Source organism: Carcharhinus amblyrhynchos, chromosome 8, assembly GCF_965287045.1.
Source record: "Carcharhinus amblyrhynchos chromosome 8, sCarAmb.v2.hapA, whole genome shotgun sequence".
NCBI lineage: Eukaryota > Metazoa > Chordata > Chondrichthyes > Carcharhiniformes > Carcharhinidae > Carcharhinus > Carcharhinus amblyrhynchos.
Genome location: NC_137331.1, coordinates 11,243,528 through 11,315,616, shown reverse-complemented (window position 1 = coordinate 11,315,616; position 72,089 = coordinate 11,243,528).

Genomic DNA, 72,089 nt, shown 5'->3' with positions numbered 1-72,089 from the left:
CCTTTGACGACCTCCACATTGTAGCTCCAGTTTTCTTGGATGCAAGTAACCTTGTGCTGGTTGGTGTCAATGTGACTTATTTTTCACACGGAGCGTTAAGCGGATTCATACCCTCATTTTAGATGCACAAAGAACATGCTCCCTCCAGATGTGGAGGCTGGCTGCCTAGTTATTCTGCCCTTTACTGTGTCAGGAAGTGCACACTGGCTTTGTGAAGGACATGTGTTTCCTGCTCGTCATATCGGAGGCACCTGAGATTGGGTGTAGCAGCATCATTTTCGAGACCATCACCTCCTGTTTAGGTATAGGCTGCAGCAAAACAGATTGCCACAATTCTGCAAAAGACTAACTGCAGCAGGAAAGTAAAACATTTCCTAATCAATCAAAACCACAAGAAAATTAGTCAATTTGCAGGAGACATAGCAACTCATTACTTGTTCTGTTAAACGAGGGTAGGCTTAATTGAAAACGATTGCAAACACTCATCCAGCATTCAGTAACTAACAGACGTCCTGAGGTTGGGTTTTCAATATCCTGGTCTGCATTGTAGCAGGAGTGAGTCTTGGAACATTAGGCCCTGCTTTTACATCCATAAAGACAGCCTGGGGATGGCTACTCGAGAACTATATAAGCACTTTACATGAGCATTATTGGTGTATCAAGCATGCCAGCATTATAAATAAGAAAATGTTGCCTGGAATCCTCTGAGAAAATTGTAAATGTTCTATATGATTAACGACAGTGTAGAAGAAACAAATGTTTTATTCACTCAAGTTGTTGAATTGCACAATAATTTAATATTTTATCAAACAGGTGCAGAGTAATTATTTGTTGTGCATCGTGCTCAGAGAAGCATTGGAATTATTTATTTGGACCATTCATTTCAGAATTACTGTAGATGACAACACGATGTGACAAGGAAAAACTTCTCAAGGCGCTTAGATCGTGAAAGTTTACTTTGATTAACATAGTAGAGACGTGCTAATGAGTAAGAGTACGTCTGCCACACCCATAAAGAGCTTATAATGATCATGCCGTTCATAGTTGTAATAGTTAAACTTTGGTTCCAGTTTTCACCAACAGCTAATTACCTCATGGTGGGTGTTTGTGAAATCAGCTCTGGATCAAAGCTCATGGACTGTCACGTTGTCGAGCATTTCTTCATTACCAAGCTGTCAATGCAGAGACTTGTAGGTTTCCATCCACACCACCGCAGAGTTGAAGGGAACAGGCAGATGTCAGCCAATTTGCTGTTTGAAAAATCTAAAAGGTGTTAGTCTGATAGTCCGGCAAGTACTATAGGTCGTGAAAGACATGCTGGTGTGAGTTTCACTTGGAGCCAGTGTTCAGGTGGCTCCATTTAAAAAAAGGCAGCAGAATTTCTCTTTGCCTTTCCCAGTCAGTTCATCAGAGAGGAATGTTGCAGATCATCCTGTCAACAACACCCGAGAAAAAGAACTAGCTCCGATTAAAAATGCTGTGAATATAAAATTGGGCTCGAACATTCAGACAAGATTCAAAAAAATATTCCCCCCTCCTGTTTGCCTCATCACTCAAGAACTCAGTTCAAAACCATTTATTCCCCAATGTATCTGGCAGGGAAAGAACTGAGCCTGCCATGAATTCACAAACATTCTGGGCTGAATTTTAATCTGCAAAGTGCACCAGTTAGGGAGCAGAAGGATGGTTAAAACAGGGAAAATTGACAGCACTCTGGGATGCTAGCTCTGGGTATATTACAGCTTGGTGTGGGCTCCTGCTCTGCTCAAGACTGCAAGAAACTACAAAAGGTCGAGAATGCAGCCCAATCCATCACGCAAACCAGCCTCCCATCCATTGACTCTGTCCACGCTTCCTGCTGCCTTGGCAAAGCAGTCAGCAGAATCAAGGACCCTATGTAGCCCTGACATTCTCTCTTCCACATTCTTCCATCGGGAAAAAGACACAGAAGAATGAGGTCACGTACCAACAGACTCAAGAACAGCTTCCTCTCTGCTGCCATCAGCCTTACCTTGCATTAAGATGATTTTTCTCTACACCCTAGCTATGATTGTAACACTGCATTCTGCACTCTCACGTTTCCTTCTCTATTGGTGGTATGCTTTGTCTGTATAGCGCACAAGAAACAATACTTTTTACTGTATGCTAATACATGTGACAATAATAAATCAAATCAAAATCATCACCTTACTGGGTTTTACTGCAATGCATTAGGCTGCATGTGAGCAACCTTCTTGAGGGAGGCAGGCTCCTCCTTAAGATATGTTGATCACTCAAATAAAGCAATGTCAATTCTAATTTATCTTTGGGCCCACAGATTGCCTGGGCTTCCAGAAACTTGCCACAGAAAGTAAGACAGATTCAAACATCGGCCAAGAGAACTGCAGCAATATCAGGGAATCATTCCTAAACCACTCATTGCCTATAACCTGTAACTTGTTCTCCCTGACTATAAGCATCAAGAAGCCTGTGGTTATGGGACAGGGTGTCACATCTTCATCTCTAATCGCAGTAAATAACACCTACTGGAACGGCTTAGCAACTCCTGTTACCCTAAAGTCCACAGACAGTGACAGACAATTTGTCACTTGATGCAGCATCTGATATACACATAGGGAAAGTAGCTACCAACTGGCCAACTGACAAAACGTTGCATGGAACAACTCTGAGTTGACTCTGAGGACCAACGTGGTGGTTCATAAGGCCTGCGCTCTCAGCATTTACTTGTGGGGTTGTGAAAAGTGGATGACTTCTGGTGAAATTGTTGAACTCAGTGTTGATTTTGTAAGGCTGTAAAATGTTTAAATGAAAGGTGAGGGCGAGTGTAGGAGGGCAGGGGCAGAGATGTTGAAGTGGGGTGGAGATTTAAAAAGACAAGTGGTTGGAAATTCAGGGTCACCCTTTGCAAACTGGGAGGTGATGTTCTGGAAAGTGATCATCCAAAAATACAGGTGACTATATTGCAAGTAGAGAATACAATGCAGCAAACTGAAAGAAATACCAGCACATCACTGTTTCACTTGCAGGGAATGATCATGGCCCCTGAAACGTGGAAAGGGAGGAGGTCAAAGGTGAGTTGTTTCACCCACTGTGCTTGCATGGGAAATTGCAATGGGAAGGAGATGAGGAGTAATTAAACCGTGCTTCGAGGTAATGTGGATGGAATAGACCCTTCCAAATGTTGAAAGAGGAGGGTAGGATGTATTTTTGGTGGTGGCATCATGCTGGAAATGGAGGAAACGTGGTAGACTATTTGTTGAATGTAAAGGCTAATGAAGTGGAATATGATTCCATGACTCTCCTGATGCACTCTGCACAAGTTCAGAGTTTCCATCAAACTGCATCGATGTGCAGCTAGAGTGCAACCACAAAAAAAGTAACATGCACTGCTAGTGACATGCATTGTTGCTCAGGATGTCTTTGTCATGGGGGCGGGCAATCAGTCCAGGCTGGGGGAATGGGGTGGTGGGGTGGGGATGTGGGTTGGCCATCGGTCAGGGCTAGTGGTGACAATCGGCCACAGTGTCCCATGGTAGGGGGAGTGGCGAGGGCTGGAGGATATCAGCCAGAAGGCGGGCCATAGCTGGGGGGAGGCAGTGACAGGTTTCTACGCTCTCAATTGTGCCCTCTACTGCTATCAGCCGGCTTTTGGTGATTTAGGCCCAGCCCACTCCTCTGCTGGCGGATTCCAAGTTTGGCAAGATTGTTTTGACTAAGTCAGGTTTTTGGAAGAGGGGATGCCTGCATGGTATAGACAGATACTGGCCTTAGCTTTCTTCCTGTTCCTGAAACTTTGCCCCCTTTGATAATGCTTCTCATAATCCATCATCTGACAATTCCGCTTTTCTGGTGTATGTTCTCTAATACTCTTTGGATCGTCACTTTCTTAGAAACATAAAAAATAGGGACAGGAGTAGCCATTCAGCCCTTTGAGCCTGTACCATCATTCAACATGATCATAGCTGACAATGCACTCTCAATATCCCACTCCCACTTTCTCACCATATCCCTCGAACCCTTTAGCCACAAGGACCATCCAGCTCCTCTTAAACATATCTGATGACTGGCCCCCAACAGCTTTCTGCGATACAGAATTCCACAAGTTCACAACTCTCTGAGTGAAGAAGTTCTTCCTCATCTCAGTCCTGAATGGTTTACCCCTTCTTTGACTGTCTGGTGGTGATATTAGATATATCAAAAGGGCCCCTTTAACACCTGGTTTACACAAGAATTCTCTATTGAGGATTGATTACACAAGGTTCTTCCCCCTAGTTGGAAACTGCCTGGTGCTTCCTGTAGTTCCTGAGCCCCTTTTCCTGCATTCTCAAATGATACGTCTATTTCAATAGCTTTCTTCAAATCAAAATCGGGCTTTGCCAATAGCTTCTTTTGGATGGTTAGATTATTTATGCCACATCCTACAACTCCTCTATTTTCTCAGGGGGCTAACAAAATTCGGCATGTCTGCTGCAACTCTCATCAATTTTTACAGATGCGCCATAGAAAGCATCCTTTCCAGATGTATCACAGCTTGGTATGACTCCTGCTATAACCAAAACCATGCGAATCTGCAAAGGGTCATGAACGCAGTCTATCCATCACGCAAACCATCCATTGACTCTGTCTACACTTCCCACTGCCTCAGAAAAGCAGCCAACAATATCACCTTTTGTTTTCCATCTCCTTCATTGGTGTTAGAACGTAGAACACTACAGCACAAACAGGCCCTTCGGCCCACAAGTTGTGCCGATCATATCCATACCTACCAGGCCATAGAACTATCTGTAACTCCCAATCCCATTAAATCCCATGTATTCATCCAGAAGTCTTTTAAAAGACCCCAGCGAGCGTGGAAGAAGTAATGCACGCGCTCCGCATACTGGGGCCAGTCTCACTCAATATGGAGATCGTACTCCACAAAGCCCGTGGACAAGTTTATCCACGATCCCCCGTGGCCATCATAACAGTAAGAATGTTTGAAGTTACCATTATGAATATCATATTTCACACATTACTGACATCCAGGACTGAATTATTTCCTCAGTTGAGATTTATTTCTGTCACCTGGTAGCTGGTGAGGTATGTTGAGATTTCACTGATCTCCAAACTCTTATCATCTGCAAGGAGAGATAAAGTGACCTTTGAGTATGAATAATGGCGTTTCACCCGGTGAATGGAGAGCATTTGCTGAGGGAGATAATGGGGACAGGCATAGCATTGCGTAAAGATAAGGGTGAGTGTCATAGTGGATGAATAGATAGGCACTTGAACAAGTACATTTACAGAAGGAAATTACATTACCCACATGGTCACTTGGTGTGAGGAGTGATATGCTGGAATAAGCTTGAGGAGGGAGAAGGCGGATTACTCAAGGGTAAAGAAGGGAACATGTGCTTGGAGGCAAAGGATGTGGGCGAGATCCAAAATGAGTACTTTGTATCGGTATTCACCAAGGAGAAGGACATGGAGTGAGATTGGTTTGGAGGATGCTGGTATGCTAGGGCATTTTCAGATCAAGAGAAAAGGGGTATTGAGTCTCTCTTGAAGAGCATTAAGATGGATGGGGCACAGTGGGATCTATCCCAGGTTATTGACAGAGGCAAAAGAGGAGATTGCTGGGGCCCTGACAAAGATCTTTGTATCCTCGCTAGCTATTGAAGAGGTCCCAGTCACTGGCGAGTAACTAATGTTGTTCTTCTGTTCAAGAAAGGAAAAAGGGATAATCCAGGAAATGGTAGATCAGTAAGTCTCACATCGGTGGTTGGGAAATTATGGGAGAGGATTCGTAGGGATAGGATTTAAGTGCATTTGGAAAAGCATTAGGGAAAGTCAGCACGGCTTTGTGCAGGGCAGGTCATGCCTTACTAACTTGACTGATCTTTTCGAGGAGATGATGAAGATGATCGATGAGGGTTGAGCAGTGGGTTGTTGTCAACATGGATTTTACTAAGGCTTTCAACAAACTCCCTCATGGTGGGCTCATCCAGAAGATTAAGACGCATGGCATCCAAGGTGACGTGGCTGCTTGGATTCAGGATTGGCTTACCCATTGACGTCAGAGAGTAGTGGTGGAAGGGTGTTTTTCTGGATGGAGGTCCATGACTAGTGATGTTCCACAGGGATCCATACGGGGACTAAGAATAAAGAACAGTACAGCACAGGAGCAGCCCCTTTGGCCCACCAAGCCCACACCAATCACGTTATCCTATCTGGACCAACAGCCTGAATCTCTCCATACCCTGCCTGTTCATGTGTCTATTCAGATAAGTCTTAAATGTTGCTAACGTATCTGCCTCAACCAGCTCACTTGACAGTGCAGTCCAGGCCCCCACCACCCTCTGCTGTATGTGATATTTATAAATGACTTAGACGAAAATGTAGATGGGTCGGTTAGTAAGTTTGCAAATGACACAAAGATAGATGGAGTTGTGGATAGTGTAGAAGATTGTCAAAGGATACTGTGGAGTATGGATCAGTTGCAGATACGGGTGGAGAAATGGTGGATGGAGTTTAATCCGGGCAAGTGTGGAGTGCTGCATTTTGGGATATCAAATGTTAAGGATAAGTATACAGTTAATGGCAGGACCCTGAACAGCATTGAAGTACAGAGGGATCTTGGGGTTCAAATCCATAGCTCCCTGAAAGTGGCCAGACAAGTAAGTAGGGCAATAAAGAAGGTGTGTGCATACCTGCCTTTATTGGTCGGGACATTGAGTACAAGAGTCAGGATATCATTTTGTAGCATTATAAAACTTTGGTTAGGCCGCACTTAGTGTATTGCATTCAATTCTGGTTGCCACATTACAGGAAGGATGCGGAGAGAGTACAGAAGAGGTTTACCAGGATGCTGCCTGGATTAGAGGGGATGAGTCATAAGGAGAGACTGAACAAACTCGGGTTGTTTTCTCTGGAGCGGCAGAGGCTGAGGGGAGACCTGGTAGAAGTCTATAAAATTATGAGAGGCTTGACAGTCAGAATCTTTTTTTCCCAGCGTTCAAATGTAATACTAGGGGCATGCACTTAAGGTGCGAGCGAAAAAGTTCAAAGGAGATTGGAATGAGGCACTCACTGAGTGTTAAAATGGGCGGCGTGGGTTTGTAGGGCCGAAGGGCCTGTTTCCTGTGCTGTGTTGTTCTTTGTTCTTTGAGATGTGAGGGGCAAGTTTTTTACACAGTGAGTGGAGGTGTCTGGAATGTGGCTGCCAGGGATAATAGTGGAGACAGATAAGATAGCGGCATTTAGCAGCTTTTAAATAAGCACATAAATATGCAAAGACTAGAGGGATATGGACCAAGGACAGGCAGAAGGGATTATTTTAAATCGGTGTCATGTTCGGCACAACGTCATGGGGCAGGAGGGCCTGTTCTTGTGCTGTTCTGTCCTACGTTTTACGTTCCAAGACAGAGTGAGGCAATGTGCACACATCACCATTGAAGGCAGTGTCCCATTGCTCTCAACTTCCCTGTCCTCCTGAGGCAATCAAAGTGTTTTCCTCGTTCAATTCAAATTTCTGCTTTTGACCTCCTCCAACGATATCTTCCTCGTGTCTTCTTCCTCCTGTCACCAACAGCGTCTCCCTCCAGCTCCTTCAAATATCCGGCAGTCTATCCAGGTGGGTGCCACTGATGTGGGGATAAGCCTTTGGCTGCCCTGATTCCATTGGAACCGTGCCTTGTCTCTCCATGGCAACAGCAACTGTTTCACTTTCATCTTTGGAGCGACTCTAGATACTGCAATTCAGATTGCTTCACGTGCGCTGTCATCACATCCACAGAGACTAATTGGATGAGAAGTCTGAAGTGAAATGTTAATGACATTGCTGAGTTTTAAAAAAAGCTACTGACTGACTTGCTGCTTATAATTACAGATTTCCCACCTGCTATTGGGCCCCCCTGCCACCAGCGCATCTGTGAATTAAAATGCAGCTCTCTGCTTGGCAACGTTCCCAATTTCCCTTCTCCTTATCGGGTATCTATCTAAAGGAACATTCCGAAAGATGTTGTCGACACTGTACAGCTGGAGATGGGTTTAAACAATACAGGAATGGGCTCTTAGCCCCATCCAGTTGGCCAACAGGTGGCCCAGTTCAAATCAACAAAACTCAAATGAATCTCAAATCAATCTCTGTTCCTCCAACTCATGCACGTCCCACACTTTCCTTGCCACACTACTGGCAATCATGGGTTCAGTCACCTAGGCCCAAATTCTGTAACTCCCTCCCTACTCACCTCTCCCTCTCTCTTTTCTTTCAAACATTCCCCAAAAGTCTGATGGCAGCAGAGAAGAAGCTGTTCTTGAGTCGGCTGGTACATGATTTTGCATCTTTTTCCCAACGGAAGGAGGAGGAAGAGATTATGTCTGGGGTGCGTGAGGTTCTTGGCTATGCTGGCTGCTTTTCCGAGGCAGCGGGAAGTGTAGACAGAGGCAATGGATGGGATGCTGGTTTTGCGTGATGGGCTGGACTACCTTCATAACTTTTTGTAGTTTCTATTATTAACATATGGCGTATCTTTATTGGATTATCTCCTTAAAGTAAAATTCAGCTCTTTGAAATGACTTTGCCTGTCAATTACTATCTGAATTATGTTAATTTTAGTTGGTTTGTTACGGTAAATATTTTAAAAGGTGAAATATCATCCATCAGTTTTCTTTCCACTGGCGTTATGGAGAATCCACTCTTCTGAAAAGTTATTGAAAGCTATGTGAATTGTAACAGAGTCAATAAGGCATTGACATTGATCCCAAGTGCTGCTTAAAGAGAAATGCACCATCTCATGTACCTTGTTACTGGAGCTATGAAGAGGATCTGAAACACCTCAGGAGACTTCCTGGGGCTCTTTGTTAAGACCACATCAGCTCTTTGACAATACTGGTTCTGGAAATTGTCTGACTTCACATAAAAAGTGTAAGCAGACCTTATCAGACACACCAAGAGAAAGGGAATGCCTGATCCCTTGTGTGTTTGGTCTGCAGGAGGAATGAGGGGAAGGCATAAGGCCAGGCAATGTAGCATGAGAGGGGGAAAAATAGAGTGGAGAGGGTAAAGGAGGGTGAGGAAGGTTAAGGAGAGTAAGGAGAGCAAGATGGTGTCTTCTCCCCCTACAGATAGGATGGGGGTTCCTCCTGCCCCCAGACACGTGTTTCTCGGCAACGGGAGATAACGTGCTGTTCACTGGCAGCTGGATTCTCTGGTCCTGCCTCTGTCAATGGGATTTCCCATTGATGTCACCCCACGCCAAAGTGAAACCCACAGGAAGCATTGTGCTGCCACTGGGACCGGAGCATCCAGAGAATGCCAGAGAATGTCCCCCCTACATCTCTCCTCCTCTGGATCTCCTCCACCAGCACCTCTAGTACCACTTCCAAGATCTTGTGTGCCCATTCACGTGGCTCCTGACCCAGCCTGAAACATGCTGCTGTATGCCAGCCAGATCACTCCAAACTGGAAATCCATGATGTTCTCTGGACCATCAGTGGCAGCAGGATTGTATTCAACCACAATCTGTAACCTCCTAACCTGACATACCTTCCACTCTACCATTACTACCAGGCCAGGGGTTCAACCCTGGTTCAGTGAAGGGTACAGGAGCGCATGCCAGGAGTGAGGAGGAAAATTATTAACCAGCTAATAAGGTTTTAGACAGAATACATAAGGCACTGTCAGCACTACCAGCAAAGAGTTAAATGTTCTTGAAACAAAGATAATAAGGTGATGAAACAAATTGTTTACACATGTGTGGATGCAATAAGAGAATTAAGTAAGTAATTATGATTTTAAAACTTTTATGCTGATATTTTAAATGTATTTTAAGTATTAAATTAATTGGTATCTGTCTCAGCCAAAAGCAAGTTACTGCAAGGTATGATGATAAAGGCAAAGACTTCAGGGCCAAAGGCTGGGAGCCCCAGTAATCAGCAGAATTCATATTAGGAAGTCTCTGGAGAAGGAAAACGTTTTGCAACTTTATGAATAGGGACATTCATTGTCTAGACAAAGAGTAGATATGTACCCCGCCTCAGTGTCTATCCAGTTTTGGAAATGAGCCGGTGTGAATGTTCACTTTGACCTATACAATGAGCATCCTTGGTTACAAAGCAACGGGGAAGTGAGTTCAGCCAAGATGAGAGTCTGGAGTAAATGGACAAATAAGATATCGTTATGCCAGATGGTAAAATGCGATTGGCTGAGTTACTTGTCAGGAATTATTATTCATGTATGTTTACTAAATGTAATTGATTTTAAACTAATATGAGGTGGGAATGATCAATAAGAAAATCTATTTTTAAGTCTTTGATTATACATACTAGATTCATCGGAGAGATTCTGCTACTCTATCCAGAGATACTTAACCCTTTTTCGGTGATCTCTGAGCCGCTGCTTGTTGTGTTTTTGTTTTTGAAATAAATGCAATGTCTTTATACAGAGATATCAGCCTCGTGAGTTTTGTGTTCACTTTGGTTAAAGACAGTACCAACCATCTCAATTTAGCCCACAACAAGGAGCAACACCAGACATAGCTAAAAATGAGGTGTCATCTAGTGAAGATACAACACAAGTCCATTTGTTTGCCAAACAATAGAAGCAGATATGAGCTCTGCGTTACTGCCACATCCAGTCATTTGTCATCCAGTCATCCAGCATTTGTAACCAGAAGTGCCGTATGGATGATCCATCTCGGCCTTTGGGTTTCTATCATCATAGATGCAGTCTTTAGCCAATTCAATTCACTCCATATACCAAGGACTGGCTGAAGGCACCTGACACTGCAAAGTCTATAGGCACTGACAATATTCTGGCCATAGTACTGAGGACTTGTATTTACAAGCTAACCACACCTCCAGGCATGCTGTTCCAATACAGCTACAACACTGGCATTGACCTGACAATGTGGAAAATTTCCAGCATGCCTCTTGTCCACAAGAAACAGGACAAATCCATTCCAGCCAATTCCCTCCCAACAAAGAACAGTACAGCACAGGGACAGGCCCTTCAGCCCACCAAGCCTGTGCCGATCATAACAAAGAAAGAAGAAGAAGAACAACAAAGAACAACCCGGCATGGGAAACAGGCCCTTCGGCTCAACGAGCCCGCGCTGCCATTTCAACAAAGCATTTTCCTACACCTACCCTGCCCCGTGTGTATGTGAATGGTACCCCTAATGTAGCCAGATCCAGGGGAGAATAGTGTAGGGTCAATTTGGTACACCAGTCAGCCTAAGAGCACATCTTTGGGGTGTGAGAGGAAACCGGAGCACCCGGAGGAAACCCACACAACCACAGGGAGAATGCGCAAACTCCCACAGACACAGGCCCAAATCCATGTATCTGCACAGCTAGCAGTGATAGTCACTGAGCTGTTGTGGTGCCCGTCTGCTGGTCCAGGATTAAGCACACACAACGACACGAAGTACTAGGCCACTCTCGAAACCTCCAAGAGCAGCCCACGCACGACCCACCGTTGTCCTATCTAGGCGAACTGCCTGCATCCCTCTATTCCCCGCTCGGTCATGTGTCCATCCAGATAAGTCTTAAATGTCGCTAGTGTGTCCACCTCAACCACTTTACTTGGCAGTGCATTTCAGGCCCCCACCACCCTCTGTGTAAAATATTTCCCCTGCACATCTCTGCTGAACCTTCCCCCCTTACTTTAAACTTGTGCTCCCTTGTAATTATCATTTCTACCCTGTGTAAAAGCTTCCAACTGTTCACCTTATCTATGCCGCTCATAATTTTATAAACTTCCATCAGCCTCCACCTTTCCAGGGAGAACAATCCCAGTTTATTCAATCTCTCCTCATAATCTAATACCCTCCTTACCAGGCAACATTTTTTGTGAACCTTTTCTGCACTCTCTCCAAAGCCTCCATGTCCTTCTGGTAGTGTGGCAACCAGAATTGGGCATTGTATTCCAAATGTGGCCAAACCAATGTTTTATATAACTGTAATACAATTTGCTAATTTTTATACTCAATGCCCCAGCAGATGAAGGCAAGCATCCCATATGCTTTCTTCACCATCTTTTCCACCTGTGCTGCCACTTTTAAGGATCTGTGGACCTGTATTCTCAGATCTTTCTCTGCGTCTATGCTCCTGATGGTTCTGCCATTTATTTTATAGCTCCCACCTGAATTAGATTTACCAAAATGCATCATCTTGCATTTGTCCAGATTAAATTCCATCTGCCATGTTTCTGCCCAATTTTCCAGCCTATCTATATCCTACTGTATTCCCTGACAATCTTCATCACTATCCGCAACTCCAGCATTCTTAGTATCATCTGCAAACTTGCTAATCAGACCAGCTACATTTTCTTCCAAATCATTTATATATCTTACAAAAAGCAGAGGTCCCAGCACTGATCCCTGCAGAACACCATTAATTACAGACCTCCATTCAGAAAAACACCCGTCCACTGCTACCCTCTGTCTTCTATGGCAAAGCCAGTTTTGAATCCATCTAGCTAGTTCATTCCTGATCCCATGTGATTTAATCTTTTGCATCAGCCTGCCATGAGGGACCTTGTCAAATGCTTTACTAAAGTCTGTGTAGACAATATCCATGGCCCTTCTCTCGGTCAATCATTTTCATCACCTCCTCAAAAAAATTCAAAGAAATTAATGAGACATGACCTCCATCATACAAAACCATGCTGTCTGTCGCTAACAAGACCATTCAGTTCCAAATGTGTATTGATCCTATTCCTAAGAATCTTCAACAATTTCACTATCACTGACATTAAGTTCATTGGCCCATAATTACCTGGATTATTCTTGATACCCTTCTTAAATAATGGGACAGTATTGGCCAATCCTCTGGGAGCTCCCCAATGGCCGATGAGGAAACAAAGATTTCTGTTAGAGGCCCAACAATTTCCTCTCTTATTCTGCTCTTAACCATCAGGAATTAATGGCAGGTGTTATCACCTTTGCTATCAGGCAGCATTTACACAGACATGCTTGCCTTCATCGGCCAGGACATCAAGTATAAAAAGTTGGCAAATTATGTTACAGTTTTGTAAAACGTTGGTTAGGCCACATTTGGAATGTTATGTCCAATTCTGGTCACCACACTACCAGAAGGTAGAGGCTTAGGGAGGAAGTCCATGGACACTTAGTTTGGGTTCTGTCAGGACTACTCAGTTCCTGAACTCACTACTGCCTTGGTCCAAACTTGGACAAAATAACTGAGCTCAAGAGGTGGTGTGAGAGTAACTGTCCTTGACATCAAGGCAGCTTTTGACCGAATGTGGTATCACAGCAGTGTGTACTATCTACAAGATGCACTGCATCAATTCATCAAGGCTTCCTCAACGGCACCTTCAAAACACAAAGCCTTCACCACCTATAATGGATACATGGATTTGGGCCGGTGTCTGCGGGAGTTTGCACATTCTCCCTGTGATTGCGTGGGTTTTCTCCAGGTACTCCAGTTTCCTCCCACACCCCAACAACGTGCTCTTGGGCTGATTGGTGTAACAAATTGTCCCTAAATTAGCCTTCCCTCAATCTTCCCCAATAGGCGGAGACAAACGTCATAGGTAGAGGAGGACACTCATAATGTTAAAATGGCGGCGTGGGCTCGTTGGGCCGAAGGGCCTGTTTCCCGTGCTGTGTTGTTCTTTATTCTTTGTTCTTTGTTCTTTGTTCTTTATAAGGATAAGGGCAATAGAGGCATGACAACTGTACCATCTTTAAGCTCCATTCCAAGTCACCCAGCATCCTAACTTGGAACAAATCACCATTCCTTCACTGTCGCTGGGTCAATATCCTGAACTCCATTCTTAACAGCACTGTGGGTGTTCCTACATCACAAGGACTATCAGTGGTTTCAAGAAGATAGCTCACCACCACATTCAAAAGGGCAATTAGGGATGGGCAATAAATGCTGGCCTAGCCAGCAACACTCACACCCCGTGAACAAATATAAAAAAACTTTAGTGATAGTGAGTGTGAAGCCTTTGCTCCACTAAAATTATATCTAATTGGTGCTTGAACGCTATATCTACAGATGTAGAATACCTCCAGATAACTTTCAATTATGGTAATCAGAAATTAAGGCCAAAACGATCTGTCAGATACAAACACCAATGAGGCCTGCCCTTTCTTTGCAGTGTCCATTGAATGCCCAGTGGTCAAAGGGCGGCACGGTAGCACAGTGGTTAGCACTGCTGCTTCACAGCTCCAGGGTCCTGGGTTCGATTCCTGGCTCAGGTCACTGTCCGTGTGGAGTTTGCACATTCTCCTCGTGTCTGTGTGGGTACTCCAGTTTCCTCCCACAGTCCAAAGATGTGCAGGTTAGGTTGATTGGCCATGCTAAAATTGCCCCTTAGTGTACTAGGATGCTTAGGTTAGAGGGATTTGTGGGTATAATATGTAGGGATATGGGGGTAGGGCCTGGGTGGGATTGTGTTCGGCGCAGACTCGATGGGCCAAAGGGCCTCTTTCTGCGCTGTAGGGTTCTATGATTCTATGAAAGTCATCCCCAATGATTTTAATAAGGTCCTACATGTTCCCAGTGGCGAGCTCTGGCCACCCACTTTCAAACATTGAGTAAGGCCTTGAGTGGTTAATGAGGGAAAAATTACCTTTTAATTGTCTGCCTACTTTTAACATGAGTGGAATAACAGTCAACACTGCTCCCAATGGATACGGCCATCTAAATTAGAATCAGTCAACAGTTTCACCTGATGCTTTTCAATCCTCATCAGGTTACTCAACAAATCTCAACATGTTCTGCACAGAAACATATATTTTGTGACAATTAGAAGGTACTTTACTTCACTGCTTTCACTTAGTATGTATATCGGTTACATTTTGTTATTGAATATTTCAACTTTCAGCATCATAACACAAATGAAAGAAATGATATAGTCATCCCAGAGAATGAAGGATCAGATTAGTTGCTTGCCAAATGTCATACTCTGATATGTTCATTAAATAGTCCCACAGTGTGAGCATATTATGCAAATATGTGGTGTCCCCATTGTTTCAATGTTCATTTGCATTTTACACAATAGAGCAGCTAATTAAAGATTGCCAATCACCTCAGATTGCAGCATGTTCCCTCGCAAACTGATCTTATTATTCTGTTTATCTAACTCAGCAGAGAACGCAGCACGATGTAAAACCTGGGCGAATGTTAATACTGAGATCTCCCGTATGTGACTCCTGGTCAGGCTCTTTTTCTCTGTTTATAAGGCCACACTAACAAGGCTGCACATCCCTAGCTGTCCTTCTGAAATTGGCTGTATTACAGTTGAATGCCCCGTTCTTGGGCTTTGTCTTTGGGCCCCATTTTTTGACACACAGTGGAACGTACGCTTGCTCTAGGGCCCCTCCCGCTTTCTGCAAGCTTCGCAAGAAGGATTTGGCTGGGCATGGTTCACGCTGAACGCCTGCGCTTTCAGACAAACAAATGATGTGATAAACAATCATTAAAACCACAGACTAAGGTCTAGGGTTCCAAACCGTCCCAGAATGACAAGGGTCATGGGTGGAAGAGGGGGCTCGCAATGTCGAAATGGCGACGTGGGCTCATTGGGCCGAAGGGCCTGTTTCCCGTGCTGTGTTGTTCTTTGTTCTTTGAATGACGAAGATTTTACAGGGTCAGGGATTCTTCCCCGAAGCATTTCTTCCAACAGGTTAGGGGTTAGCATTTCAAATTCCATATTCCCCCGTTCCCCGATGTCACCAATGGCTCTTAGAGAAGTGTTCAGCGCGGAGATGACACTCGAGCACCCTAGCGGTGAGCCACGATCAAAAATATGGAACGTAGTCAATAGGAGAGTGAGCAAAAGGGCTTCACTCAAGTCAAAGGGGGGAGGGGAGGGGGACTGGGGGGGAGAGCCAGGGTCTCTGACTTCAGAGGAGTCACTGAAATTAGAGAAGATGGAGTGTTCAAGGATACAACCAATTCACATGCCATCTACACATTCAACATGGCGGGTGGGATCCTGAGACAGGAGGCCCGATAGAAAGGCTCACAGCCATACCAGCAGGATTTGGATGCTGAGACAGGTAAGAGAGCATGAGGGCATCTAAAATTGGAGGTGCCCTCAGAAGCCTGATTAACATTTGAAAAAAAAAGACAGAAAGCCCACAGTTCACAGTGCCAACAGGATGGAGAGAAAACATCTCAAAAGAAAGGGGATGTGGCTTTTGCACTTTCCAGTGCACTTTTGCACCTGTTCCTGAGGCCCCCACTGACCTGCCCACCTATCATCAGGAGCCTGGCTCCTGCATGCAACCAACTTCCTGACTTATTAGTTAGCTGCACGAACAGCAGAAAAATCATGGTTACATGGGCCTCTTGTATAGTATACAGTCTCACTCCATTTTTGATTCTTCTAATAGTGCAGCACACAGTTGTAATGATCAAAGGAGGGCATCCATGGACATTGAATGTGAGACTGTGAGCAAAGAACATTGTCAGTGATGGTGTATTGGGCTATTGCATAACATACACAATAAGCAGACAGGCGCTTCCCTTAATGAGGAATATCTTCCCAGTCATTATCAGTATTTGTCCTCATAATAGGGGGGTCTCATATTCCAGCTAGCCAATGATTAGGCTCCTCTGGAGATTGAAATGGTGTTACACACAGCAGATCATGATGATCCAGCAGATTCCGAGTGGTCTTTAATGAATGTACTCTACAATCTGCCCAGCGATGTGAAAACACTGCTTCAAGGTGCCCATATCACATCCATTAATGATCCGGGTGGCTGCACCATTTTGTCAGGTTGTCAAAAAACCTTTTCTGCCAGAGCTGAGGAGAGGACTTTGCACTGGCAAACCATAGCATTTTATTTGCTCATGGTGGCACTGGGGTGGCACAGTGGTTAGCTCTGCTGCCTCACAGTGTCAGGGACCTGGGTTCAATTCCCGGCTTGGGGGCCTTCTGTGCGGAGTTTGCACATTCTCCCCGTGGCTGCGTGGGTTTCCTCTGGGTGCTCCAGTTCCCTCCCACAGTCTGTAAGATATGCTGGCTAGGTGCATTAGCCATGCTAAATTCTCCCCCAGTGTACCCAAACAGGCACCAAAGTGTGGAGACTGGGGATTTTCGCAGTAACTTCATTGTAGGTTAATGTGAGCCTACTTGCGACTAACAAATAAACTTTGTTTTACATTTTTTAGCTTCTGTATATTTCAGTCCTGCCAGCCTTCATTATAACTTTTGAAAAACAGGTTACAACACAACAGGAGGGCGAGGGTGAAAGGGGTAATATTGGTGGGGGAGCTTTGGTGGAGCATCAGCCCTTTTAATTGGGGAAACAGAAACTGTATGGTTGTGGATTCTTCAGTATGGAATGCACTGCCAAGTAAGGTGGTGGAGGCAGGCACGCTGGACTTGTTTAAGGTGTACTTGGATAGACACATGAGCGAAATAGGGATGGAGGGATATAGGAGACTGTTTTAAATAAGGATCAGAGCCTCAGGACATTCCTGGAAATCAACTGTTACGTGTGTTGATGTTTTCCTCTTTTACTCCACAGGTGCATTGGTCCGCCTTGTTGTCCAACAAGGGGCATAAATGCGATGGGTCGTGCGTGGGCTGCTCTTGGATGTTTCGAGAGTAGCCTAGTACTTTGCGTCGTTTGTGTACGCTTAAACTGGACCAGCAGATGGGCACCACGACAGCTCAGTGACTATCACTGTTTGTTGTGCAGATACATGGATTTGGGCCAGTATCTGTGGGAGTTTGCGCATTCTCTCCGTGCTTACGTGGGTTTTCTCCAGGAGCTCCAGTTTCCTCCCACACCCCAAAGATGTGCTCTTAGGCTGATTGGTGTAACAAATTGTCCTTAAATTATTCTCCCCTCAATCTGGTTTCCAATTTGGGTGCCATAAGCATAGACATGGGTCAGGGGTGGAAGAGGAAAAGCACAATGTTAAAATGGCGGCACGGGCTCGTTGGGCCGAAGGGCCTGTTTCCCATGCTGTGTTGTTCTTTGTTCTTTGTTAACTCAGTCCAGAAAGCTATTCAAAAAGCCCACCAGAAAAAGTGAATCCATCTAAAGATCAGACTGTGAGCAAAAGACAAATTGAATTTTTTCTTCCAAATGTTCTGTTACAAATTGAACAAATTACTGCCAAATGTTCCTCTTGGTGTGCAGTACTGGCTTCCATTTCTCAAATTGTTAGACCTTTAACCTACCAAAATACTGCAATACCAATTAGTGAATTTTTCACATTCTGATTGCCCTTTTATTTTAAATGACACCTCATTTGTGCAGACACTTGGAATGATATTTTCCAGGGCAGAGGTTCAGTCTGAATTACCATTTTGCCTTCGGGCTCAGTCAATAAGAAACAAGACTTTCTTTCCTGCCGAGAACACCAGTCACACATTTTCTTGCACTCCAACCAATGCCATTGGTTATTTAATGATGTGTTTGTTCAATGCCTACAGGGCTGCTGTTCAAATAGTCATGTTTATCCTTGCTTTCTGCTTCTGATTGCTCAGTGAGCAGGGTAATTCCATCCCCTGAAGATTGGTTCTGCATTTTGCCTTTCCCTGATGTATCTACTCAGGAAAGATGCTTCTCACGATGAGCATTCACTCAGGGAATCATCCCCTTGAATGTAAAATTTCAATGTTTTCAATCAAAAGACCAGCACATGGGGATGAAACTCTACGATCGGGGCAGGGGGTGGTGCTTTTCCCAAAAATTTGAAGACAGTATCCCAAAGTGTCGAATTTGCATAAAAGCTGGAGTAAATCCCATTGTTTATTTCAACGGGAGTTTCAAAATGAGTCGCCCACATTCTGCAGTGTGCCTCAGCGTGAATCATACTGAAATTCAGTGGGCTGGGCCTATTCCTGCTAGAGAGGCCAGCAGCATAGCGCTGAGTGCGCCACTGCACATACGCCGATCTGTCAGTGCGGAGATGTGCTGTGCAGTGGCCCCACACTGCTGGCCTCCCAATTGCTGGCCAGCTCAGTCTCTGGCAGCCCCACAACCCCTGCGTCACTCCAACCCCCAATTGCTAGCTACTCCCCACAGTCCCCGGACCTGTTCAGGCCAGCCTTGATGCCTTACCCCATTTCCTCCCCCCTCGGCCTGCCTCAATGTGTCCCCTCCCCCTCAGCCCTTATCACCCAAACCCCCCACAATCCTCACAATTTGATAAAAGAAGGGAATGTTCAATATTGGTAAAGAAATATTGAACTGCAATATACTAGTTAAATTTGTATGCTTAGATGTAATAAGATGTACTCTATAGGGTACTAATAGTGTGAAAAAAACACAAGGTATGCGAGAAATGAAGCCATCTTTTCATATTGATGATCATTTCTTTTAAAGAGGAGGTGTGATGATATACGTGCAATTAATATAAACATACATATTGTTTTTTCTTGTTTAAGGAGAATGTTTAAAATTTCAGATTTTTTCTGCAGGCAACCAGTGTGTTTGGAAAACATTCAGCTTCAAGGTATGAAAGCAAAGGATTTTTTAACTTTGATAATTTGCATAGATCAGATAAACATTTGCTTATATCAGAAAAATGCCTTGGGGGGGTAGACTGACAGGGTCATATGATAATGAGCAGAATTGGGTCTATGCAGAGAGAAAGGGATTTTTGTTTGCATTTTTGGAATGCAGCTCTGCAGAAGACAGAGACACATCCTAGTTCCTGAGAACTCACTCTCTCTCCATAAAATCTCTCTGAAAGCTTTTAGACTATTAACACAATTTATAACAAATATATTTATGGTTGCTAAACGTACTTAACATGGCATGTACACAAGACAAATATTGCTTATTTGGAACTGAAGCTTATTTGGAACTGCTTCCTTTCAATTTTAAATATTGTTCAACCGTTAATAGTTTAGGAGCTGTATTTGTTAGAGATATATTTAAACTGTGTTATTCAACAAAGTTTGTTTTACCATTAAAAAAATCCTGAATTTGTAGCGGAATCAATCCTGGAGCAAAGTAACCTTTCATCACATTTATGCCAAAATAGAAAAATTGGTTGCAATCTAATCTGGTTTCCTAGTCTACTTTCAAATTCTGGTCCAGCATCCTAATATTGGGGAGTTTAGAACCAGGGGACATACTCTCAGGATATGGGCTAGACCACTTTGGACTGAGATGAGGAAAGATTTCTTCATTCAAAGGGTAGTGAACCAGGTGGAATTCTCCACCACAGAAGGCTGTGGAGGACAAATCACTGAAGAGCTAATTAACTTTTTTAAAATTTTCGTGGCATCAAGGGGTATAGGAAGAACATAGGAATATGGCATTGAGTTTGATGATCAGCCATGATTACATTGAACGATAAAGAAAGAGGTTGAATGGCCTACTCCTGGTCTTAGTTTCTATGTTTCTATATCCATAATCACTACAATTTCTGGAAGTGTATTCCAGCTTGGTCACACTCAGTGAAAATAAACATCTGCTGGAATCTATTCTCTCTGCTTTTGTATTTCATACCAATGTTTCAAGTGTTGACCCTCCATCCAACTCAAATAATCCATCAGCTTGCACACAACCTATTCCCTTCACTATTTTATGGGCTTAATCATGCCCTCTCAAATTCTATGATTTTCTAATGAATGGAGCCCTGAGTCTGCACAATAACTACGAACAGTGAAACTTGGTACTATTCTGATGAGCATCATTTGGTCTTTAGCAGCATCTTGATAGACCCTGTCAGGTGGGAATACCAAAACTAGACACAGTTTTCTAAATTCAGATAAACCAAGGCCTTGCATTGAGTAAATGTTGTATTTTTCATTTTGTATTTAGTTGTACTAATATTTGTTCTGACTCAGAGGTAAAAATGCTATTAACTGAGCCAAGCTGACATGACATATAAGGAGAACTTGTATGCAATCACCAGGTTCTAATTAGTGCTAGTTAATAAGTAAAATTATTGAATTAAGGGTAAGCAGTATTAATAAACCTTTGCAATGCATGGACAATGAAACCTTTTTAATTTTAAAGGTTATTTATTATTGTGAGACTTCTTACTGTGCTTATCCCAGACCAACACCGGCATCTCCACATCATGACTAACCAGTGACAGCCACATCCTGTGAAAGAATGAAAAAGTAAAATCCCTGACCATATCCTGCTGAATCCACTCTGTATGCTCTCTCTGGCCCTAATGGATTATCATCAACTTGGGAGCCCTTTAAAAATATTGGATAGGACCCAATCCCAGCCCTGCCCCAACATGTTATTGAATCAATTTCAACACTGTGGTTAGCACAGTTGCCTCACAGTGCCAGGGACCCGGGTTCAATTCCCGGCTTGGGTCACTGTCTATGTGGAGTCCGCATGTTCTCTCTATGTCTGTGAGGATTTCCTCTGAGAGCTCCAGCTACCTCCCACAGTCCAAAAACGTGTCGGTTAGGTGCATTGGTCATTCTAAATTCTCCCTCAGTGTACCTGAACAGGCACCGAGTGTGGGGACTAGGGGATTTCCACAATGACTTCATTGCACTATTCATTTGAGCCAGTTCGAAAAGCTAGTGGCTTTTGCAACAAATAAACCTGTTGGACTTTAACCTGGTGTTGTGAGACTTCTGACTGTCGCTGGTTAGGCCAGCATTTATTCCCCATCCCTAATTGTCCTCGGGAAGGTGATGGTGAGCCATAGCAGCTACACAAACAGTGCTATCTTGAAGTGTTTTGATACACCTTGAGTGGCTTGCTAGGGTGTTTCAGAGGGTTCTTACGAATCAATCACATTGCTGTGGGCTAGAGTTACATGTAGCTCAAACCAGGTAAAGGCAGCAGATTTTCTTTCCCAAATGGCATTCAATAATTATTTCATTGAACAAGCTTTCAATTCCAGATTTATTAATTGAATTGAAATTCAACTATCTGCCATACTGGGATTTGAACCCACATTCTCTGAACATTAGCCTGGGCCTCTGGATTCTAGTCTGGTGACATTACCCATTATGCCACTGCCTCCCTAAATAACTGGGAAACTACAGCTGAAAGGATAAACTTAAGATAGTGATATTATTTCCATTGGGGCAAGAAAGACAAGAGGAGATTTAATTGGAGTTTTTCAAATTAAAAAGTTACTGTGAGGTGAAGAAGGGAACAAGTATTTCATCCAGTTGGAGAGTCAGTAGCAGCGGATCACCAGGGACATTGCATCTTTTCAGGAAGAATTAGGTAGCTATCTGTAGCCCAGGAAGATGCAGAGCTATGAAAATACAGCAGGATTTAAGATTGGATTGTTGTAGCAAAAACAAACATGAGAAAAGTGGCTTCCTCTTCTGTTGTAAACATCTATCTTTTATTTCATATTAAATCTGGGGATATTAATAAAATATTTATGAGTGTTTTACAATGTGGCAACTACTCAAGGGACATTGAGCCTTGCATATTCATCCCTCTGGTTATCAGAATTCACAGGCCCCATGTTAGTCTTCACAGCAGATGGATTCATTCCATTGAAATCATTGGAACAGATTTGCTTCTTGTAGGTTATCAGGATTTGTGCCTCTGAAACTGAAATGAAGTCCCACCTTCATCTCTGAAGACTGCAGACAACCCTGATAAGAGAATAAAGCTCTGCCTGAGGGACTGCTGCAGATGCTGGTGTTGTACACTTTGTTGCTGAGCTATACCAACAAGGGATCAATTAAAAGCAGCACAGGCTCAGAAATACCAGTGAGTGATAAAGTGAAGCTGGTATAGTCCACCTCAAAGTGATTGTTTGTACTGATGATAAAGGATTCATGTTAGTTTCACAATAGTATTGTTGAATAATAATAGTATTTATCTATGAGTGACCACCAACTGATTGACTAATGACTGTTGGAATTTTTAAAATATTATTTCTCCCTTTGCCTTTTCCTTACCTTCTTCCACCTCTTGCACCAACTTCATCCCTATCTCACGGAGCCTCCCTGTCTTCCTCCCCGCTTTCTTACTCTTTCTCTCTCCTTCTCTCTATTTTAGGCTTCCAGGACAAAAACATCCTCCTCAGTCCAGGGGACTGCCACCATACAACAATAATATTCCAAAACCCACAGTAGTCTCAATACAGCAGGGTGTGGAATACTGAACCAGTATAGAGCTCGCGGGTGACTGCTTTTGATCAGAATTTACAAATTATTCCCTTGCAGAAGATTCCTTCCATTCACTGCTCAGAGGAATTATCTTATACATACTTTCATGGGTTGGCCGGTATGTTTGACAATTAGAGCATTTTGTAAATCATTGATTGTGAAGTTTTGAAGATGAGATTAGAAACATAAACTGGAACCTGTGAGTAGCGACTCTGAACCCAAAGTTAAAGTAGACTAAGACCTAGGAATTCATTGACCTCTTGGCTGTGCCTCAGCCACTAAACAAGCACCTCCAATACAATGGGAAGGATGCATACATTATTTCTGGGAAGAAAGTGCGACCCCGGCCATAATGGTATGAATAAGATAATAAGGGTCAGAGACCCATCTCTATAACAAGTTCAGCAGTTTGCCAATCAAAGCCAGCTGCATTCAAGAAGATAAGATCTACATGCGGCAAAACCAATGGCCCTTAAAGGTATTGCAACAGGCTGCCACCAAAAAGGTACCTTTTATATATATTCTTAACTGTATAGGATCCAAGTTTTCCAAGGTCCACTGAAATACACAGCCCATTCCTTTTAGAGCTCCCCCTCCTTATAGCTTCCTTCCAATTGTTTCTGACCTTCAATCTGATCACATTCCTTCCTAATCCACACCTTTTCCCCTCTTAACAACCCCATTACCAATCTCTCCTGTCCCCACCCCACTTCCTTAGTCCTCCCCCCCACCCACCCACCTTCTGTGTCAGTTGATGGCATTCTCACTCTCACCTCTGAGTCAGCAAGTTCCAAGTTTGAGTCCCATTCAATGAGAACAAAAACAAGACTCACACTGTAGTACACTGCCTAGGGAGTGCTGTACTGTCTTTTGGTTGAGATATTACACTGACAACCTGTCTGCCCTCTCAAGGTTTCATGACATTTGAAGAACAAGCAGGGGAGATTTTCCTGGTGTGCTGGCCAATATTTATCTCTTAGCCAACATCACGAAAACAGATTATCTACTCATGATCACGCCTGTGGGAGTTTGCTATGTGGAAATTGGCTGCAGTGTTTCCTACATTCCAACAGTGACTATACTTGAAAAAATTCATTCACTGCAAAGCCATTTCAGATATTTGGTGATTGTGAAGGGTGCTATATAAATGTAAGTCTTTCTTTTTTTTCCCCTTCTGATTGTCTTTCCTTCCCAGTTGCCTGAGGCTCATTGCCAGTGACACGGTAGTCTAAAATTTCAAACCTCTATGCTGGCGAGCTGTTTGCTCATACCCATCGGATATCTGCAGCTTTGCCAAGCAGCACAGAGGTATCTCTAGGGCTACACATGGTAGCATAGCAACCACACAAGTCTAGCTACGTCACTAAGGAGTGTTGCACCATCTCCATGGAAATGCACCTCCACATTCCATTTTCTTTGCCAGAAACCACAAGCAGTGAAATTTCTCAGCAGAAATATAAGATATTGGAACAGCCATTGATATTAATACTGGATTTTAACTCCACTCGGTATGATATTCAGCACAACTGCACCACGCACTATTCAGGCTTTTTTCTCAGATGACAGACCATTCCGTTCGTAGGAACGGATTTGTAACAGCCATTCATTTCAGAGGACTTCTTCCAGTTTACATTCTATTTGGTGCGGTGTACAAGATGAGCAGAGAATTCCAAGAACGTTGATGCTGGCACAATGACCTGGCTAAGACTCTCACTGGATTTGTGTGATCACATATGGAAAACAGAACTGGAACTGTAGCAGGTTCTGGAGGTCCTGACAAAATTCCCTTTGTTCCAAACAGAACGAGAGACGTGGCAGTGTTTACTGACCTGTGATTAAAGCCAGTGAGAACGATTGGGTTTAAAAGGTGCACTTCCTCGAAAGAGGTTTTGGTAGCGGGAACCAAAGCTAAGCAACCAATTGCAATGCATCTGTAATGGAGAAAAGCTGCAGCATGCTACGGTGCAGAGGGACCTGGGGGTCCTTGGGCACAAGTCGCAAAAATCCAGTCTGCAGGTGCAGCAGGTGATCAAGAAGGTGAATGGAATGTTGGCCTTTATAGCGAGGGGGATAGAATATAAAAGTAGGGAGGTCTTGCTGCAACTGTACAGGGTACTGGTGAGGCCACAGCTGGAGTGCTGTGTGCAGTTTTGGTCGCCGCACTTGCGCAAGGATATATTGGCCTTGGAGGGAATGCAGAGGAGGTTCACTAGGCTGATACCAGAGATAAGGGGGTTGGCCTATGAAGAGAGACTAAATAGACTGGGTCTGTACTCGTTGGAGTTTAGAAGGATGAGGGGGAATCTTATAGAGACGTATAAGATAATGAAGGGGATGGATAGGGTAGAGGTAGAGAGATTCTTCCCGCTTAGAAAGGATAGCAGGACTAGAGGACACAGCCTCAAGATAAGGGGGGGGGGGCACTTTAGATCGGAGTTAAGGAGGAACTTCTTCACTCAAAGGGTGGTGAATCTCTGGAATTCTCTGCCCGTTGAAGTGGTGGAGACTACCTCGCTGAATATATTTAAGTCACGGGTAGATAGATTTTTGACAGACAAGGGAATTAAGGGTTATGGGGAGAAAGCGGGAAAGTGGAACTGATCCACTTCAGATCAGCCATGATCTTATTGAATGGTGGGGCAGGCTCGAAGGGCTAGATGGCCTACTCCTGCTCCTACTTCTTATGTTCTTATGTAATAAGGGCTTTTCAATGCATTTCTAGCAGATGATGACCCATTTAGTTGGAGGTAAGGTCACAAAAGTTCATTATTCCACTCAATGTTTATCTTAAATGTCACAGTGAGAAAGGTTACCAGCATGGAACGGAACACATGTTCACATCCAATGTGTCACTTCAGACCCTCTCCTCCTCAGGAATGACTTGAAGCCCAGGTAGAGATAGGTGTCTGTGATACAGAGAGTGAAGGTTTCTCCTGTATCAATGTGTTCACATCTCTTCATTTAAAAATAAATGTTGGCTTGTTTTATGCTGTGCTGTAAAGGGCAGATTTAATGACTTGATACTCAAGGCACAGAGTTTTGGGCAGGAGCTTGAACGCCACAGCATGTTCAGATTTTAATAAGAAATGCAGTGTTACATTCAGAGAACAAATGAATTCACTTGCACTTACATCAGCCCCTTCCTTACAGGCCCTCAAAACCAATTCAGTATCTTTGAAGTGTAATGTAGACAGCAGTGAAATTTCACAGTGCAAGCTCAGCAGCAATGAGAAAAATGACTAGAAAATCTGTTTTTGTGGTGTTGCTATATGAATAAGTATTATCCAGGACACCAGGAGGACTCCCTGCTTGCTTCATATAAAATGGCAACTGGCTTAAATCCTCTACTTATATATCATGGTTTCAGAGATTATATGAATATGACAAATTGCAGTGTACAAAGGTATCTTTCCAAATATCTCCTTTTAAGAAAAAAAGAAAACAAAGTGCATGCATTTACAAATTACTCCACATCCATATAGAAAATGATTATCTGTGAACAAATCTATTTGTTCTTTCAAATCTGTCCTGAAGACACATAGTGCACTATCTTTAAAATGTTCCTTTTTTTATTGTATGCGCGCAAGTTGTTGTTCATTTGATGTCTGCTGGTTCCTGAGGTGACGTTGCTTCTCTGGGGAACGTTGTTGCCATGGCAAGTGTCATTGCTGTGGTAATTGTTACTGCTGGTCTGTTGTACTTGTTGGGAAATAGTTGACCCATCTGGGACAGGTGGTCATTCAGTTCACCGTTCCAGCTCTGCCTCAGCAGCTGTCTGCTGTAGAAAGAGCAGCTTCTGCAGTTGCAGGAGAGGTCTACGGTTGTGACAATAGATCTGGTCATTCACTTGCATCATGTACCGTCAAATGACGACTTCTCTACAAAGGTCCCAAGTTGCAGAGTAGGCTGACTTTTGCTGAGTGCATTGAATGTTTGCACTCTGATCAACTCTCCAACTCTCAGCTCTGGCAGCGATTTGGCATCATTATCAAAGTGAGATTTGACTTTCTGTCATTTCACTTTGATCTCGTCGTTCGCTCCTGTTACTACGTACTTCTGGCTTCAGTCGTTTTTTGAGCTATTGGAAGAATAGGCTGGGTGTGGTGTGACATTATTCATGAAACTAGACTACTTTCCGTGTCTTCAACAGATGTCATTCTCCACTTAGAATTGCCTTGTGCACATCTGCGCTGGATCTATTGGATTTTTGATGACCCATTTGGCAACGTTCACCCTTGTCTCACCCTTTCTGTTTGATTGGGGATAGCATGGACATGTGTGTAGTGCTGATTTTTTTAAACATTCATGAATTCTTTACTTGTGAACTGAGGGCCATTGTCACTCATCATAATGTCAGGAATGCCATGATGACTAAAATTTGCTTTTGACCAAGCTTTGATCTCACTGCAGTTGTTGGCGTCAACTTTTCTAATTCCCAGTGAATAGTAGTTGACTGTGATGAAATAATCAGTTCCAGCGGACGTGAAGAAGTCTATTCCAAGCTGCATGAGTTATGGATGGCTCTTTAGCTTGCTTAACTTGATGTTCATTACAAGCACAACACTTGGTGACAATGTCCTTAATCTCATTGCTTATGTTTAGCCAGTCAAGCACTTCTCCTACCTTCTTCAAACTAGACTCGATTCCTTAATGGCTTATTATGGATGAGCTTCAGTATCTCTTTGCTCATCACTTTCATCGAATCCTATAGTGCAGAAGGGGGCCATTCGGCCCATCAAGTCTGCACCAACCACAATCCCACCCAGACCCTATCCACACAACCTCATGCATTTACCCTTAGTCCCCCTGACACTAAGGGGCAATTTAGCACGGCCAGTACACCTAACCCGCATATCTTTGGACTGTGGGAGGAAATCGAAGCACCGGGAGGAAACCCACGCAGACACAGGGAGAACGTGCAAACTCCACACAGACAGTGACCCAAGCCGGGAATCGAACCCAGGTCCCTGCTAACCACTGTGCCGCCCCAAGGTGGGTAATGGCCCTGGTCCCTTTGTACAAGATGCCACCTTAGGCAATAGCTTCATCTCTCCATGCCCAACACCCTCTTACAGCAATAGGTGTGTCCTTGATAGTTTTTGGCCATCTTTTCATCACTACGTCTTGCAGCACAGGGAGAGGTGCATCACATTATGTAGTTTATGTGAGCAAGAGGCTTGGCTGTCAAATGCAATGTCTCTGCTGGGTTGATACCTTCCAGAGCATGCGGTGCTGTTGCTTCTTGTTGAATCTGGAAGATTGCACCCTGTACTGCTGCCATCAACTTTCTTCAAAGGGTGTTCACCTCCTGGTACCTCTACTTCCCGAGCTTATACTTCACTCCCAAGTGACTTTTAAAAATTATTTCCTGGTGTGTGAGCATTGCTGGCTGGCCCATCCCTAACTCCCCTTGAACTGAGTTCTTTTAAAGCATTTCAGAGAACACTTAAGAGACAACCACATTCCTATGAGTCTGGAGTCACACATAGGCCAGACCAGATAAACGTGGTGGACTTTCTTCCCAGAAGGGCATTAGTGAACCAGTGCAGATGAAGTCACATCCTTTGCAGAAGCTTTGAAACAGTTAGAAGTGATTTGAGAAAGGCATAGTCAGACTCTGCCATCACTTTGTCTCTCCCCAGTAAGTATTGATGAAATGTTCGCAAGCAAAGACAAGCCAAGCACTCTTTCTTGATCTGCATATTGTCATTCAGTTTGCAGTAATGCTCTGGATACAAACACAACATGTTAACCTTGCTGCATTAGGGTTGCTCCAAGTCCTGTTGCCCAACACTCTTACAGCAATAAGTGTGTCCTTGATAGTTTCAGCCATCATTTCACTTCCAACCCAAACAAACTCACCACTTCATTTCCACCTCAATCACCACTCTTCTCTTGAGCCCTCATTGACTTGCTTGTTGCAGGTTGGAGGCAGCAAGGGATGAGGACAGTGAGTGGGAGGGAGTGAGGGAGGAGGATGGTGAGTGGGAGGGAGTGAGGGAGGAGGACAGTGAGTGGGAGGGAGTGAGGGAGGAGTGCGGTGAGTGGGAGGGAGTGAGGGAGGAGTGCGGTGAGTGGGAGGGAGGGAGGAGTACGGTGAGTGGGAGGGAATGAAGGAGGAGGATGGTGAGTGGGAGAGAGGGAGGAGTATTGTGAGTGGGGCGGAATGAAGGAGGAGGACGGTGAGTGGGAGAGAGTGAGGGAGGAGGACGGTGAGTGGGAGGGAGTGAGGGAGGAGGACGGTGAGTGGGAAGGAGTGAGGGAGGAGGACAGTGAGTGGGAAGGAGTGAGGGAGGAGGACCGTGAGTGGGAGAGAGTGAGGGAGGAGGATGGTGAGTGGGAAGGAGTGAGGGAGGAGGACGGTGAGTGGGAAGGAATGAAGGAGGAGGACCGTGAGTGGGAGAGAGTGAGGGAGGAGGACGGTGAGTGCAAGGGAGTGAGGGAGGAGGACGATGAGTGGGAAGGAGTGAGGGAGGAGGACGGTGAGTGGGAAGGCGTGAGGGAGGAGCATGGTGAGTTGGAGGGAATGAAGGAGGAGGACAGTGAGTGGGAGGGAGTGAGGGAGGAGGACGGTGAGTGGGAGGGAGTGAGGGAGGAGGACAGTGAGTGGGAGGGAGGGAGGAGTATGGTGAGTGGGAGGGAATGAAGGAGGAGTACGGTGAGTGGGAGGGAGTGAGAGAGGAGGGTGGTGAGTGGGAGTAAGTGAAGGAGGAGGACAGTGATCGGGAGGGAGTGAGGGAGGAGGACGGTGAGTGGGAGGGAGTGAGGGAGGAGGACAGTGAGTGGGAGGAAGACAGTGAGTAGGAGGCAGTGAGGTGTTGGGAGCAGAGTGGCCAGTGAGACAATGAGGTAAAAACACAATTTTATTACATGGCATCCCAGGAATGTTAACTGGGGATCTATATTCGATGAAAACCGCAATCCTTAACCATGCTATCAACCTATTAGAGTGAGATCACACTTAATTTAAGACTCTACACATCAGAGAAACATGTGAAAAAAAACACATTTTATCGGTGTTGCACTTGTTAAAATATCTTTACACTACTGGAAGTTACAAATGTAGGCAACTAGCTGTGGCATCTTTGGCAATGACATCACAGGCACTGTGAGTGTATGTACAGCGAATGTGCCCTCTGCAGTTCGAGTATCAGCCTTTTATCACTGACTTATGCTTGGACTGCAAGCCTCCAGCAGAGTGCAAAGCCTCATCAGCTCCCCCATCAAAATTCTTCAGCTGGTGATTAGTCACCTCAGGATTTCTCTACATATTAATAGCCTGCTTAAAAGTAAGTTTTGCTTCTTCCAGTAGATGGATTTCTTGTACTTAATACAATCCCTGGTGAGATCATCCGTTGGTTGACCTAACTCACAGGGTTCAGTGCAGTAACACACTGTTCAATAATCTCCCTCTCTTCCTGAGCTCTAGCGCACGGCATTTAGAAATTAGTCATAGAAGCTTCAAAGTGAGGCTTCAAGGCACAAAGTTTCACACACCCTGGTTTTCTCTCCTCAGTTGGGTCTAGGGTGTTACGACCGGTCTCCGGGCATGATCCCCAACTTTGTCACCCTCCATAAGAACATAAGAAATAGGAGCAGGAGTAGGCCATCTAGCCCTTTGAGCCTGCCCCGCCATTCAATAAGATCACGGCTGATCTGAAGTGGATCAGTTCCACTTTCCTGCTTTCTCCCCATAACCCTTAATTCCCTTGTCTATCAGAAATCTATCTACCCGTGACTTAAATATATTCAACGAGGTAGCCTCCACCACTTCAATGGGCAGAGAATTCCAGAGATTCACCACCCTTTGAGGGAAGAAGTTCCTCCTCAATTCTGATCTAAACTGTCCCCCCCACTAATTTTGAGGCTGTGCCCTCTAGTTCTGTTTTCCTTTCTAAGCAGGAAGAATCTCTCTACCTCTACCCTATCCATCCCCTTCATTATCTTACATGTCTCTATAAGATCCCCCCTCAGCCTTCTAAACTCCAACGAGTACAGGCCCAGTCTATTCAATCTCTCCTCATAAGCTAACCCCCTCTGTGGGGACTGTTGCCCAATTTGTTAAATTCCAGACGGGAAACCCCCAAATTGTTGTGCCTCCCCGAGTGAGGAAAGACAAACTGGCTCCTTTTTTTATATCAACCCTTTGGTTGGTCGCAACAGGATCACTTTGGAAAAGGATCCCTTCCCTTGTAGATCCCCTTACCCCGCTGCCTTGTATTTACATTTTAAAAGGAGCTAATCTAACCAGAATTTCTTGAGATAAAAGAGAGAGTTTACCAGGCCCTAAAAACAATGAAAATAATGAAACACATGCACATACATTCACACAGATTAGAAATCAGAACTGAGTCCAAAAATAAGTAAGTAAAGATATATGAATCTGATGTGTCTGTGAGGAATAAATGGTGAAATGTTGCAGCTGTTTGAGATTCACGATTCCAGTAGAGCTGACTTCAGCAGTTGAATAGTTGATTTGAGATTCCAGGATTCCGAAGTTTAGTTGAGAGGTTGTTCTGCTTCCTTTCCAGCTGTAACTTTGCTGATTTGGCTTGCTTCAGCAGTGAGGGAGACAGTGGGATTTACATTGTTTCCCTGTCAGAGCAGGGGTGTCTGCTGCTGAGTTTTCCTGCTCCATGTCACTTGGACATACCTAGCATTAGTCCACACATTATGTTTTGCAGCTGGCTACTTTATCCCAGAAATGAAGATCTACAAAACAGATCCAGGCATCACAATTTACAGGACATAATTCCTGCTGAGATTATAATATGCTTCCATTATCTCCACAGGAGATGGCAGTTCCTTTTGCAATGCTTCTTCCTTTGAAATAACTGTCTGAGAAAAGGATTTGAGTTTTGCCTCCCTGCCTGCCACTGGAATCAGAACAGGCGAGGGGCAGACCATGGAAAGGTCCATTGACCTTGGGAGTGGTTTTATGATTTCGAGATGAGCAAGACCATAAAATCCCGCTCAGGGTGTGACATCCCAATTTCTCTCTTTTAGTATCAGCTGTCACTGGAGCTTCTCAGACAGTCACTGAATTTTGCATTCCGAAAAGTTACATTCTCAGCAGGCTTTTGTTTGTGTGTCCATTTTGAGTAACAGGCATTACTTAGAAGTCCAATATGCCCATAAGTAATCTGGGGATTTGCTCTTATCATTATGAAAAGTGTACAGTACAATTTGTGTCATTCCTTCCCATTACTGTTGCTACTCTTTAGGTTTAGGTTTCTTGTTCAAATCTGTAGCATCTTGTAATTCTGCCAATGATAATGGCAGAGTTTTCAATTCCCCCTCAAATCTCCCTTCATGTCCATTGGAGTAGTTGCTGGAAAATTCAGTCAGGGTGACTCACCTCGTTATCAATGTCCTGGACAAAGTTGCAGACTGAAGTTTTCATGCTTCGCTGCTGTTTCTTACATCTCTTGGCTCTCTTACAGCTATCAAATTCCACTCCATCCTGGTTACTTTGACATCTTGGTCCATGTGGCGTGTACAACTGCCCAAAAGCCTTTATCTAAATCTCATGTTAGAACATAGAACCCTACAGTGCAGAAACAGGCCCTTCGGCGCATCGAGTCTGCACCAACCACAATCCCACCCAGGCCCTATCCCCATACCCCTACACATTTACCCACTAATCCCTCTAACCTACACACCCCAGGACACTAACGGGCAATTTTAACATGGCCAATCAACCTAACCTGCACATCTTTGGACTGTGGGAGGAAACCGGAGTACCCAGAGGAAACCCACGCAGACATGAGGAGAACATGCAAACTCCACACAGACAGTGACCTGAGCCGGGAATCAAACCCAGGTCGCTGGAGCTGTGAAGCAGCAGTGCTAACCACTGCGCTACCGTGCCGTACCATGTTGTTATAGGTCATATGATTATGGCAAACCACAGTGTAGAAAAATATCTATCTTAATGCTGCTTTTCATCAAATAGGAATGTTTCCATTCACTCAAAAGGAAATTTGTGTCCTTAGTTTAATATCTCATCTGCAAGACACACTTCCAACAACATAGGAACATAGGAGGAGGAATAGATCATTTAACCCGTCAAACCTACTCTGCCATTGAACTGATTGTCTACATCAACGCCATATCCCTTGACCAGGGGTCATAGTCTAAGAATAAGGGATAAACCATTTAGGATTGAGATGAGGAGAAATTTCTTCATCCAGAGAGTGGTAAGCCTGTGGAATTTGCTACCACAGAAAGCAGTTGAAGACAAAACATTGTTTTCAAAAATGAGTTAGATATAGCTCCTGGGATAAAAGGGATCAAAGGATATGGGGGTGGGGGGGGGGGGGGGGGGGGGGGGGGAAGGTTTCTGAGTTGGATGATCAGCCATGGTCCCACTGAATGGCTCAAAGTGCCACATGGTCACCTCCTGCTCCTATTTTCTATGTTACCATGCATGTTTGAACATAATCAATTACTGAGTCTCCACAGCTCTCTGGGGTAGGGAATTCCAAAGATTCATTATACTCTGAATGGAGAAGTCATATAGGAGCAGCAGGTGACCATTTTGCATATTTTCCCGATTATTTAACAAATTAATCCCTCCCCTTCCTTCTTCAGCCTCTGAATCCTCATCCATTGATTGATTCTGATCCGACTGTCCTACAACACAATTCACTCCCTTCTCTCCGGGCTCTGAGCTGAGCTCCAGAGATTCACTTCCATTTCTGTCCAACTCAGTTTTTCCCTCTCTGGCCCGAAATCCAGTAAATCCAAGATGTCCTTAAACAGAGGATGGAACTTTCCCTGACAGGAGGCTGTTTTGTGGCCAGTTCTCGCCCATCACCTACTCCTGGGAAATTACGAGGACCCCATTTGGAATTGAATCGTTCAATTTCATTCATTCTCCTTTCCAGTTGGAAGTTGCCTCTTCATCACAGGTTCTGATCTTGGAATGAAAACCCTCACACATTCATCTCTGGATATCTGTACGGGGAGCCTGTTGTAAAGTGTAGATGTGCAGACTTTGGGTGTAAACATAGGAATGTTACAGACCCAATTTTCCTGCTGAGTGAGCCTGTATGTGTGCTAGATATCTTGTCTTTTGTGTAGGATATATTAATCATTATTGCTTGCAATCATTCTTCATTCCAGGGTTCTTTGAAGATGTGTTAGTGCCATTTCATAACTTAGTCTTGAGCTCTTCAGTTGGAGAATATTGGAACATAAGAACATAAGAAAAAGGAGCAGGAGTAGGCCATCCAGCCCTTCGAGCCTGCCCCGCCATTCAATAAGATCATGGCTGATCTGTCGTGGCTCAGTTCCACTTTCCCGCCCTCTCCCCATAACCCTTAATCCCCTCTCTTATCAAAAACCCATCAACCCTCTTCTTAAAAATATTTAGCGAGGTAGCCTCCACCACTTCAACAGGCAGAGAATTCCAGAGATTCACCACCCTTTGAGTGAAGAAGTTCCTCCTCAACTCCGTTCTAAACCGCCCCCCCTTTATCTTGAGGCTGTGCCCCCTAGTCCTACTGTCCTTTCTGAGCAGGAAGAGTCTCTCCACCTCTATCCTATCCATCCCATTCATCATCTTATACGTCTCAATGAGATCTCCCCTCATTCTTCTAAACTCTAACGAGTACAAGCCTAGTTTATTCAGCCTCTCCTCATAGCTCAACCCCCTCAACTCCGGCATCAGCCTAGTAAACCTCCTCTGCACTCCCTCCAAGGCCAAAATATCCTTGCGTAAGTACGGCGCCCAAAACTGCACACAGTACTCCAGCTGCGGCCTCACCAATGCCCTATACAGCCGCAGCAAGACCTCCCTACTTTTATATTCAATCCCCCTCGCTATGAAGGCCAGCATCCCATTTGCCTTCCTGACCACCTGCTGCACCTGCAAGCTGGGTTTTTGCGACTCATGCGCAAGGACCCCGAGGTCCCTCTGCACCGCCGCCTGCTGCAGTTTTTCTCCACATAAGTAATAATCCTTCCTACCATTAGATTTTTATAGTATGTGCCATGGCAGATATAAGGTTGGGAACAACTGATTGATGTGGAGATGCCGGCATTGGACTGGGATAAACACAGTAAGAAGTCTGACAACACCAAGTTTAAGTCCAACTGATTTGTTTGATAGTAAACTCACAAGCTTTTAAGGTTTCCCACTTTGTCAGGTGAATGAAGAGTTCTGTACTGTTATATGCTCTGTCTGAGGCCAGAACTCTTCATTCACCTGACGAAACACAACACTTTGATGTTGTAACTAGGTGGTCAGGAGATATCCAGAAATTGATTAAAGCTAAAGCACACAAGACAGTGGAACCATATAATGTAATCAAAAACAGAACTGTAACCAATTCAAAGTAATAATATGATGACCTCACGTAAATGTAATGCTTTGTAATGTAAAGAAAGGCATATAAAAATCTGTAAGAACCAATGTTCAGTAGTTCAGAAGCTACAACCATGAGTTCTACTCTCCCTCATGCATGTTGAACAAAAGCCATTTTTGTTGAAGTTTTACATAGTCTCAGAAGACTCAGTTCATTCATTGCCTCCTACAGGTCCCTACAAATCTAAGTCTCAGGCTTTGACTCTGATATAGGAAGCATAGTGGAAAATACCGAAATAGATATAATTCAACTTTCACTTATTGTAGCACTATTATTAATTACCTATCTTTAATTAAAGAGTAATTCAGGTAATTCTAATAATCAGCTGCCCCTGGTTGGTTGCTACTTTACAAAACTAGTGCACAGTTTGGCGGCAGGTGCTCAAATCACAAAATGTCTTCTTTTTAGGCAGGGTGTCTGTACAAATGGTGACTTGACCTTGTTAACCAACTGCAGTATACGTGTGTTGTAAAAGTATTTAAAAATTGTCAAATTAAGCAGGCAACCTAAATACTACTAAAATAAAATCTAGGGCAGCGTAGAAACCCTAAGGGATTGAACTGCTATCTCCAGGAATTAAACTTCTTTATCTCTCGCACACTGAGAAATTAATAGTAGGGGCATTAAAAATGGTGTTTTGCATTCATTGCCCTTCAACAATTTCGCTTATTATTTATTTTTAAAAAAAATAGGAGTTGGGAAGAAAAGGATGTTGGCCTGGGTCGGACAGTTAAAGGTGAGATACCTTGTGATGAAGAATATGTTGAAGCAGAGTTAGCTATATGAGGTGGAGAAAAGAGAAGTTCTGCTGTGAGAAATGGAAAATAAGAACATAAGAAATAGGAGCAGGAGCAGGCCATCGAGCCCTTCGAGCCTGCTCCGCCATTCAATAAGATCGTGGCTGATCTGAAGTGGATCAGTTCCACTTTTCTGCTTCCTCCCCATAACCCTTAATTCCCTTGTCTATCAGAAACCTATCTACCCGTGACTTAAATATATTTAGCGGGGTAGCCTCCACCACTTCAACGGGCAGAGAATTCCAGAGATTCACCACCCTTTGAGTGAAGAAGTTCCTCCTCAACTCTGATCTAAATTGCTCCCCCCCCTTATCTTGAGGCTGTGCCCTCTAGTCCTGCTATCCTTTCTAAATGGGAAGAATCTCTCTACCTCTACCCTATCTCAGTTTGTGATTAGTGGTCATTGAGGACTTGGTCACCTGTGAACATCCATACTGGGTAACAATCTTCATCCTACTATTAAAACAGTCTAGAATTGCAATAGTTTGATCTGGCAGCCCTTACTGACACATCACCATTAGAACATAGCTTAATCCTCGCTAACTAAGTGCCAAAGCAGAGATTTATCTGTCCACTAAATGGAAAAATCATGAATCGCCGTTACAAGGTAAAGATTACCCAGTCCACTCAAATGTGAAACCATCCCCATTAATGCTCTTTCAGGAAATGTTGCAGCTGAAACATTTACCTGACAGGTTGATTTAATTTACATGACACAAAAAAACACAGCAATGGAAGATGATTACTGAATTGGAGACAGAGGTTCAAATATTTTTTTTAAAATACACTTGTTTAGAATGAAGACTACTGTTCAATGTGAAATGGCAACTCAATGCAGGGAAAGCAGTGCGACATTTACTGCAATTACTGCAAGCATCTTTGAGTTTGAGAAAGGGAGATAGAGCTATATTCCTATCATAGATAATCATAGATAATTACTTCCATTAAGCACTTAGTGAGTGCTTTCAGTAGCTGAGGACATTTTAATAATATACATTTAGACACTTTGTATGACCAGTTATATAAAATGGAATGTAGCTGTACTGTTGTTCAAGGATTTTATTTCAGCATTTATATATGTTCTTTCACAACAAAAAACAACCTATATTTTGGTAACCCATTCCCAAGCACCTTACAGTGGTTGAATCAGACATGAAAGGTCATCAACCTGAAATGTTGGGCCAATTTTCACAGAGTCAGACCAACTCCCAGAGGCCTTTAAAAATGGGACCTAGATACAGAAGCACTGTCCTCATTTACAGCAGATACCATTTTTGCTGGCAGGGTATGGATGTGGAGTGTGAGGGCAAAGCGCAGGTGCTGGGCTACATGGAATTAGTGCAGAGTTCAAACAGATCCAAATTTTCATTGTTTCAAGGCCTTAAGCCACACGAATTTATGGTGGAGGTGTAAACACTTTCAAAGACCTCATTTAGGATTCATATCCCTTGAACAGAGCTCTACAGAGTAACATTTTTTCTTCAAAGGTAAAGGTTGCTGCCAAGGAGGGGGGAGTGGTAGTGGGCTTGACAAAAGCTCGCTAGATGAAGAGTGTGCTGTGAAGGAAGGGGCTGAAAAAGAATGGGGGTGCAGACCTTTCCTCATACAAGGGCAATGGAGCAATGTGCTGTCATAGCCAGGATACCTGGGCAAGAGGTAGAAGAACCACCAGGAAGCACAACTGGAAGAAGGGAAATATATTACCTTGAGAGAAGGGAGTACTGTCTCAATGGAGCTTTTCTCAAGATGACCAAGACACAGTGCAGGTGAAGGCTCTCAATTTCAAGAGAAATGCTTTGAGCTATCTTAGCCATGTTGGGCAACTGATCCCCATGCCCTGCCTGTTGGATGCAAAGTCACCATGCCCCTTAATTTCCATACAACTGGCTCCTTCCAGGAGCTTGCCACTGATATCTGTGGTGCCTCTCAATCAGTTGCCTACCAGCGCATCACCACTGGCACCAATACTTTCTTTGCTTGGATGGGGGAAAATCCCCCATAGTTGTGGCATCACAAACACAGGGGTACCTCCCATCGCCAGCTTCTCATAAGTTCAAGGGATGGTGAGCTACAACCATGCAGCTATTAGAACACCAATGCAGCTGCCCAGAGGCATTCGTGAACAGAAAACAGTTCCATTAAACATGCAAGTTGTATGTGACCATAATAAGAACTTCCTACTCATATGCGAATTTTTCCCTGTCGGCTGCCATGACTCATTCATTCTGAGGCAGTCACAACTGTCACAATATTTCTGACCCAGACACCAGGTCTGTGGTTATCTTCTGAATGAAAAGCTCTGCCATTAAAGGAGGTGGCAGCTTATTCCCTTAAGGCAACTGTAGACTGAGCCCCAATGTCACTCCTACACCAGCCACTTGCAGACAACAATTGTCACTGAGCAGACTGTTGGACTGTTGAAGATGCAATTGACTGAACAGGAGAAGCACTTAGTACTCATCTGCAAGGCTGTCAAGGGTAGTGGTTGTTTGCTGTACGCTCCACAATAAGGGAGGCAACGGCCTAGTGGTATCATCGCGAGACTATTAAACCAGAAATCCAGCTAAAGTCCTGGGTTCAAATCTCGCCACTGCAGATGGTGGAATTTGAATTCAATAAAAAAAATCTGGAATTAAGAATCTACTAATGACCACTGCCGATTGCCAGAAAACCCAACTGGCTCACTAATGTCCTTTAGGGAAGGAAATTTGCCATCCTTATTGGTCTGGCCTACATGTGACTCCAGAGCCACAGCAATGTGGTTGACTCTCAACTGCCCTCAGGTAAATAGGGATGGGCAATAAATGCTGGCCAGTCAGTGATGCCCATTCCCACAAGTGAATGAAAAGAATTAAGTGCATTAGGCGGGTATTCACATCAAGGGGTCAGAGAGGTATCTTAACACCAGATAGGAGGCAAAGGTAGACCCCGCTGTCTTAGAGGGAGATGCTATTGAGGAGGAGGGAACAATGGGAGACATCCTATGGGGAAGGTCTGGATCCATACAAAATGCTGTTGCTGCCAGTGACCTTTTAATATAGAAGCAATTCATTGCAGCAGCCCTGAGGATCACATTGCACATCCAGTAACAAGTTCATGGTGAGCCATTGCCGCAGAAGTGCCCATCCATATTGGTGTCACACACTTTCCTGGGGATGCCCAGGAGATACCAACAACAAACCTTGTCAACAGCAAGGCTGAATCCCACATCATCCAACACTCTTGTATTCACCATTGTCCACCGATTGAGATGTCCTCTAAAAACTGAGACTGCAATGTGTGTTAGACGTTGACAATACACCACAGACAACTTCACCTCGTGTCTAACCAAAGCCTGGCCCACCATGTCAACAGCACATGAGCAGTGTGAGGTGAGACTCTGGATGTACAGCCAGGGGCTAACAGAAATGCAGCAACTGGGCACTTAGCAGGACAAAACGACATGCCTAATCACTACACCCTCTATCAACATTCACCACCTCCCTGCTCCCCCCATAGGCACACAGCAGTTTGTCACATCGACAATATGTAATGTTCCAACTCATTGAGGCTCCATGTCAGCCTCTGCCACAGAAAAGCTACAATGGAACAGGAGCTCCCACACAGCTTCAATCAAAGACACATCTCATTCTGATCTGAGGATGAGCCACTGTGTTGTCACTACGGCAGAGACAAGTGTATGTCACTATCTTCCTCACACTGTTGTGGGTTCTCAGGAAATTCAATCATCACAACTTCCTAAATGAACCTCTGGAGGTGGAATGGCCCAGAACATCCATACCTCATGGTAAACTAATACCTGCTCTAATGTCTGAATGAAGAGTCTGCTTTCCACTGCTGGACATGCATGACCACAACCTTCACACTTCTACCGTCACTAAGAGATGGACTACTAGCTGCAGTCTCCATTGCCACTGGTAAGAACCTGTTGCTTTATGTTTATCTGGGGTAATTATAGCTATCACCACTCAGTGACAGATCACCATTGCTGATCGTAAATAACATCACTGTAAATCCTTTTGTAATTGAAGTGAAACGGTGGTCTACACTCACAAGTACTTCTTCTGAGTTCTCTCCATGTTGCCCAGGGGAGGTGGAGCCTGGCTGCTGGCCTCTCTGGTTATACACTGAGAATTGTAAAGATCAGCCTTGCCATGGAAATTAGGAACAGGAGTGGCCATTCAGGCCTTTGAGCCTGCTCCACCATTAATCTTGAACATGGTTGATCATCAAATTCAATATCCTGATCCGCCCTTCCCCCATATCCTTTGATCTCTTTAAGAACAAAGAACAAAGGACAAAGAAACTTACAGCACAGGAACAGGCCCTTCGGCCCTCCAACCATGCTGACTGACTTAATTAAAACTCCCTACCCTTCTGAAGATCATATCCCTCTATTCCCATCTTATTCATGTACTTGTCAAGACGCCCTTTAAAAGTCACTATCATATCCGCTTCCATACCTCCTCCAGCAACAAATTCCAGGCACCCACTACTCTCTGTGTAAAAAATCTGCCTCGTACATTTCCTTTAAGCCTTGCCCCTCGCACTTAAACCTATGCCCCTAGTAATTGACTCTTCCAGGCTGGGAAAAAGCTTCTGACTGTCCGCTCTGTCCATGCCTCTCATAATCTTGTAGGCTTCTATCAGGTCTCCCCTCAACCTCCGTCGCTTCAGTGAGAACAAACCAAGTTTCTCCAATCTCTGCTCATAGCTAATGCCCTCCATACCAGGCAACATCCTGGTAAATCTTTTCTCCTCTCCAAAGCCTCCACGTTCTTCTGGTAGCGTGGGACCAGAATTGAACACTATATTCAAAGATCCAAGAGTTAATTTCTTCTTGAAATCAGACGTTTTTGCCTCAATTACTTTTGGTGGTAGTGAATTCTTCACATTCACCACCCTCTGGGTGAAGAAATTTCTCTTCACCTCAGTTTTAAATGGTTTATCCCTTATCCTCAAACTATGGCCCTTAGTTCTGGACTTCCCCACCATTGGGAATATTCTTTCTGAATCTACCCTGTCTAACTCTGTTAGAATTTTATAAGTTTCTAGGAGATCCCTTCTCATTCCTCTAAACTCCAGCGAATATAATCCTAACTGACATAGTCTCTCCTCAGAGGTAGACCTGCCATCCAAAAATCAGGCTGATAAACCTTCACTGTACTCCCTCTGTAGCAAGAATATCCTTCTGCAGATAAGGACACCAAAACTGCACACAATACTCCAGGTGTGGTCTCACCAATGCCTTATACAATTGCAGTAAAAACATCCCTATCCCTATAATCAATTCATGCCGCTAAGAAGGTGTAGGGTCCATTCATTCCTCAGAATAGATGTAGGCAGCACTTGGCACGATTTTTAAAAATGATTTTCTTTATTGAATAAAACATAAAATTAAAACTTCAGAAACTAAAAAGAAAGAGAAAAGTTAACTTGGAGCTACTGGCCTCTTTGCTGCCAGCCCCCTGTGTTAATCTTGAATAGTCACTGGACTGAACAAGACTGGAATGCACAATACATGTTATTCATAATCTGTGTTATTGAAATTCCTGGAACAAATTGTGTCTATAGCTTTCATAAACAAATGGGTAGCTGCATGACCATGAAAGTTACTGTTTTGGCTTATGAGAAAGCCTGTTTACCTTGCAGGATTACTTTCAAAGAATGCAGTCAACTTTCCAGCTTCATCCCAGCATTCCCAGCTGAGTTTTAAAATGTGGCTAAGTTAGCATAGCTAATTACATAGGCAGAAATATCTTTAAATGAAGTCTTTTAACTGAAGCAAATCGTACAAAGGATCCCACAGAAGGTCAATATACATGCAGGATCCATTGGAGATCCACCTGACACTGCAGTATGCCACTGTGAGGGTGTTGGAAAAGGCACATTTGGATGTCCACACCTATGGGTGGTAAAGGGTAAATGGAAAGGCTAAGGGTCTGCCAATCAGCCCTGAGGCATTATGCTGATCTCAGTTTATGCAGCATGTTGGGACATACTGAACTTGCCAACTGCATGATGGCCCTTCTCTTCTCAGAATAGTCTTACTCACTTGATCGCTGACAGACATCTCCTCCCATGGACACACAAAAAGCCTTCACCTTCCCCCCTCACAGCAGCAATGTTGTCCAGGATGTCCTTTTAAAGTGGGCCTGAGATGTGATTCGCCCTGCTCCTCATCAGGGCCTGCCTCCATCTCTGAACTATTTCCAAGGTCAGTGGACCTGATACAATCCCGCAGCTCACAATTCCCCACCCTGGAATGAAAATGTGGGGGGTTATTTCACGACCTCCCTAATCGTTAGTGAAAATCCTACCGCTTCTTCTCTCTCTATAGGCCTGCTGGGTAGTCTTCTTTTTGTTCAAAAAATCAAGCTTGAGCAGAGGGAGCAAAGCTTTGGTCAAAGGTGGGCTTGTAAAGAAGATCTTAAAGGAGAAGAGAGAGAGAGAAAGAGAGCTGGGGAGGTGGAGTGGTTTAGGGAGGCAATTCCATAATGGGTTTCACTAGAGACTAGTTAGAGAAATGTAGGGATTGGGGTGGTGGTGAGATGTAGTTATGGGGCCAAAGGAGATATTTTTCCTAACAAAATCTTCAAGAAGATATTAGGTCAATCCTTATTGGCAGAGGAAGATTAGGGATAGCTGATACTTGAACCATACTCTGAAATCCTGAGCCAGGACTATATTTAAATCAATTCTGAAATATCACCTCTTAAACTGGTCCCAATATTCATCATTAGGTGTGTGGATGGGTGCTTAATGATTTCAGCAGTTGCAGGTCAATGTTAGTTGTAAATGCTGATTTTAAAAATATTGCTGAGGTGAATTTGTTGACAATCAGACTGAAAATCCTCCGTCAGCAATTATCCGCAGTGTATTCTGTGGATGTTATTGCTCTACGGATTTTTTTTTAACTAGCATGTGCTATTTTAGACCAGATAACAGTGGTAAGGTGTGCCGCATTGCAAATGCCACTTGAGGAATTATTATAAATGACGCAGCCAGCGTTCCATTGGCAATGTGTGATTTATGGTGAATTGAAGCAGAGAGGCGAGGAGAAATGTTTATAGGCAGTGAATTGCTGATCTGGAATGTCTGAACAGGCAATAGAAATAGATTGACTGGCAGTTTCAAATGGCAATTGGATAGATACTTGAAAATGAAAAATTTGCAAGATACAGGACTGTTATGTGGCGCTAAGTGTTGGATACAATAGCATGAGAGTATTACTGAACAAGCTAATCCAGACACACACATCTCGTGGGACACAAGTTCAAATCCCACCCTGGCAGAATTTAAATGCAATTAATTAATAAATGATGGTCCAGACCACAGAGGGCTCTTAACTGCCCTCTGAAAAAGGCAGTTTGATAGATTATATAAATATTTTTCCATCACTATTCTGAAGTCTATCCTGCCCCAACCAGCAAGACAAGTGATTGCACATTGATATGAGTTGCCCTGGGAGCCTTCAATGTTGGTTCTGGATCCTATGGAGTTTTATGGCATCAAGTCAAACATGGGCAAGGAAAATTGCTGCTGATTACCACCTACCAGAGTGTTCTTCATCAGACGAATCAGAATCACAGTATGGGAAAGACACGGAATTTTTCGTGGTGGAGGGACTCCAATATGCAAGAGTGTCTCAGTAGCATCACTACTGACCAACCAGACCACGTTCTGAAGAACATATTCACTCGGGATGGAAAATAAATACCAGCCTAGAACCATCTTCATACTGACAAAACCTTCCGTCATATGTGGTACTAACACCTTGCTGAATGGAATAGATTCAGAATAGATCTAGAAGCTCAAAGCTGGGCATCAGTGAGGGCACAGTGGGCCACCAGCAGCAGTAGATTTATATCAAAGCACAATCTGTAACCTCTGCCCGATATATCCCTCTCTCTATCATTACCATCAAGTCGGGAGTCAGTCCTGGCTCAATAAGGAATGTAGGTGAGCATAACAGGAGCAACACCAGGCTTACCTAAAAATGAAATGTCGACACAAGGCTAAACAGCAGAAGCAACATGCTATGGACAGAGCTAAGCAATTCTCTAACCAACAGATCAGATCAAAGCGCTGGAGTCCTGCCATCTCTAATCGTGAATGGTGGTGGATAATTAACAAGCAGCAAGATGTTGTTGGCATTGTGGTAATGTCACTGGACTAGTAATCCAGATGCCCAGGTTAATGACCAGGGGACAAAGGTTCAAATCCAACCGTGGCCGCTGGTGGAATTCAAATTCAATTGATAAATCTGGAATTAAAAGCTAGTCTTGGTGATAATATAACTATTGTTGCAAAAATCCTTCACTAGTCTCTTTAGGGAATAAAATCCAGCCCACGGCAATGTAGTTGACTCTTAAATACCCCCTGCAATGGCCACCTGTGCAAAAGACAAGGCTGAAGGACCTTCAGCCAGAAGTGCCACGGGGTGGATTTATTTTGGCCTCAAACATGTCAATTTTCAGCCAATTTGATTCACTCCACATGATACCAAGAGGTGACTAAAGAAAGCAAAGGTTCTGACAAGATGCAACTGTGGCACTGAAAACTCCAGAACTAGCTGAGTTCTAGGCAAGTTTTCCCATTACAGCACTGGCATCTACCCAACTACATGCAGAATTAAGATAAAACCAAAATACTGCAGATGCTAGAATCTGATACAAAACAGAAAATCAAAAAAGATTTATACTATGAGGGTGCGGGTGGTGGGGGGAAGTGCTATTCTCCCCTCCACCTTCACCCCATTTCCACTTATTTTATTTCATTCTATTTCTTCTTTTTATCTCATTCATCCGTTTTTATCATCCTTCTTTCTCTCTTCCATTTTTCCACTTCTCCATTCCCACTATCCTTTTTGCCCCTCTTCCCGCTTCTCAGGTCAACTGCCTTAACCATCTGTACCTCTGTTCTACCGTTCACATATTCTGATCACTTAATGGACACTTTTAGCGCCTCTCTCATTCTTGTTCATCCTCATTTACATTCCCTTTGTCAAGTACAAACGCCCACCCCCCCACCCCTCATAGTATAAATCTTTTCTGATTCTCTCTGCCCTTAACTCTGACAAAGGGTCACCCAGACTCAAAAAGTTGGCTCTATGCTCTCCCTGCAAATGCTATCAGACCTGTTGAGATTTTCCAGCATTTTTTGTTTTTATGGAGGCCTAAACTTTGAGGGCCCTGGCTGTGGTCCAGGTGTCACGGACATATCCATGCCACCCTGTTCATCCTGCTGCCCGAGATGCCCTGGTATCAGGAAGGTAGGAATCAGAAGATGTATCCACTGCTGCAGTCTCCTGGCTGGAAGGTCCCGAGAATAGTCTTGAGCTCTTTATTTTCTAATATTATTGAATCATAGAACCCTACAGTGCAGAAAGAGGCCCTTTGGCCCAGCGAGTCTGCACCGAACACAATCCCACCCAGGTCCTACCTCCATATCCCTACATATCATACCCACTAATCCCTCTAACCTATGCATCCCAGGTCACTAAGGGGCAATTTCTTAGCATAACCAATCAACCTAACCCGCACATCTTTGGACTGTGGGAGGAAACTGGAGTACCCAGAGGAAACCCACGCAGCTACGAGGAGAATGTGCAAACTCCACACAGATAGTGACCCGAGCCGGGAATCGAACCCAGGTCCCTGGAGCTGTGAAGCAGCAGTGCTAACCTCTGCGCTACCGTGTCGCCCTATAGTATTGTATTACTACTGTATGAAGTGTTATTGATGAGGGTTTGTTTGTGACTGTTATAATGTTATCGATGGACTCCTAGGATCTTGAGAGATGAGGAACCTCTATGTTGTCTTCATTGCTTCTTGTTAAGCATACGTATAATTTTGCTTAATCATTTCTACTTAATTGACAAATACTAATTATTCGTACCGTGTATGTTAAGCACAATTGAGGACCCTAAGTGTTAGAAATTAATACCTTGGACCTTAGCATTTTTAATTATAAGGGTTTAATACCTGAAAATCCTAAACAAAATGATTGTGTTAATGTAGCAAATTATGTTAATTCTTGTCTGCAGTGATAGTTCTGTTGACCACCTTAAGGTTGACACATAGTTTAAGTTTACCATTTTTGCATGTGCAATAACTCATTTTGTAATGAGTCAATTCACTCAATAATACCATCTGTTTCTAGTCATTTCAGCTCCTGTGACACTTTGGCACAGACTGTAAATGTAAACCATGTGATAAAATTAACGTTTCACTGTTAGGAGTTTGATGGTACCCACATATCTCCCCAATCTAGTAAATAACAAAAAATACCAACATGTGTACACTGCTTAATGATCCTGTTAATATGTATTTTGATTAGGTTGAAGTAGGGAAAGGGTTAATGGATTTTGTACCTAGAACGTGTCACAAACATAACCCTTCATCCTTTAGCTTATACTGCTCCTGACATTAATATAAGTTATTTGTTCATGTCTTACATGCTTTAACTCTCATTTTTATAAAGACAGTTAGTTTAATGTGGCTGTTATTTTGTAGACTTTGCAAATCTTACCTATTTGTGTTGGTTGGACATCATAACACAGATGGTAGTTTACAATACCGGCTTTTGACAGCTGCTGATGGCAGATCGCGATACCGGCTTTTAACAGGAAGAGTCTTGCTGGGACAGCCACGATCGCACAAGTAACTTCAAAGACAGGGATTTTGGTCCTGCTGCAGAAGGGTTTTGAATCGTGACCAGATTGAAGACTGTGTCATGACTGCAGGACTGTGATTCCTGATTAAATCTGGGGCTGAATCACGACCAAGGAAGGAAGACCGGGAGGTCTGGCAGGAATTGAAACATTGAATCATGATTACTGCTGGAGCTCATAATGTATAAATGTCCACTTGTGTTTGTGTTCCATGAGAAGTCTGGTAGTCCATTGTGAGGAACCAGTTCTCCCAAAACTCTGGAATAAACGCCAGAGTTTTGAAATAAAAGCTACTGTACTTTGACTCACTAACAGTCTCAGAGGTGTTATTTTACCAACAACAAGGCCTTCAGGTTTTAAGCCTAGCCTCTCAAAAAGGCTTTACCCTCATAAGATTTCTGCCTTTAGCCACATGGAATATGTAACTGTCCACAGTGATGTTTTCGTAGTGATCTGGAACTGTAATTATTCCCAAAACCAGAGAAGTTCAATCATCGTAAGCTCAAAGAGCGTCTGTCACGGGAGTGAGAGAAAGTTGTCACAAACTCCAATGGTAAAGATTATCACTCAAAATAGATACTTTCTTCAAAGTGGCTTTCCAATGACCGTTCAGTTGGTCATGATCAAGAGTGGAAGCCATTTGGCGGTTGTTGAATGGCACTCAGTGGAAGCCCATTTACTGTGCTACACTGATAGAATACCAGATCTAATGTAGGTGTGCTCCCTTCACTATTGTCTTCATTCTCCAAAGCTGCATTCCGACCTTATATTCTGTCAAAGTTGAAATTTTATATGAAACATGAGTTTTCTGTCTATGTCTTTAACATTGCTGAAGGAAATGATTGGCTTTCAGACTTATTGGGTCTCCCTCCTTTTTAACTGACTTGGATCCTGTCCACTGTAGTGGCACCAACAAGTGACAGTGCATCCCAAACAGGGGCCCCGTAGCCCAGCAGAACAGTTCTCCCAAATTGCCTCATCTCCTTTCCAGATAAAACTGGTTACTCGAATTTGTGCCGAACACCTTAGATAGAACATAGAACATAGAGCACTACAGCACAAACAGGCCCTTCAGCCCACAAGTTGCGCTGATCACATCCCTACCTACCAGACCTATCTATAACCCTCAATCCCATTAAATCCCATGTACTCATCCAGAAGTCTCTTAAAAGACCCCAGCAAGTTCGCCTCCACCACAAGATCTGGGACCTCAGGATGGTGCTGCTACACCTTTACCTCAGGTCCAGATTCGATGTTCCCTCACTACCCATGTGCCTCCAATTCACTTCATGATGCAAAGGTAGAGTGACCTCCTGTTATTGTCCAGCCTTCTCCAATAATACTGGGTCACATCATTGTTATAGTGGATATTCTAATTCTCCCTCCCCCCAAGCCCATCACCTGTGAAGTACAGGAGGGCACCAACCATACAGCCCAGCAGTGTAGCTGTACTAGCAATGTACTGAAAGCAGTGCAGCGCTATGATAAGTAGATTGTGAATGTTGCACTCAATTCAAAGTCTCGCACCACCCGAGTTCCACCTTGTGTACACCACTCGTTTTCAAGTGGGATTGAGGCTGACGTAATTTCCCACTGGCATGACGCAAGATTGGAGGGTGTGAGGAGATCCGGCAAGCAGCTGTTTTAATGAGACACAAATCGCATTCACTCCACCGAACCGTGGCAAGGCCGAGCCGCCATTGCCACCATTGTGAACTGCTTTTACGTCGGTGGGTTCCTGACTTTTTGCTTGCCTCTAGATTTTCTGCTCCTGTCTGTCACAAAACTCGCCACAAGTGGGATGGGAAAATTCTATCCCTTGAGTCTGAAGGTGTATTTCTGTGTAACCTCTTCAAATCAAGCACAGCAGATTCAGTTTGAACTCTCAAGGTTTGTTTAAGGTTAAATCATTACCCTCCATGAACAGGTGTTTCCTAATTCATAGAATTGAAGTCTTTTTAATTCATTGATCACAGATTAGTTCATTGGTTAGTGTACTAGACTTACAGAGAAGCTAATTGCTATATCACTGCCATGTGCTGCTAAAGGATTCACCATTTCCAGTAGAATGTATTTCATTTGGTCATCACAGTGTCCTTTAGCCAGAAGTAATTTTAGAGAGTACTCACCTCCTTCTCAAACATGGATGTGTCTTCTACGAACAGCTTGAATATTCGCTGGCCTTCTGGTTTAGGCCAATGTACGTGCACCAGCTGCTTGTGAATGTTGCTACATCCCTGTAGTGAGCGAGTAGTTCTTAAACTTCAAAACGCATTGATCCCACGGCTTGGGTGGAACCCCTGATGAAGAATGGAGAGGTGTCGGAATCAGTAGATTTAAACATTCCCTCATCATCTGCACTGCCACTTTGTTGTATATTTTATATCTCTGATATGCTCTGAAGTGACAGCAGATTCTTTGTGCGCAGGAATTTTATTTATAACACTTTAAAATATCTGCATTCAAAATGGTCACACTCACTTCCAGGTCTTTCTAGTAACTTCTAAAGTTATCTCTGAGTCCACGCTCAGGCTTAACCAATCAAACAGCATAAGTATAGATCAATTACCAGACATGCTTAGTCAAACACAGAACAATTGAACATTACAAATTGTAAAACTGTGAAACCAAGGTCCCTAATTAAAATTTCTCTCCTTTTGTTTAGGAGCTTGATTCATCCAAAACCCAAATCTGATCTCCTTCTTCCATGACTATCTACAGCTCTTTACTTATCCCATTGCATTACACCAGGGGTTCCCAAACATTTTCAGCCACAGAAGTATTTTGATCTCCCAAGAATATTGACAGAACTGCTAAGAAACTTTCTTATTATGTTGAAGAGTTAAATTACACAAAATGATTACTTTGTGCAATAGGTACAAACAGACAAAGATACATTTATGAAGGTTTTTTCTGTTTCTTTTATGTATACATTTATTAAAATTAAGAAATTCTCTTACTCAGGGAACATTTCCAAGTCCCACCTTTTTGTCATTCTTGATGAGAGGAGTGATTCTAATCCATTGCTCACAGAAACATTTAGAACTGATTCTCATTTCAGACACACATACACACCGCTCTCACACACACACACTCCCCTCTCTCATACACACACATTCACTCCTCTCTCTCACACACACACACACTCACCCTTTCTCACAGACATACTCATCCCTCGCTCACACACAAATTCATCTCTCTCACACACACACACACACACACACACACACACACACACACACACACACACACACACACACACCTACCCCTCACACAAACACTCTCCCCTCTCTCTCACACTCACACACACACTCACCCTCACACACACACTCACTCCTCTCTCACACACATAATCTCTCACCTGTCTCTCTCTCTCTCACACACACACACAATCTCTCACCTCTGTCTCTCTCTCTCTCACACACACACACATTCTCCCCTCTCAGACACAGACACTCTCCCCTCTCTCTCACAGACACATTCTCTCCTCTCACACACACACACACACTCACCCCTCAAACAACACACACTCTCCCGTCTCTCTCTCATAGCCCACACACGCACTCTCTCTCTTCCCTCTCTCACACATACACACGCTCACCCCTTATACACACACTCTCTCCACTCTCCCACATACAAACACTCTCCCCTCTCTCATGCACACGCTCACCTCTGTCTGACACACACACACTCACCCCTCTCACGCACACACACACACAATCTCTCTCACAGACACTAGTATACCTATCTGTAATCCACAAAGTGAACAAAGCACCTTTGATTGGTCAAGATGGAAGGAGAGCTTCTTTAAAAAATTTAAACAGTTAAACTGACCACGGATTCCTGAATGTGTCAAAGAATCATAGAGTCATTGAGGTTTACAGCATTGAAACAGGCCTTTTGGCCCAACTTGTCCATGCTGCCCTTTCTTTTAACCACTAAGCTAGTCCCAATTGCCCGTATTTGGCCCATGTCTTTCTTGTGGACCTGAGGGTTCCTTGGAACCCAGTTTGGGAAACCTTCCACTGCACTATAATCCCCCTGTCACTTCCACTCTCCCATCGTCATCCCAATCTCATTGTTCTTTTTCTTCTTCTCTTCCCTCACTCTTCCCATACCTCTGCACTTGCTTCAACTTTGTTATTACACCTCGAACTTTCTTCAGTTTTGGTGAAAGATCACCAGCCGCAAACATTAACCTTGTTTCTCTCCTCACAGCTGCTGCCTGACTTGCTGAGTAATTCCAGCATTTTCAGTTTGTGTTCGGTGGCAGAGTGGGAAGGTCGGATGGGAAGGGGTGGTGGGGGGAGGTGGTCAGAGGACCGGGGGAGCAGAGCCAGAGGGCAGTGGAGAGTCAGAGAGTCAAGGGATATCAGAAAGTCAGGGGTTACTCAGAAGGTCGAGGGATGTAGGAGGGTCAGGGGGAGTTGGAGTCTGAGAGGGTTGTCAGAGGGTCAGCAGGGAATCAGATTGTCAGGGGGCGTTGGAGAACAGGAGGGTATCAGAGGGCTGGACAGGGTGTCAGAGGGTCAGGAGGACTCAAATGTCAGAAGGGGAAGGAGGTGGGTAAGGTGTTCAATGTGGGGGGTGGGGGTGGGGGGTCAGAGAAACGTTTCAGGAGTTGTCGGGAGCAGATCAGTGGGGAGTTAAGGAGAGCGGGTGTCGGTTGTATAGTTACCCAGGCAGAAGGTCGGGCTTTTTCTGATCTTGCATTTACAAGGTAAACATTCTGGAGAGTGGGAACCGTCCAAAGTCTCCAACTCCAACTCAGAGTTCAAGACATTTTCAGTGGGTTCCAAAGACTGGGTAATTGTCCATTTAGAATTGAAACTTCCGGGCAATTGCTGCAGACTCCTTGTGTTGGCACTTCTGAGGGGTCCCATAGCATCCACTGGGGCACTGGGTCTAGAAAGTGTGGGCCTTTGCCTCAAAGAGTAAGAACTCCCAATGATAAACAATTGATATTTCATAAGGTGAAGGAATCAACAAGAGGAAAAAATATAGTTGACCTCATCCTGACCAACCTGCTGGCTGCAGCTGTATCTGTCCATTATAGTATCAATAAGAGTGACCACCGCACAGTGCTTGTGGAGGTGAAATCTCACCTTCACGTTGAGAATAACCTCCATCGTGTTGTGTAGCAACTATCACCATGCTAAATGAGACAGTCTTCAAATTGATCTAGCAACTCAAGACTGGGGATCCATGAGGTGCTGTGGGCCATCAACAGCAATGGAACTGTACTCCAGCACTGTCTGCAGTCTCTTGGCCTGGCTTATCCCCCACTCAACCATTACCATCAAACCAGGGATCAATCCTGGTTGAATGGAGAGTGCAGGAGGGCATGCCAGGAGCAGCACTAGGCATACCTAAAAATAAGGTGCCAACCTGGTGAAGCTACTTGCACACCAAATGGCAAAAACAGCAAGTGATAGACAGAGCTTAGAGATCCCACAACAATTGGGTCAGATCCAAGCTCTACAGCCCTGCCACATCCAGTCATGAATGGTGGTGGACGATTAAACAATTTTCTGGAGAAGGAGGCTCCACAAATAACCCAACCCTCAATGACGGAGGAGCCCAGCACATCAGTCCAAAAGATAAGGCTGAAACATTCGCAGCAATCTTCAGCCAGAAGTGCTGAGTGGATGATCCATCTTGGCCTCCTCCAATGGCCTCCTCCATCTCAGATGCCAGTCTCCAACCAATTTGATTCACCCTACGTGTTATCAAGAAACAGTTGGAAGGATAACTGGATACTGCAAAAGCAATGATCCCTGATAACATTCGGCAATCATACTGAAGACTTGAGCTCCAGAACTTGCTGCTCCCCTAGTCAAACTCTTCCAGTACAGTTACAGCACCGGTATCTGTCTGACAATGTGAAAAATTGCCCAAGAATGTCCTGTACATAAAAAGCAGGACAAATCCAACCTGGCCAATTACCACTCCGTCAGTCTACTCTCGATCATCAGTAAAGTGATGGAAGAGGTCATCAACAATGCTACCAAACAGCATCAGCTCAGTGATGCCCTGTTTGGGTTTTGCCAGGGTCACTCAGCTCCTGACCTCATTACAGCCTTGGTTCAAACATGGACAAAAGAACTGCATTCCAGAGATGAGATGAGAGTGACAGCCCTTGACCAAGTGTGGCATCAAGGAACCCTAGCAAAACTGGAATCAATGGGTATCAGGGGGCAAACTCTCCACAGGTTCGAGTCATACCTGGAACATAGGAAGATGGTTGTGGTTGTGGAGGGTCAGTCATCTCAGCTCCAGGACATTTCTGCAAGAATCCCTCAGGATAGTGTCCTAGGCCCAACTGTCTTCAGCTGCTTCATCAATGATCTTCCCTCTGTCATAAGGTCAGAAATGGGGATATTCCCTGATGATTGCACAATGGTCAGCACCATTCGCGACTCCTCAGATACTGGTATGTTCAAATGCAGCAGGATCTTGACAATGTCCAGGCTTGGGCTGACAAGTGGGAAGTAACATCCATGCCACACAAATGCCAGACAATGACCACCGCCAATGAGAGACACTTTAACCACTGCCTCTTGACATTCAATGGGGTTACCATTACTGAATCCCCCACTGTCAACATCTTTGGGGGTCACCATTGACCAGAAACTCACCTGGACTCATCACATAAGCAGAGTGGCTACAAGAGCAGTTCAGAGGCTAGGGGAAACAAGGAAGTGACTCCCCAAAGCCTATCCACATTGACAAGGCACAAATCAAGAGTGTGATGGAACACTCCCCATTTGTCTGGATGGGTGCAACTCCAACAACACTCAAGAAGCTTGACACCATCCAGGACAAAGTCACCACATCCACTCAGTCCACCACTGGAGCAGCAGTGTGTGCTATCTACAAGATGCACTGCAGCAATTCACCAAAGATCCTTAGACAGCATCTTCCAAACCCACGACCACTTCCATCTGAAAGGACAAGGGCAGCAGACACATGGGAACACCACCACCTGCAAATTCCCCTCCAGGCCACTCACCATCCTGACTTGGAAATATATCGCTGCTCCTTCACAGTTGTTGGGCAGGACTCCTTAACGGCATTGTGGGTCAACCCCAACACTTGGACTGCAGCAATTCAAGAAGGCAGCTCAGCACCCCCCGCTTTCTCAAGGACAACGAGGGATGAGCAATAAATGCTGGCCAGCCAGCGATGGCCACGTCCCACAAATGAATTAAAAAATCATGCAGAATAAAAAAAGCGCAAAAGCCTCCCTAACTCCTCAATAATAAAATAAAAATACTGTGATATTGGAAGTTTGAAATAAAAACCAAAGCCTGAAAAGGGCACAAAACACATTCCTGGTGTGGTTGGTTCCAGAGTATAATATCAGAGAGGCTTTTACTAAACTGATTTGGGCCTGAGTCACTGATTACATCCAATTGGAGTCTACCACAGTCCTTGACGTGAGTGAGATTGATGAGAGCTATAAAATCCGACTGATGGGTCATCCCAGCCACTGGGACTGTATCATGGTAAAGTGCCTACCTTCATTAAACTGCTGACAGATGGGCTGCTCTGAAGGCTGGCAGGTCGTACACTTTCTGCAAGATTCCCGAGAGACAACTTGTCAGATAGAAACATTTGGATGTTGATGCTGACATTCCCAGAGTTCTGGATGTGGCAGACTCTGTTCACGGAGAGATAACAGGCACTGCCACTCAACCCAATGCACGTTAGCTCCCTCAATCCATCTCACGTTGCTGATGAGTGTCAAATTTCTGGGATTAACGTATTTCTGGTCTTTAACGTCTGATGAATTCAGGCAGAACTAATATGTTCTTGGACGTTTGAACAAAAGGACCAGGCACAAATCTGGTTGTTTGCAAACTAGCAGCATCTGATCAAGCCCTAACTAATGACAACTAGACAAATGCATCTTCAGGTAGCCTCACTGAACAGAACTTCACAACCAAAGGTTGGGCAATTTTGCAACACTAGAGGGACTATGCAATAGGGAACATGAAGAAATCACCAGTTTTACACATATATGGAAAAGTTAGTCAAATATATTCCGACTGGAATATTTACTTTTCATTGTGCAGTTGTGGGCAGTTCTTTTTGGATCATATTATCTCTAACTGCAAAGAGCCTAGCCATGCCAGAGGTAAGATAGACAGATAGAAAATTGTCACCCGAGAAATCAATAGTGGCAGAAATGATGCCACAGGCAATGGGCACTTGTGCAAAGTACCAAGGCCAACAAGACAGTACTGGCACAAACTGCTGCTTCTTAATGCGAGGTTAGCTCATTTAATTACATTTTCAGTGGATGAGTCATGATGCGCCAGGATCAGCAGGAGCTGGCTGGAATGTTCAGAAAATGCAGCCCTTAAAGGGGAACTGGCAGCATCTTTTTTTTCAAAGGAATGGCAAGGACAGCACTGAGGCATGGCAGTGCAAAAAATGCTCTTTCTTATAAGACAGAAATAATCACACTTCAGGCTCAAAATGCTGAAACTTCATTGAATGTTTTTCTTTAAGCTCTCATTGTGGCTGGTGAACTGATAGGCGAGTACGCATGACTGCATCGCAGCAGTACAATGTAGCATTTGAACATATATTCACGTGACTATTAGTTCGTAACTCTTTATGAATTTGCAGATGACGCTGAAATAGGTGGGATAATAAGTTGCAATAACGAAATAAGAAATTTACAATTGGATACGGATAGGTTAAGTGAATGGGACAAAGTGTGGCAGATGGAGTTTAATGTGGATAGGTGTGAGGTAAGGGCAGAACTTTTTTTAACTAGGGCATCATGATCGGCATAGGCTTGGAGGGCTGAAGGGCCGAAGGGCCTGTTCCTGTGCTGGACTTTTTGCTCTTTCTCTTTTCTCTTAAAACTAGCATGCAGGTACACCAGGTAATACGAAAGGCAAACAGAATCTTGGCATGTATTGCTAAAGAAATAGAATATACAAGTAGTAAGGCTTTGTTGCTACTGTATAAAGCATTAATGAAACCACACTTAGAACGCTGTGCACAGTTCTTGTCCTCTTACTTGAGGAGGGATGGAGTTGTATTGGAGGCAGTTCAGAAGAGATTGATTTCAGAGATGAGGGTTTTGACTTATGAAGAGAGATTTGGCAGTTTAGGTCTAATCTCTCCAGAGTTAAGAAGAATGAGAGGAAACCGAGCTAAGGTATGCAAGATGATGAGGGAGATTTACAAAGTAGACATGGAGAGGATGTTTCTGTTTGTAGGGCAATCTAGAACAAGAGGTTATAGTTTTAGGATAACAGGTAGCAGATTTAAAACGGAGATGAGGAGAAATTATTTCTCTCAAAGGGTCGTGTCTGTGGAATTCACCACTGCTGAATACGGTGGATGTGTGGACATTGAGTAAATTTAAGGAAGAGGTGGACAGATTTTTAATTAGTAAGGTTTTGAAGGTGAATGGGCAGGAAAGTGGAGTTGAGGCTGAGATGAGATCAGCCATGACCGTATTGAATAGTGGAGCTGGCTCCAGGGACTGAATTGCCTACTCCTGCTCTGAGTTCTTATCATTCTTGTATAACAATGTAACACATTGTTCCTTGTGCTTCATGTTGAACTCCACCAGTCAGGCTTCTGTGGTGCCACTTTACCATTCCAAAGTCACAATTGACGTCCTGTGTTGTTATATTTTTGTTAGTTTAGTTTTAGAATGATTATTGAGACGTTGATATGTTCAAGCAACAACTGGTTCATTTTATACTACGGAACTGTGTACAGTTATCCCTGACTAGGTGTTAAACTGCTGAAGCCATGTACTGTCTCCTTCTCTTCTCCTACTCATGTGTTCTCATTATGGGAGGTGATATTTACATATCATACACTAATCCTGACAAACCTAAACATTACATCCCCTCCCAAGAAATTTTACATTCATAGTTATATACTACCCCATACCCACATTTCCCCCGATTCCCCACCAAGCCGCTGACTTCATAGATTTAATACGTCAGGAGGCTTCAAAAATCTCTCTGATCGTGTTCTTGTCAGACTTGACGATCAATCGTCTCTCTTTATCTCCTTTTCCTTGATTTGAATAGTCTTCATTGAGGGTTGTAATACTTGCTTCTTTTCTGACAACTTCTGATTCTTTAACATGTGTGACTGATTGTCCCAGTGAGACCAGTTGACTCACAGTCTGACAAGGTCTGGGGGGGGAGGTGAAAATGATGAAACATCCATAGAATTTGTTTTGGATAACATCCAGCACTTGCTTTCCGAGTGTGAGGCCTCCAATCACATTTTGTCTATTGGTTTACACGGACCGTGTACTTCCTGTGAACATTAATGTATAAGATAGATTTTGTAATGTGTGCGATCCTTATGAATTTGATAATATCGATAAAGGTACAGTTGGGGTGAAGGAGCAGTGTAAAATAATTGATCTATTCTTGCTTAATAAATGTTTTACTTCTTAGTTAAAAGTTCATCAGCTGACTCCTGTGACCCTGTTTCAGTAGCTGCTTTCCATGCATCGAGACAAAAAAGTTAACATTAGGATCTATCAAGCTGGATTCCACCCTGGGATTGACTTGTCCAGAAGTAACAGCAACTAGGACCGTAACGAAAGGTGTAGATGTACTTTCTCGAAGATTATCTTCTGGTTTGAATGTGCGTTATTTGCACAGAATATTCCATCACCAGATTTTCGTCTTCAATTTTCAAATCCGTGCTAGAGAGTGATGTGCGAGCTAATTTCTTCATTGTGTGTTTGTTTTCAGCAAGCGGTTGGTACCCCAAGCCACCCCCCTCCCCCCCCCACCCCGCCCCCAATCTCATCCCTGGACATCCTCTTGTAAAACAGCTGGACTATGAATCTCTATGAACAATACCCAAATATTCAGCACTGAACTCACAATCCAGATCTTCATCACATCAAAAAGAGAGAATTTTTGAATCTGTAGAACAGACAATGTTTCCAATATCTGCTTCCCCATGTACTGGAGTTTTGCCTCTAACTTTTCCTTAACTTTTAATTTGACTCCTCCTGGACCACATAGCTGGGTTTTCATTGGCTGCAGGCATTATATTGGTGACCGCAGTTTATTATCTGATAAAACCATTAAGCTTACTCCAGTATCTAGTTTAAAGTTTGTGATATATGTACATAGATCTTTGAAAGTAGCAGGACAGGTGGAGAGAGCAGTTAATAAAGCATACAGTATCCTGGGCTTTATTAATAGGTTATGCTGAACTTATACATGATACTGGTTAGAACTCACCTGGAGCATTGTGCACTGTTCTGGGTGCCACAGATAAGAAGGATGTGAATACATTGACGAGAAAGCAGAAGAGGTTTACAAGAATGGTTCCACGAATGAGAAACTTCAGTTATGAGGAAAGCTGTGGCAGGGCTTAATGACATTTTCTCTCCAAAATACACCTTCTTTTCTCGTGCCTGTTTTACATTCCTGGGCTTAAGTCTGACACGGTGGCACAGTGGCTAGCACTGCTGCCTCACAGCACCAGGAATCTGAGTTCAATCCTGGCTTCGGGTCACTGTTTATGTGGAATTTGCATGTTCTCCCTGTGATTGCGTGGATTTCCACAAATGCGCCAGTTTCCTCTAACAGTACAAAAATGTGCAGATTAAGTTGATTGGCCGTGCTAAATTGCCCCTATTGTCAGGGGGATTAGCAGGGTAGATGTGTGGGATTACGGGAATAGGGCCTACGTGGGATTGTGGTTGGTGCAGACTCAATGGGCCAAATGGCCTCTTTCTGCACTGTAGGGATTCTATGTATGGTTGCTGAAGGTTTCCTGAGTCAGGGTTTCCTTAACCTCTCAGTATTCTGCTTACAGACATGTCTGCCTCATCAACCATATGGTTTTTCTATTATGAGGTCTTGTTTAGATTGCGATGAGTCAGATAGTGATTAATCAGAAGCACTGAACTATAATTGTAGCCTCATAGTAATCCAGTTTTTAGATCTCCATTCTGTCTCCTTCAGCCAGCCTGCAAAGTTAATTAATAAGGGCAATGACTGGTTCACCTGGTTTCTAGGCTGTTTTGTTGAATTTATCCCTTTCCAGAATTTTATTTCTCCTCAGCTTTAAGTAGTTATCCATGGATTTTAAGGCATCTTGAAATTTATCAGAGGTCTCATTGATGCTATAATATCACCTGCTACTGTTCCTATCGAGTAAAATAATTAACCTGCATTGAGATGTGCAACCTCAAACTTACTGACCAATTTTAATGAAATTTGGAATCTCAAGAATCCCTCTCTCCAAAGTGCCCAGTTTTGAGTTTGATTTGATCCTCCCGTGTGTTCAAACCTCTTAGGTGGCAAAAATTTAGGATCCAGGCTTTTCTAAGCTTTTACCCAAAGTTTTAAACTTTCCTTCCGGTATTTAAGTTTTATTATGCTGTTTAACCTCTCATTAAGAACTGCTGCAGTCACTATCTCTCCCCAGGGGATCTCTCAACTAGATTTGGGGTGGGATTTTATGGCCTTGCTCGTACTGAAACTGTAAAATTCCATCTGAAGTCAGTGAACCTTCGCACTGTCCACCCTTCGCCCGCTCCAATTCCCGTGGCACCGGGACAGTAAAATTCTCTCCTTGGTATTTATTTCCTGAATGCTGCAGACCTGTTAAAAACCAATTTGCTTTAAGTTATTTCAATAATAGCAAGAACACAGGCATCCAGCCGGAAATGTGGAAACTTGCCAAGGTATATCTTGTGCACAAAAAACAAGACAAATCCAAATTGGTTAATTACTGCCTCATCAGTGTACTCTCAATCATCAGCAAAGTAATGGCAATGTCACTGAAAGTGTTATCAAGCAGCATTTACACTGCAATAACTTGCTCGCAGATACTTAGTTTGGATTTTGCCAGGGCGATTCAGACCCTGACCTCATTAAAGCCTTGGTCCAAAAATGGACAAAACAGCTGAATTCTAGAGGTGAGGCATGAGTGACTGCCCTTGACGTCAAGGCAGATTTCAACAAAGGCGTTGAGGATCTTCAGCAAAATTGGAATCAGGGAGGAAACTTTCCATTCATTGGAGTTGTACCTGGCACCAAGAAAGATGATTGTGGTTGTTGGAGTGAAGAATCGCTGTTCCAGGACATCGCTGCAGGAGTTCCTCAGGGTGAGAGTCCGAGACCCAACCATCTTCAGTTGTTTCATCAATGACCTTACCTTCACCTTAAGGTCAGAAGTGGAGATGTTCACAGTAATTTGCGACTCCTCAGATACAGAAACAGTGTCCATATGCAGCAAAACTGGATCATAATCAGGCTTGGACTGGTAAGTGGCAAGTAACATTCACAGAATCTGACCATTGCCCCTTGACAGTCACTGTCATCCTTACCATCGCTGAGTCCTCTGTTATCAACATCCTGCCTGTTACCATTGACCAGAAACTACAAGAGCAGGTCGGAGACTGGGAATGCTGCAGAAAGTAACTCACCTCCTGATTCCCCAAAGCCGGTCAACCATCTACAAGGCACAAGTCAGGAAAATTGATTGAATAATTCCCATTTGCCTGGATGAATGCAACTCCAACAGCACTTAATGAGCTTAAAACCATCCAGACTAAATCAGCCAATGTGAATGGCACCCCATCCACCATAATAAACATTAATTCCCCCACTTCCAGTTTGAGGTGGCAACATTGTGTAACATCTACAAGATACACTGCAAGAAGTCAACAAGGCTCCTTAGACAGCACCCTTCAAACCCAAGACCATTGCCACCTAGAAGAACAAGGGCAGCAGATACACAGGAAGGCCACCACCTACATGTTCCCCTCCAAACCACTTCTCACCCTGACTTGGAACTATATCTCTGTTCCTTCATTGTTTCTCAGTCAAGATGCTGGAACTCCCTCCCTAACAGCACTGTGGGTGTACATAAGAACATAAGAAATAGGAGCAGGAGTAGGCCATCTGGCCCTTCGAGCCTGCCCCGCCATTCAATAAGATCATGGCTGATCTGTCGTGGTTCAGTTCCACATTCCCGCCCTCTCCAGAGGTTCAAGAAGTGAGTTCACCACTACCTTCTCAAGGCCAATCAATTAGGGATGACAATAAATGCTGGCCTGGCCAGCGATACCCAAATCCCATGAATAATTTTTTTTAAAACCCCAGAAAAGATGAATCAGAATGAAACAGCTCTGACCATCTGGCACCAACTTAGGTCATGATGTAGAGATGTCGGCATTGGACTGGGGTAAACACAGTAAGAAGTCTCATTCTAATCAGTATTCTGTAAACTGTGTGTGACTTTATATGCCTTTCTCTGATCAGAACCTTCCACACTCCTGACAAGGGAACATTGTTTCCGAAAGCTTGTGAGATTACTATCAAATAAACTGGTTGGACTCTAACCTGGTGTTGTGAGACTTCTTACCAACTTAGGTGTCAGAAATGACAATGGCACAACCTGCCCAGTTAATACTACAAACTCTTCCTCATGAACATCTGGACATTTGTGCCAAAATTGGGAGAACTTTCTCATGGACTATTGTCATATCATAGTCATGTTCAACAAATCACACCTTACAGCCCATCTCCCAACCCCCTCCATAAACATTCCTGGGCAAAGGTAGCCTGATAAGAAGTTCATTGGATGTTTTTGGGATAGTTCCTCCAAGCAGCATGGCCTGGAGCCAAACACAGAGCAGGCTATACTAGACCTAATACAGTAAGAAGTCTCACAACACCAGGTTAAAGTCTAACAGGTTTAATTAGAATCACAAGCTTTCGGAGTGCTGCTCCTTTATCAGGTGAAAACGAAAGGGGGAAAGTTTAAAGAGATGGAAGGGGCAAGTTTTTCACTCAAAGGGTGGTGAATGCCTCGAACGCGCAGCTGGAGGAAATGGTGGAAACAAATTCTATAACAATATTCAAGAGGCATCTGGATAGATACATGAATGGACATGGAATAGAGGGATATGGACCACATAGAGGCAAGAAAGTATTAGATTATAGAGGCACCTGTGTTGGCACAGACGTGGTGGGCTGAAGGACCTGTTCCTGTGCTGTACTGTTGTTTGAAAAAATATAATCTGACACACAGTTAGTGGTTTCAACTTTGCCATGCACTTATACGGGTATGTTTCATCTCAGGTTGTGCCAAAGTGCTTTAGAGAAAATGAAGTTCTTTTGAACGTAGTCACTTTTCTAAAATAGAAAGCACAACTGCAATGTCCTGCAAACAGCAGTATGACGCATAACACAGATCATTATTTTGCTGCTGTAGGTTGAGGGGTAAACATTGGCCAGGACACAGGAAAAGCTCCTCTGCTCTTCTTTGATAGTATCTGTCAATCATTCATTACCATCTTGAGAAGGCAAGCAGGGGCCTTATTTTAGGCACTCACCTGAAAACTGGCACTTCTGACAGCACAGCTCTCCCTCAGCACTGCACCGAAGGGCCACTTTACATTTTGCGTTCGGGAGTTGAACTTGAACCCATAACTTTCTGACTGTGAGGCAGCTGACAACTGTCTCCCAGCAGACATATTCGATATCCATCCAAAATTATGATAGTTAGAGGACAAAATTGCATCATACTATTATCTAGAAGTTTATTTATCTGTATGTCAGATATTGAGCTTACAGCCTCATTTATTTTAGATCAGCAAGCTGCAGACAACTGTTTGAGAGCTCCAGACAGATTGACAGCAAAGAACCCTTTCTCTTTGGGGTCACTGTCAACAAAACAGATGATCTGGACAGGGTCTAACCTGGGGCTGTTTGATTGGCAAGAATAGCGTGTGACAGGGTATCAAGGTAGCTGTTGAGAGGGAGGTAGTGAGTGGAGACTGGCAGTATCCCATTGGTTTTATTTTCAGCCTGGAGCAGTACCTTTGCATTCTATGGTCCTGCATTATTTTTTTAAAAATCACTTTAGTTAAGCCACACATAGAACTGATTTTCCTGAACGCATTAGGTACGGTAAATACAAACCAATTTTACAAAGCATCGAATAGACGGTGGCATTTTTGCGTTTGTAACAGACCTGTTTCCGATATGGGCCCTGAATGCCTCTGGCAGTAACTATACCAATATGGCTCAGAATGTGTTGACTTATGTCTCCCATTGTATGGGACTCTGTCACCATTTCAGGCCATAATGGAATTTCTAGGCCTTTGTAATTCCAGTTATTGGTATGAAGAAGGGAAAGGGTTAATGAATTTAATGAATTTTGTACCTAGCATATATCACAAACATAACCCTTCCTCATGGCTGATCTCCTCAAGCTTATACTGCTCCTGGCATCAATATAAATTATTTATTCATGTTTTCCTTACTTGTTCATATTTTTCATTCTTTAACTTTCATTTCCACAAAGACAGATGGTTAAATGTGAATGTTATTTTACAGACATTGTAAACCTTACCTGTTTGTACGAGCTAAACATAGTTAAACAACTCCAGATGGTAGAGTGCAATAACGGCTATTTGACAGGAGGACTCCTGCTGGGAAGCCGCGACCACACAAGTTATTTCAATGGAGAAGCTGCCGAAGCAGCCGGAATAAGCTGTGGGTCATGACTGTACCAATGACTATGTTGTGACTGAAGTTCCCATACTAACTGCGAAGACAGGGCTGCGTCGTGACTAGAGTCAGTAGTGTTGTGGGTCCTGACTGATACCAGAGTTTGCGTCGTGACTGGTGACGGGAACCATGATGTATCAATACCCATACTTACTTGTGTTCAGTGAGAAGCCCGGTAAACCACTGTTAGGTACCAGTTCTCTCCCAAAAGCTTTTGTAGAAACCTACTGTGCTTTGACTCACCAGCAGTCTCAGGGATGTCCTTTTATTTACAACAGGTATCTCAGCAATGCTGGATGCTCAGAAAGCTATAGGTTCCTGATATCCAAGGTTGCTATGGGCTGCAGTGTGGTGATAAAAATTTTAATCACAATTAATTACTGCGTCACTTGATTGTGCTAGACAAGGTAAGTTCAAAATTAAAATGAAATGTTAAATAATTAAAACATATTTGCGCCTTCATCTGGTGCCGCTGTCCAAGCTGTACTGTGGCAGATGCCACAGTTATTTGCCACTTCCAAACACCTAACCTGGATGACAACTACCATCAAAATAAAATTCTGGAACTCACATAGAGTATCAAAATAATCTACCCTGAGTAATCATCAAACAAGTTTTAGCCACTGACTCAAACTGTGCAGGTGTTCTCATTCTGTCATCTGTTCAACAACAACTGAGACATGACAGAGAGAGAATTAATAACATGTCAAGGTTTTTTTTGATTTGATTTATTATTGTTACATGTAATGGTATGCAGTGAAAAGAATTGATTCTTGCACACTGTACAAACAGGCATACTATTCATACAGTACATAAGAGAGAAGGAAAGGAGAGAGTACAGAATGTAGTGTTCCAGTCACGGCTAGGGTGTAGAAAAAGATCAACATAATATGAGATAGGTCCATTCAAAAGTCTGATGGCAGCAGGGAAGAAGCTGTTCTTGAGTCGGTTGGTACCTGATCTCAGACTTTTGTATATTTTTCCCAACAGAAGAAGGTGGAAGAGAGTATGCCTGGGGTGCGTGGTATCCTTGATTATGCTGGCTGCTTTTCCAAGGCAGCGGGAAGTGTAGATGGTGTCAATGGATGGAAGGCTGGTTTGCATGATGGACTGGGCTATGTTCACAATCCTTTGTAGATTCTTGCAATTTTGGGCAGAGCGGAGCCATACCACACTGTGATTCATCCAGAAAGGATGCTTTCTGTGGTGTATCTGTAAAAATTGGTGAGAGTTGTAGCTGAATTTCCTTAGCCTCCTGAGAAAGTAGGGGCATTGGTGGGCTTTCTTAACTACAACATCAGTGTGAAGGGACCAGGACAGGTTGTTGGTGTTCTGGACAACGAGAAGTTCTAGACCATTTCCACTTCATTCCCATTGATGTAGACAGGGACATGTCCCCTACTACAGTCTCTGAAGTCGATTACTTTCTCCTTCGTTTTACTGACATCGAGGGAGAGATGATTGTTGTTGCACCAGTTCACCAGATTATCTATCACTATCCTGTACTCCATCTCATCATTTTTTGAAATCCGACCCACTACGGTGGTGTCATCAACAATCTTGAATGTGGAGTTGGGACGAACATGAAGGGGACATGTGAACATTCCAGCTTATGGAGGCAACACAAAAATATATCCCAGCCCCCTTTAACAGTTTGGCTGTTGTTTTCTGATTGGTATTAATACAACGTAAATGGGTATTTGACATTAAAATCACCTTGATGTGAAAGTCTGGGCTGATCTCAACATAAGTAATATTTCCACTAAAATATTTTATATATGTGAATGTTTATTTATATACATGCCACACAGTATAAAGATTACAGATAAAAATAGCACACACAGCAGTGTAAATTATGCACATCCATAAGTCCCTTGCATCACGATGCAGCTTCTCTTCCATTATTGACCAGCCCTCCGTTTCCAACAGGCCTTTTGCAAAAATTTTTATTAAATCCCTGCAGAGAGTCAGAAGTAATAGATCTATTTTTAGCAAAGGACATCACGTGGCTGAATTTCTGTGCGTTGTTTTGACAGACGATCCGATTCATTTTCCCCAGTTGCTTTCTACTGAGCAGAAGACAGAATGAGAACATCTGCACAGTGAGTCAGTGGCTGACACTCGTCTGCAGCGGACTTATGATCAAGTGTCAGTCAGCACAGACTATAATTTGTGTATAATGTCTCACCGAGGACTACAGCGCCCACTCCTCATTTCCTGCTTATTTGTTGCCGACCTTTGTAGGTTGATTCAATATGTACGTGTGACTAATTTCATTATCGTTGACATACAGTAGCAAGGTTTTTTTGAGCTCTGAATAATTAACCGCCTCTTCCTCAGTTTTTTTTATAGCTCATTTATAACAAGTTATACAATGTTTCATTAAAACATTTATGCGCACATCAGATTTTGCTTTGCCTTGTCATACTGATTATTCTCCATATCCGCTGGCAAAAGCTACATCAACGTATTTCAAATGAATTAATTTGCATTAATTCTACGAAGTTCCCCCTTCCCCCCCATCCCACAGAATTTTTCAATTGGAAAGTTAGTCTAATTTCTTAGTCACTCCTCTTGATTTTGCAATAGCCGAACTTCTGAATTAAATCTTGAGCCCAATTGTAAGAGCAGTAACCTGTTTAAAGAGAGTCTTTTATTAACAATGATGATGATGCACCAATTGTGTGACACCATGAATAAAGCATCTAAAATGTGCATCAGTAGTTTTTGTAAACTATTCTATGCAACTACATTACCACAGAGTGAAGGGATGCAGAAAATATCCTACATTTTTTTTATTTATTGGTGTCACAAGTAGGCTTACATTAATGCTGAATGAAGTTAATGTGAAAATCCCCTAGTCGCCACACTCCGGCGCCTGTTTGGGTATACTGAGGGAGAATTTAGCATGGCCAATGCACCTCACCAGCACATCTTTTGGGCTGAGGGAACAAACTGGAGCACCTGGAGTAAACCCATACAGACATGGGGAGAACGTGCAGACTCTACACAAACAGTGACCCAAGCCAGAAATCAAACCCGGGTCCCTAATGTTGTGAGGCAGCAGTGCTAACCACTGTGCCATCGTGCTACCTGTAGGAATAGTAGAGCAGCAAATAAATTAGAAGCCAAGTGCAGAAATTATTTAAAGCTCGAGAGGTGTAAGTGTGTCACTTAGAACTGTACTCTGGATGTAGCAAGAACAAGCGATCATGACAATGTATTAAAACAACAATTTTATTGAATATTGAATTATGATTATAATATTAACTAATAATAATGACAAATCTGAATTTTAATACTGAGATAGAGAAATAAATTAAAGGAATATAACATTATTAAAAGGAGAATATACTATATATAAAAGAAGAATGAGTAATTTTTGTTTAAGTACAAACAATAACACCAAATTAGTCTGTTCCACAACAATTCACAAAATTGATAAATACATTCCCATTCCCTTGAATGCTGGTGATGGCCATGGAAGGTGGAAGGTCCATTGATCGGAGGGGGACAAGAGGCCAATGATTAGTGGGGGACGGTAAGGGTTTGATAATCAGCATGGGAGGGTGGTAAGGGGCTGATGGTTGGGGTGAAGTGGTCGAGGGGGGAAGAGGCCAGTGCTGTGCTCATGTGGGCTTTAATGGTGGCCATGGCCAGCATAGACCTCGCATGTTAAACCCTGAGAGGAGTCAAGGAGGTAAGTGCAGTGCCCATGTGCTCCTCTGATGCTGCCAGGCTGCAGAGGGAGGAATTCCCAAAGGTACTGTGGGTTGGGTAGGCTCAGGCTAGGAGCAAGTCCGGGATGGGGGTCTATTAACTAGCTTCTGATATGAAATTTTTAATATTCCTGGATCAAGAAAGAAACTTAAGCTGTCTGCAACATCTGCACAGAGCTTCAGCAGCAACAAAAGGCAGTAAGATTTATGCCTTTTTAGAACCCTGGAGGCTGTTGTATTTTTTAAAAAGATTACCTGGTCTCATTTTTATTCAAAGGCCACCCATAAAGAACTTTAATATCCTGATAAGAAATAATGACAAGTGATTAACTTCACAGCTGGGCCAACATCCATCTCTTCAAGGGAATCCTACAATAATCTCTAATATATAACTAAGGTTATGGAAATCATCTAAACTATTCTTTCAAAGTGGAAATGCTGACTTCACTGGACCTGCAATGACTGCTTTCTGACAACAAGCCAAACACGTGAACGATGAACTATTTCTTATGTTATGCACTTTTAAAAGTGCACTGTTCTCTTGAACTGTATCTTTTTTGAGTATATCTGTGTGATTGTCATAGTATTCAGGCTTTTGGAATGAAAGTGTGGATAAATAATTCTCTTTATTTGAACCCACAAAATCCTGCTTCTGTTAATTAACTTTACTGTGCACCATCTGGAATTTAAAAAACGCACACATCTTCCTTTCCAAAACCGTTCACATTGAATATCAAGGGAACATGGTTAGATTCTTTCTTGTTGGTGATGGTCACTGCTTGGCACTTGTGTGACACAAATGCTACGTGCCACTTGTCATTTCAAGCCTGGATATTATCCAGTTCTTACTGCATACAAGCATAGAATGTTTCAGTATCTGAGGAATCGTGAATGTTGCTGAACATTGTGCAATCATCAGTAAACATTCCCACTTCTGACCTTATAATAGAAAGGACCTTGATGAAGCCACTGAAGATGTTTGGACTTAGGACACCACCACCCTGGGGAAATCCTGCTGCACTGTCCTGAGACTGAGATGATTAACTTCCAAAAACCACAACACCTTTATTAGTTTTCTCCCTAACTCCCATTGACATCAGTTTTACTTGGTATCCATGATGCCACACTTGGTCAGATGCTGCCTTGATGTCAAGGTCAGTCACACCTCTCAGTGTGTGACTGAGAGGTGTGCCATTAGAGGAGTGCTGTACAGGACAATGCTTGGGAGGAAAGAGAGTAATGACTGCAAGTTGAGAATATTTTAACACTCACTTTGCCAAACCTAATGAAGTCATTACATTTGTTTCCAACACAGGGTCCAGGTCCTGAGGAACACACTCAGGAGATTCATAGCTTATCAGATATCTAACCAGGTCTGTTTCTTTAGCTGGCTGATCTCAGGGAAGAGAACTTCTCTCTTCTTATTCATTACATCCATCGAGTTTGAGAATTACATCTTGCTTCTATTGTTCAGGAATGTGTTGGCCTCCACAGCAAATTTCCTGTACCCAATTAAATCCCTACTTATGTCTCTTGAAACATAAAGCATTCATTGACAAACTTGAATGAGATGTCAACAAAATGCTCAGTTAAAGATCCATGGTAATGGCCACTGAACAGTCCAATGGTTTCCCACCTAGCTGATAGCCCCATCAATTTGACAGGGACTGTTGATGGTTCTATCCATCCCTCATGTTACAAGGTATGGTTCTAGCAATGTTCCTGCAAAATATCTGTTTAGTTAGAATGTGCCATATGCCATACCACCAATCCCTCAGAGGAAAAGTTTGTACAAAAGAACATCTTTGATTATTTGGCATTCAAGCAATCGGTCTATATCTAACATCCTCAGGACCCCACAGGAAGAGTAGGTGGTAGACTTTGTTGGATGGTTCCTGAGACGTCTGTCAAATGTGTTTGGTAGGAAGTCTTATCAGCAGAACTTTCCAACAAACACCAAGACATTGCTTGACTGGTGGTGAGAAACACTCTTCCCCCAACCAGCCCACCATAACCACCACCCCCCCCCCCCAACCCTCCCCTCCACCGCCCCCCTCCCCCCACCCCCCCAACCCCGAGATCCTCATACACAGTGAGCATTTCTGAGCCACAATGTCCTTGAGGCGGCTACAGCGGGAAATGACCATCGCCATCTCCTTCTGGAGTGTGCATTTACAAAGAACATCTGGAAAGAGATACAATAGTTTTTTATGAAGGTCAACCATAACAGCTCTGGAACAAAGAAAATTCCAGTTTTCCATGCATTGATTCTAGGCACATGTACGAAGCCCAATATCAAGTACAACTGGAAGGTCATCAAATCAGTGAGAGACAGTCTTTGGTCTGCCTGAAATCTGATGGCCTTCTAAAGCAATGAGCTGTTCATGACTGAGTGTTATAGGTCCAGGATTACATGCTGATAAATGCTCTGCAGCTTGAGCCAGCTATCTCAAAGTCTCAAAGGATGAAGGCCATAATTTATGGACTTACTGCATTGTACACAGAAGGGCTGAAATCAGAAAATGTTTCATGTAATGTGACTGAAGTATGGCATCCCTGGCATACCATGTACCATACTTAAGCTAGATTTGCATTCTGTTAATGTGAGCCTACTTTTGACACTAATAAATAAATAAAATTAATTTGAATGTACTATAATGATATAAATAAATGCCAAACTCAATTTACCACCTTCATCCCTCCATAGGCCATGTTGTCTGGAAATTTTAGACACTTTGACCATTGTATTATAAACTCTTTTACCAGGATGTCCTTTCATTGTGTGACCAACAGAGGACAGAGCATTAACTCACAATCATACTTAGATATGTCTATTCTCACCAAACTTTGACAAAACACTTTGATTAAATGAAACATCTTTAACTGAAACAAAAACTACTCCAATGCATTTATCTGAGACCTGAATACTGCCAGTAAGGTTGAACTGGCCAGGCTCACTCCACAGGGTATGAATCTTGGTCTTAGCTCTTCACTGAGTTCCAATGATCTTGGATCTTCACTGAGTTCGAACTCAGGGTCTTCCATGTGGTGAAAGTTGGCCTACGATCATTACTGATTCTTCATTGGATCTCTGCTGCGTCTCTGCTGCTGACACCGAGTCTTCGCTGGTGGGATTCCCTTTGTATCCTCTTTTTGGCACCTTTCCAGAAAGTTCCTTGGCAGCCAGCCAATGGGATTACAGAGTCAAACTGTGAAAGATGCAGGAGTACCTGTGCGTATGTATTACCTGGTGCACAGAGCACACATAACCCCTGCATATATGGATTGCAGTGCCAGTGTGTCTGGCAAGCATCCATAACACTGTCCTTATTTGGTCAGAGGCAGAAGCCTTAGGTCATAGGTCACGGGGCATGTCAGGATTTGCCTGGCTTGCCTTGACCTGTGTCAGTACACCATGGCTTATCTTAATTCCCATTAGGCCTGGCTGCTCTGGCTGTTGGCCTCCTGGGCACATCTCTCAACACACAGCAGAAGCATTGATTGCCACCCAGGCCAAGCTGGTTGGATTCAACTAGGCAGAGCTGGACAGCATAGCTTGGATCTTGAAATAAAAACAAAAAGGATTAGAGAAACTCAGTAAGTCTGGCTGAACCTGTGGAGGAAGAAACAGAACAAATGCCTAAACTTCCTAGGAGTGGCAATCAGCATCAGATTGACACTCCATTCCCAATTCTTACTTTAATTTTTTCCAGCCTGTCTCACCCAAACTTCTGAGTCAGGCTGAGCAAGATGCAGGCAATGCCACACTTTCCTGTAATTCAGCATCAAAGTGGTTAATGATGGAAGGAAGAATGCTACACTCTCTTTATTACACCATTGTAAACCAGGTAAGTTTGAAGGTGCATTGAGAGGGCAGAAATGATCTCAACCAACACATAAGTGAGTCAGGACAAAATTCAGGCCATCTCCTAGACCATCTCCTTTTACCACTGTCCTTGGAGGGACTAAAACAGCGACTGTGCATCTCCTCCCATCTTTCACCAGATGATTCCTGGATGTAGTGGTGATGGGACATGATGTCAGGCTGTATTATCTCCCATCCTCTGGCCAATATTTACATTTCATGAGCAGAAAACAATAGTCATTGATGGTGGTGACAGATTAGGAAAGCTGGAATAAAGGGTTGGCAGTACATTTCACTGCCCACGTCATCACTATTTCCACTGCTGTTCATCATGGAACAATGGAAGATAATTCAGTTCAGTGGGTAGCCAATGATCAATAAGAAAATGGATACTCGGGAAGACAAGACATTTGTTATTATATTGTAACTATCTACTAGTCTTCTATATCAGGAGGTACTGGTCTGTTTGCAATTCAGCCATTCGATTTGCCATTAACACCACAGTTGCCATGTCACAATTAGGAGCCTATAAGTAGCTGTGCTGGACCTGGCTGGTTAAAGAGACTCTGTAGTTAATTTATTCTCGAGAACCAGCTTTCCAAATGCCTATTCCTGTCTGGAGCTTCACCCATTGGAAGCTTTTACAGGGAAATTGTGTACACTGAAATAGATAAAAACATACCAGCACAATAAATAGAATATGAAGCAGGTTGCTAGTGCGAGACATTTATAAAGCATTCATCACTCGTTATTGAGTCATGTATCATATCAGGGTCTGCGTGGTATCCTTTATATAAGCTCCTGAGATTGGCTTTGTAAACTAATTACCGGTGAAAAGATGTTGGAGCACATTATAGCCTTGAACCCAGTTGAAATGCCACACAGAAGTACAAAGAAATGAACTTACTCTTTTTGTCTCTTATACGTTTCCCCTGAATGACAATTCTCTCCTGATCCTTTCTAATGTAATTTCTAAACCACCCACCCTCTCCCCCGCCACCCCGAGATGTTACCCCTCCTTTGTTCCATCCTGTCTGACCTCCAAAGCCCACTCACTGCTGGGAAGCTTTATTC